This window comes from Nicotiana sylvestris, chromosome 5 (genome assembly GCF_000393655.2).
Source record: "Nicotiana sylvestris chromosome 5, ASM39365v2, whole genome shotgun sequence".
Lineage (NCBI taxonomy): Eukaryota > Viridiplantae > Streptophyta > Magnoliopsida > Solanales > Solanaceae > Nicotiana > Nicotiana sylvestris.
The window spans coordinates 159,931,674-160,003,762 of NC_091061.1; the positions used below are offsets into that span (position 1 = coordinate 159,931,674).

The following is a 72,089-nucleotide window of genomic DNA, read 5'->3' on the forward strand; positions in this document are numbered from 1 at the left end:
GACTCGGTTCTCCTACTTCGACCGGTATTAGAACTTCGGCGCTGTAAACCAACGAGAACTGGGTGGCCCCGGTATGGGATTTTGAGGTAGTACAATATGCCTATAGGACTTCGCGCAAGATTTTCCTCCATTTTCCCTTGGCGTCAATCAACCTCTTTTTGAGGTTTTGGAGCATGGTTTTGTTCGTAGACTCTGCTTGCTTATTCCCACTAGGGTGATAGGGTGTCGATAGGATCATTTTAATCTTATGGTCCTCGAAACACTTGCTCACTTTATTGCCGATGAACTGCTTCCCATTGTCGCACACGTTCTCGGCCGACATTCCGAACAAACATATTATGTGGTCCCAGATGAAATCAATAACTTCCTTCTCCCTGACTTTCTCAAATGTCTGGGCTTCCACCCATTTAGAAAAATAGTCAGTTATAAATAATATAAATTGAGCCTTACCGGGGGCCCATGGCAGGGGGCCGACGATGTCCATCCCCCATTTTATGAACGGCCAGGGTGACAAGACCGAATGCAGTAATTCCCAGGGTTGATAAATTAGAGCATGCCTCTGACATCCGTCGCATTTTCGTACGAACTCCTCTGACTGGATCCTTTTCCATGTCAATCCAGTAGTAGCCGGCTCTGATTACTTTCTGAACTAATGATTCTGCGTCTGAATGATTTCTGCATGTGCCTTCGTGGACTTACCTTAGAACATACTCGGTATCTCCCGGTCCTATACATATTGCGAGTGGGTCATCGAATGTTCTCCTGAATAGGTTACCATCTTCGAACAAGCTGAATCGGGCCGCCTTTATACGCAGAGCCCTCGATTCTTTAGGATCCGAGGCTAGTTTTTCGGTCTTTAGATACCCTATATATTTGTTTCTCCAATCCTAAGTCAAGCTTGTTGAGTTTATCTCGGCGTGACCTTCTTCCACTACCGATCTCATTAGTTGTACGACCGTCCTCGAGTTGAATTCATCGTCATTAACTGACGATCCTAAATTAGCAAGAGTATCAGCCTCGTTGTTCTGTTCTCGAGCTACAAGTTGCAGAGTCCACTCCTTGAACCAATGTAGGGTTACATGCAGTTTATCCAGGTATCTTTGCATTCGTTCTTCCCTCACTTAGAACATCCCATTGACTTGGTTCACTGTAAGGGGGAGTCATATTTAGCTTCGAATACATCTTCCCCTAGGCTTTTAGCCAGTTCGAGACCTGTAAACATGGCCTCATACCCGGCCTTATTGTTAGTCAATTTTACATTCCTAATAGATTGTCTAACTATATTACCTGTTGGTAGCTTCAGCACGATGCCAAGTCCAGACCCCTTTGCATTCGAGGCACCATCCATAAAGAGGGTCCAAATTCTCGAGGAAATCCCTGAGTTCAACAACAATTCCTTTTCAACCTCGGGTATCAGGGTCGGTGTGAAGTCGACCACAAAGTCTGCCAAAATTTGATATTTGATGGCGGTTTAGGGTCGATATTCGATATCTTACTCGCTAATTTCCAGGCCCATTTGGCCAATCATCCCTAGAGCTCGGGTTTATGCATTATGTTTCTCAATGGGTAAGTAGTCACGACACATATGGGATGGCATTGAAAATACGATTTCAGTTTCCTAGAGGCACTTAGCAAAGCAGGCACCAAATTTTCTAAGTGAGGATACCTAGTTTTGGCCTCGCATAGAGTTCTGCTAACATAATAGATAGGAAATTGTGTACCTTCTTCTTCTTGGACGAGGACTCCATTTACCGCCACCTCGGATACCGCTAAGTATAGGTACAATTATTCGTCTGCCTTCGGAGTATGAAGCAAAGGTGGGCTAGAGAGGTACTGTTTGAGTTCCTCCAAGGCTTGTTGGCAATCCGGAGTCCATGAGAAGTTATTCTTCTTCTTCAACAATGAGAAGAACCGATTGCTCTTGCCGGAGTACCTCGAGATGAATCGACCTAAAGTGGCTATGGGTCCGGTTAACCTTTGTACGACCTTAACATTGTCCACTACGGTAATGTCCTCTATGGCCTTGATTTTATCAGGATTGATCTCGATCCCCCGGTTGGACACCATAAATTCAAGAATTTTTTTGGATCATACTCTGAATGCACATTTTTTGGGTTCAGCTTCATATTGTAGTTCTTCAATATGGTGGCGTCAGAGTCATCGGGGGCTATAAAAAACTTGGTCATCCCGTAGTCATCATCTTCACTCTTCTCTAACTTTTCCAATTTGGTCGAGGCCGGTGCTGGTAATTGCTATTTGGTTTCTTCTTTGGCGACCGAACCCAGACGTTTTGGTGTTAAAAGTGTGACTATTAAGATCATCTCTTCGACTTCGAACATTTCCTTTGCGTTAGATTGTTCTCCGTAGATTGTTTTAATCCCTCATGATGTTGGGAATTTCAACACCTGGTGCAGAGTCGAGGGCACTGCCCTCATGTTGTGGATCCACGGCCTCCTGAACAGAGCATTGTACCTCATATATCCTTCGATCACATAGAACTTGGTTTCTTAAATGGTTTTGGAGGCATTCACGAGTAATGTTATCTCCCCTTTAGTGGTCTCACATGCCATGTTCAATCCATTCAAAACTCGGACTGCAAGCACGATTTGATCTTATAGACTGAGTTGTTCCATGACACTCGATCTGATGATGTTGGTCGAGCTACCTGGATCAATTAACACACGCTTAACTCGAGATTTATTTATGAGTACAGATATTACCAGTGCATCGTTGTGGGGCTACACGATGCCTTCAGTGTCCTCATCGCTGAAAGACAAGGTTCCCTCTAGCACATAATCTCGAATCCATTTTTCCCTTATGATGGATACTTTGGTGTGCTATAGCATCGGCCCCTAGGGAACGTCGACCCAACTAATGATCATGTTAATGACGTGCTGAGGTTTCTCCGGGCTACTTAATTGTCGGTAATCCTCTATTCTGTGGCCGTGAGTGCCATGATATTTTCACATTAGGTTAGGATCCCTTTAGACTGGATCAAACTGTAGAGGTCGAGGCCATTTGGTGTCCTTGATGCATCCAATGGAAGATACGATAGCGGCGACATCGCTGTTAAAGTTATACTCCGATAACCTTGGTGCTTCCTTAGGCCTGATGGGCCTGTCGAAACTGTTTTGCTCATGAGTCCCCAATTGTTTCGACCTTTATCGCTCATCCTTTCATTTCTCACAAGGTTTCGCCCAGACCCACTACCTCTTCGGTCTCCATTGTATGACTGATATTGATCCCTGTTTGATCTTGGTTCACGATCAACGTCTTTTTTGACTTTGTCGATGACTCTAACGGGATAAACGGACCTGGAAGGGGCCTCAAGCTGATCATCTTCGACCCTGATATTTGATTGATACCGGTTATGTACGTCGGCCCAAGTAACAATCGAATATTCTACAAGATTTTGTTTCAACTATTGTGAAGCCAATGAGCTTCGAACATTGAGTCCTTGGGTGAAGGATTGAACGGCCCAATTGTCCACGACCAGAGGCAGGTCCATCCATTCTATTTGAAACCTGGACACAAATTCTCTAAGCATCTCATTATCCCTCTGTTTCACTTTGAAAAGGTCTGACTTCCTGGTCCCGACCTTTGATAACCTCGGCATGTTCTTTTAAGAAGGAATTTGCAAGAATAGAAAATGAGTCAATAGAATTAGGAGGAAGGTTGTGAAATCATATCATAGCTCCCTTTGACAGAGTTTCCCCAACTTTTTCAGCAGGATAGACTTGAGCTCATCATCCTCCAAGTCATTCCCTTTGATGGCGCACGTGCAGGAGGTCACATGCTCATTTGGGTCGGTTGTTCCGTTGTTCTTAGGAATCATAGGCATACAGAACTTCTTAGGGATCGGCTTCGAAGCTGTGCTCGAAGGCAAAGGTATTTGAACAAACTTCTTGGAATCCAGGCCTTTTAGTACCGGCGGCGCTCCTGGGATTTGGTCGACCCTGGAATTGTAGGTTTCCAACTTTTTGCCATTGGCTTCGATTTTATTCTCTCCTGATTCTACCCGTTTCATCAGCTCATCGAGCATCTTTATGATCTCGGGGTTGGTCCCCGATTCATTTTCATTTGGCCTCTCTATGACCGGTTCATTTCTGTGTGTGACTTCTCGAGACGACTCGGGCTTAATTCTGCTCGGGGCGCGGCTTTGGTTCTGGAGCTGGACTATTGCTGCTTGTTGATCATGTAGCATTTCGAAGATCACCCAAAAGTTGATCCCATCATTTTTTCCATCGTGTGTATTTTGCGCAACTGATCGGACTTCCCTGCGGATGCTATTCTCAAGATCGGTAGGCAAATTTGCATTGATGGCCACATGCAAGCTAGCGTTGATCGGGTTCGCGGCTGGAACTTTGTTGAGATCGACGGGGGGCACCTCGTTATCGGGTGCTACACTGTTGTTCTCTCCATGGTGGCCGAATTTAGCATCCACGTTTAGAGGGGTAGACTGGGAGTTCGACATTTCAAACTTTAACCTGAAATCAAAGATACTCCAAAGAACAAGTGTAAAATAAGGTGTGTTGTAGGTATTTGTATCAAATTACTACTATTATCCTTAGCCCCATGGTGGGCGCCAAACTGTTTACCCTCAAAATTGGATGATAATTAAATGTGTAAGTAATTTTAAGGATACATACATTAATTTGATACAAAGTGATAACTTGAGTTAGATTGAATAAACAAAGTTAAAATGAGTTCAAACCACACGAGGAGGATAGTTCTAGTCTTAGTGAAATATTCACCCTCGATCCAGGCTCGCAATGATGAATAAGAAAAAGAGCTAATAACAGAGAAAATAATAATATATTACTTTAAAATACGTGTTACAATATCTGTTATAAATTATCAGACCCCATTTATATAGCAAGGGAGTCCTACTCTAGGTACAACTCTATAAAAGGTAAAAAATCTCTTGATTAACTAATTGTCGGTTCTTCATTGATATGTGCCGAGATCCCCACCGTGATATACGGCCGGTCATGGATATCACGACCTTCTATTGGTCGTGCTTGATTACCCGATAATATTCTTCGAAGTCGTTCAAGGCTAGGACCGATCCCGAACCATGACCCTAATATTCTCGAGGGTGGGCGTCATGCCCCAGATTCTGACTCGATGAGACCTTTGCCTCGATTTCGGTCCTTTATCATCATGTCTCGAGCTTGGATTATCTTGTCGGAGATCGGAGTGTATTATGAGCCCGATTTTACCCGTATACAATACCTATTTTATATACTTTTTGACTAGTGAATGCAATAATCTTTAAGCGACCAACTATTTTTGTATTTGTCCTTTATAATTTTGGGTTCTTTAAGTCCATTTGGATGGTTTTTTTTTTATGTTTTTAATATTTTCCACATCATTATATGATGTTGAAAATATCAACATCCTACTAAGTTGACTTTGTGTGTGAAATAGCAATAACAAAGTAACATTTCTTTGAGAAAATAAAGAAATATAAGTTTTAGTAATTTTTTTATTAATCGAATTATTATTTAAGCAATCAACTCTATATTCACGTATGTAATTTACAATTGAAGTAACAATATTTGGACCAAGAAAATTCTTATAGTACAATTTGTGAAGTTACTTAATCTCATATATAATACATTTAGGCAAAATGGCCTCCTAGACACTTAAACTTGTACCCGATTGTCATGCCGGTAAATAAACTTTCAAAATTTCCATATGAACACTTAAACTTGAGCATAAGTGAACTAATAAATACCTCCGACCTATGACTCATAGCGCATGCATTAAAATTTCACAAATGTAGCAACCCAGTCAGCAATAAACGAATAAAAATCTGTCACCTGTTAGGCGCAAAAACCCACTAAGCACCGAATATTTCTCATTCATTTTTGCCCTAAAATACTAACTTCATTTTTATTTTCAGTCGTCTTTCTCAATTCCCCACTAACATTTTCACTCGTCTGCTCAAAATGGAATGAACGTTGTCATAGGATTCCATTAGATCATCTGAAGGTTGTGTTTATGTCTTTTTCTTTCAAAATTGGTCCCAAAACAAGAATCTGAGATAATCGTGTACCATCTCTTTCTCCTCCACCAGAAACATAGAAGTCATTAAAGGTCCGATTATTGTCTTTCATGAAATTTCTGGTTATTTTCTTGTATTTTTATTCGTTATTGAAGTTGGTCATGGTAGAATAATGTTTTTATACATGCAATGGTTCTTTCGTTATTTAAGGTTTAAAATTAGGGCTTTTTGGAATAACATACTAAATTTTTATTTTTTTTCTCTGGATTTTGTCGATTCCATCGCTGATTTGGCATATAGGGTTAAAAAAATTAGGGCTTTTTATCATATCAAAATTTTTTGTCTCTTAAAGTGATAAAGTTAGGTTTCTTTTCCCGCATTTGCTTATTCTTTTTCAAACAATATTGTCTCTTTCTTTTAAATATTTTACTGATTTGGACTTATCTTATCTTATTTTCATAGGCGTAGTGAGGCAGGATGGCTGTTCTTATGAAATTACAATGTCACCATGAGAGACAACTGGTAGATGGCCCATTAATGAGGTATGAAAATGGTATAACATGGCCTTCTATTGTAACTATTGACACTGATGAATTGCATGTTATTCAATTCAACAAATGGGCAAATGATATGGGGTACTTATATGTGGAGAAATTTGTATGTCGAATCAATAAAAAGGGACCATTTTGATTTATTAAGTATGATATTGATATGTTAGAATTCTGCAAAGACCTTCATGATGGGGATTTTTATTGATGTTTATTTGTGTCACACTGTTAATATACTATATGTTGATATTGAATTGGATGAAATGTTAAGTAGTGGTGTGGACCGCAATGATATCCCAAATGACCAAACAACTGGCTTTAGTGAAGTACCACAAGGGCAAACAAGTAGAGCTAATGTTAGGGAAACAAACTCACCTACCAATGATATAAATAGTGGTTTTTTACTGAGGGGAAGGGTAAAGGGAGGGCGACTAATATATAAGAGACTATTGAGGATGAAGGGGAGTTTTACAACTTTCATCTAGCTACAGATTCCGATTGTGATAAATTTGAGAGTAATTCTGAGAGTGAGGATGGTGAATATGAGGGTGTTTCTGCTGAAGAGGATACAGATGACTCACTTTATGATGCTGATGAGGATGTTGTTGGAGAGGCAAGTGATATAGAAGCTGATCTTATTGCTACTAGGCAGACCAAAGTAAATCAGAAGAACTAGAAAGAGAGATCTAGTTATGTTAATGTAGATGAGCTACCTAGTGGCCCAGTGGCATTGACCCTGGATTTGAAGACATCTACAAGGACAAGACTACTAAATATGCTGGCAAATTAGGAGGGGATGAGCAGTACCTAGACAGTTCAGATTCAGGGAGTGAGGATAGTACCGATAATAATGTAGATGCAGATGATAAGGTGCATAACTTTCCTCCAAGAAGATACAGTAGAATGGTCTACTTTGGACCCTAACTGTAAGAAAATTATTTTCCAACTGGGAATGATTTTTGAAAATGTTAGACAATTTATATTTGCTTTACAAGACTATGTTGTACAGAGGAGAGTTCAATTAAAGTTGAAACTAAATGAGAGGAATAGGGTTAGGGCAACATGTTTGAAATCTAGTAGATGGCATATTTTAGGTAGTTTACAGGGCCACACACAGAACTTCATTGTTAACACATACTACCTTGTCCATTCATGCTTCTCAGTCATAAGGAACAAGCTTTCTAACACAACTTGGATAGTTATACATTACAAAGATAAGATCATTAATCAGCCTGACATAAAGCTCAAAAAGTTGCAAGAGTTGATAAGGATTAAGTATGGTGTATATGTAGGAAAAACAATATGTGTTAGGGCTAGACAGAAGGTAATAGGTAAGTATTTAGGTGATTACGAAATGGAGTTTGCTAGGATTTATGATTATGCTGACATGATAAGAACTACTAACCCATGAAGCACTGTTATGGTGAGGACTTAAAAAGAAATAGAACCTGGTAAAGAGGTCTTTGTGGGGATATACATTTGTTTACATGTTTTGAAAACAGGTTAGTTAGAAGGGTGTAGAAATGTAACTGGATTTGATGGTGCATTTATGAAGGGGGTGTGTAAAGGTGAGCTATTGTCATGCATTGCTAAGGATGGTAATAACCAGATGTACCATGTTGCTTGGGCAATGGTTGAGAAAGAGACCAATAACAGTTGGTCCTGATATTTTAGGTGTCTAATGGAGGACTTGAAGTTGACAGAATCTGAAGGTGAAGGACTGACAATTATGTCTGATATGCAGAAGGTATGTATATTGTTTTAATCTTATTTTTTACTTTAATATTTAAGATTGCATTAGATGAACTCTAACGGTGTATTTTTGCTATTCAAAGGACTTGTTCAAGCTGTATCCGAATCGATGCCAAATGCTGAGCATAAAATGTGTGTGAGGCACATATCGAGCAACTGGAAGAAAACTTGGGGTGGTGAGGAAAGAAGGAAGAAGTTCTGGGGTTGTGCAAGAACTTCATTTGAAGCATTTCTGAAGGTTAAACTAGATGAGCTGGCAGAATTGGGTGGCAATAAGATAATAGAAGACTTTCTTAGATATCCCAAATAGTCATGGTGTAGGGCCTTTTTTAAAAACTATAGTAAGTATGATATTGTGGAGAACAATATGTGTCCAACCTTCAACAGTTGGATACTTACTTCTAGGCATAAGTCAATCATAACCATGTTGGAAGAGATCAGAGTGAAGGTAATGGAGAGGATGACTAATATGAGAGAAATTGCTACAAAGTGAAATTCTAATATATCTTCTATGACACTGGGGTATATTGAAGAGCAATCTATAAGAGCCACCAAGCATGAATATAAATGGAATGGGACACTGGATTTGAGATCCAAGATGAAATTTACAAACACATAGTTGATTTTATAAAGAAGAAGTGCACATGTAGAATGTGGCAGCTGAAAGGCATACCCTGCTCCCATACACTTTGTGCAATTTTTTTAAAAGGTATGACACTGCTGACTATATTGAGCATTGGTATAAGAAGGAAACATACCTCAAAGCATTCAATTGTTACATACAATTCATGACCAACATGGAGATGTGGCCTCCAACTCAAAACCCAAAGTTGAGCCTCTTGTAATTACTAAGATGCCTGGTAGACCTAAGAAACATAGAAGAAAGGCTCAAGATGAACCTACAAAGAAATTTGGTAAGAGATCAAGAAAAGGGACACCAATGAACTATTCTCATTGCAAGACAACAAGGCATAACAAGAAAGGTTGTGCAATCCTGTAAGAATCAAATACTTCTTATGCTTTAAGTGTTTTTTAGTCTTTTGATGAATTTTTATATTATGGGTGTTTCAGAAAGGGCAAAATTCAACTACTGGTGCTGGGAGTAGTACTGCAAATGCCCAGGCTATAACAGCTACATCAAGAGCATTCTGGTACTACTGCTGGTGGTGGATCTGCTGCACAACAATCTGCTACTATTGTAATAGCTATATCTGCAACACAAAGAAATTCTGGAACTACTGCTAATGGTGGATCAGGAACACAACAATCTGGAACTATAGAAGAAAGATCAAGGACTCCTCAACAAATTCTTAGAACTTTAGGTGGAAGGCCTAGACCTAGGACTACTGGATTTGGAATATTTTTTGGTGAATCAGGGACAGTCATAGAGAGGGTAAGTATGTGAAATTTTGTCCAATTGTTGTGTCTAATTACTATACTAAGTTCTAAAATTATTTCTATTTGAATGTAGTTTGGGTTAGGGGACAGAGTCACACATGATCCTAGGCAAACAATTGATGCTAGCCAGGCCAATATTGATCTTGGATATAGATCACCTGGACTAAGGTGGAAAGGGACAAATGCAATAACTCAAAGGCGGCTTCAACAACATGCTAGAAGGAGATAAACGCAGGCAACCCTAAGCCAATCTGAAGCTCCTTCTTCAACTCAGCCAATCTCAGTCCAACTTCAACCTATCTCAACCATAATGATTTGAAGATATATTTCTTTTTGTGAAAGTTTAAGCCTGTTAGTATCAGAACTTATTTATAGGTTTTGTGGAAGATTTGGTCTGAAATATTCAGAACTTAGTTAATGTTGTTTTGGTTTGGTTTTAGACACAGTAGTAAACTGGTTTCTGCTAGTGTGCAGATTTGATGGCCTACTATTGACAATTAAAATGGTTTGTTTTGAACTTGTCTAATATATGTTGAGATGTTAATGCCTAGCATAACTTTTTATTGCAGCAAAATACTTCATACACTTGACATTGTCATTATTTGTTAAGAATATACACATAATACAAAGATCCAATGAAGAATAATACTACAAAGAGCAGTGCAACAACAACATACGCAATTACATATTGTTTCCCTTGTCCCTTCGCTGCTCATTGACGCGAATTCTTGATAGTAGTCCCGAAATTACTTGTTTGTAATGATCTCAAAGAGGTGGGTCAATCCACCTAAATAATTACAGCAACTAGTTGTACCATAATTTGAGCATCCTAAGAACCTTCTACCCGGATTGGTGGGCTTCCAGGTTATGCACACAATAACGTCAACTCCACAATGACAAACTACATGACTTTCTGATGGGTCTCAATATCTTTGCCTTATGCTTCTTTTGTTTTGATGATCTAACAAACTTATTGTTAAGAACTAGATAGAGAACCTGACTCACTTGGTACATATATCAAATGAACAAAGTCCAGTCTGATATCCAGAAAATGAACTAATACAAAGAGGAACACAATAGGGACCTGATCCCTTGGTGTTCTCTGACGGAAGTACAAGTCAATAACAACTGGAATGTATATGCAAAAAGTGACTGTCTGCATACTGTACACGCGACAGTGCAACAGATAGTGTGGTAGTTACTTCTCATTGGGAAGAAGTGTGTATCAAGAATTGACATCACCATTGTGATATCTTTTGTAGTATACTAACCTAGTGCAAGGCACAAGATATATACTTGAGCATTTGGTGATATTCTCTCAAGCAGAAAGTGTTCATCTAGCATTGAAGTCACAAGTGTGTCAAGAACAAGAAGACAACCCCACTAAAGGATCAGTTTCACAATGAGTCTATGTGTATCTGTAGTTGAGTTGTAATCTTGTTATTTGTTCTTTATTGTAACTCCTATCTTGCTTTCTTAGAATATATATTTTAGGAAACCCAAAAATCCGTAGACTCTCTGAGTTTATGTTGTGACTAGGTTTAGTCATAAGTTAAAGTCTTTGTAACTAGAGAGTGATAAAGTGACTTGTGGTAAGAGTATCATAAGTTAGTTAAGTTAAAGTATTTGTAATAAAGTCCTTACAAAGTGGCTTGTAATAATGAGATTACAAGTTAGTGAAGTTGAAATCCTACAAGTGTATGTCGTGGTTTTTGTCCCCTTGAATGGGATTTTTCCACGTAAAAATCCTATGTCTCTTTTACTTACAGCTTCATAAGTATTCTCAGCAGAAACTCAAAGAGGATCAGGTATTCTACTATTTGGTGGACTCATACAAACTTACAATTGGTATCAGAGCAGGTTCTTTCTAAAAGGTTAACACCTAGAAAGGATCTCAATGGTTGCTCTACCAAACTTTGAGGATGGACAATCAACCTACAGACCTCCTAGATTCAATGGTCGGTACTACGGATGGTGGAAGACTCGTATGTATTATTTTATAATGGCTGAAGATTCAGAACTATGGGACATCATATATGATGGTCCACATATTCCTATGAAGAAGCTTGGAGAAGCTGGACAAATGGTACCGAAAGATAGAAAGGAGTACAGTGATATTGACAGGAAATCCGTAGAAAAGAATTATCGCGTCAAGAAAATCTTGGTATGTGGTATAGGACCTGATGAGTACAATAGAGTCTCAGCTTGTGATTCTGCCAAAGAAATATGGGAAGCATTGCAAACCGCACACGAAGGAACTACTCAGGTTAAACAGTCCAAGATTGACATGCTTACTACTAAGTATAAGCTCTTCAGGATGAATGATGATGAGTCTATATAGGATATGCACACTAGATTCACATCGATCATAAATGAGCTTCATTCACTTGGAGATGTTAATCGCATAAACAAGTTTGTAAGGAAAATTCTTAGTGTTCTACTTGATTCTTGGGAAAGTAAGGTAAATACCATCACTGAAGCTAAGATCTACAAACTCTAACCATGGATGAGCTGAATTGTAATCTGAAGACATATGAGATGAAAATAAAGAAAGACAGTGAAAGGAGAGAGCCAAAGAAGGAAAAGAACCTGGTACTCAAGGCTGAAAGCAGTGACTCAAGTGAAGAAGATAGTGATATGGTCTATCTTACTAAAAGGTTTCAAAAGATGGTTCGAAGGAATGGTGGTATACCAAAGAGGGGCAGCTCAAGTAAGGCAAGGAACAATAATATCTGTCACAGGTGCGAAAAGCCAGTGCATTTCATCAAAAACTGTCCACTTTTGAAACAGGAGCAATACAAACAAAACCCTGACAAAGCAGCAAAAAGGAACTCGATTCCAGACAAACGATTCAGTCGAAAAGGTGCAACTGACAATATTATGAAGCAGGCTCTTGTTGCTTGGGGAGACTCCTCCAGTGAATCAAAAAAGGGAACCAGATGCAGAAAATAGTTCCATGATGGCAGTGAAAACTGAAGCAACGAAATATGACTCATTGTTCGCGCTAATGGCTTAGTCTGATGATGATGCAGATGATTAGGTAAATTTCAAGGATATGCAGAGAAATCTGAAATCCTACTCTTCTAAGAAATTAAGGTCATTAGCAAATGTTCTAACTGATGCATATTATAGCCTTGATAATGATAAGGAGATCCTGACCATAAAACTAGGAGAAGCTGAACAATCTAGAGATGATCTGGTGGTCTGTGTAGTGGACCTGAATGAGACCATAGCTAATCTTGAAAAGGAAAAGGAAGTTTTGAATGAAAGAATGAATAGTGTAGAAAATGAGAGAGATGACCTTATGGTAGTGGTAATTGATTTGAAGGAAACCATAGAAGGTCTTAGCAATGAGAAACACACTCTAGAAGAGAAAATTGTAGCTATTGAGCAAGAGATGGACGACTTTTTGGTAATAATCACTGACCTAGAGGAAACCATTGAGGGACTCAATTCAGAACATAGGACTGTAAATCTTGGGAAAGGGAAAGAAGTAGCTAGTGAGACACACATCAAGCTTGAGAAGGAATTACATGATGTGAAAACTAGTCTATGTGGTGAACTTGAGAAAAATAGGCAACTTCAAGCTGAATTGGAGAAAGTAAAAATTGATCTTGAGAAATCTCTGAAGTAGACCTGGTCCTTAGATACTGTCATTGCCATGTACTTCAACAATAGTGGAAACAAACAGGGAATCGAGTTCCAAAAGGAGAAAACTCCCTACAACCCTCACAACAAGTACGTCAATGTTCCTAATAACTGTTGTGTACCCACTATGGGAACAATGGGCACTTCAAAGAAAACTGTCAGGATAGGGTTCAATCTGTTCAGAAAAACAAAGTGTTTACTGAAAAAGTGACTACTAAAGAGGGACCAGGTACCTCTCGCAAGAAACGAATATTGCGTGCATGGACTAGAAAAGCCCTCATCCACCCTTTTCTCATAACAAGGGAGCCAAACTAGTTTGGGTTTCTAAATATAACCCATGATTTATATGTGCAGGGAACAATGAGAAGAAGTGGACTACAATGGTTCATGAACAGTAGATGCTAAAAACACCATGGACTGTCTCTCACTGAAAGCCCTACAGAAAAGAGAATGTATCTTGTATATGTATAATAAAAAAAGGAAAAGGAAAGGGGGTACATTCTCAATGTTGAAAAGATGTAAAGTCTGTATCTCAAATCTGTGTTAAAGGGAGCAAAGTGGTGTTCTTATCAAAAATGCGCACAGTTACCAATCTGGTAACTGGTGAAGTGATGTAGTCGCCAAAAGAACAAGAACATTTACTTTGCTGACCTTAAATCCCTACAAACTGGTGATATGAGCTGCTTAAAGGCTGTTGACAATGATGTTATACCTTGGCATAAAGGATTGGAACACTCAAGGCTCTCACTTATGAATGAACTGACTCAGAAGAACCTGGTTCGTAGGCTGCAAAATTCAAGATCCACTTGGACACTACTTGTTAGATGAAAGGAAGAGACTTTTGAAGTATGTGTGACACTTGTCAGGAAGATCCAAGTGGAGACGGAACTGAAGGAAGCACGTATCAAATCTGACCACATGATATAATATGTCAATGCTAAGATTTTATGGGTCTAGTAATGGAAATAGGATCACTCACAATTTCTCAGCACCAAGGACTCCACAACTAAATGGTGTTGTTGAAATGAAGAACAGAACTATGGGAGAAATGGACAATGCTCATCAATAGAGGAATTGCCAAGGAATTCTGGCAGAAGCAACAGACATTGCTTACTACTTGGCAAACATGTATATGATCAGGTCCCTCCTAAAGTCCCCAAGAACTGCTCAATGAAAGACAATCAAGGATAACTCTTCTAAGAATCTTTGGATGCGAATGCTATGATCTCAACAAAATAAAGGACCAGCTTGGGAAGTCTAATACAAAAAAAGGTCTACAAAGTCTGCAACAAAAGAGCACAATGTATGGAAGAAAGTTGTCATAAGCTATTCAACTAGACTTCTTCTTCTAACAAGGAAGGGAACAATGACGATCAAGATAATGAACTATTTTCTATCCCTAGGAAATATCTGATGTTTCAAATGGGAAAGATGATATGATGAGTCAGATGAAGGAGATAGGTGAAGACAATGCAACATTCTCTTCCACTTCTCAACAGGAACCTGGTACTTCAATTACTACCACTGAAGCTGAAGAAACAGTTGGAGATGCAGTGCAAGGTACTCTACAAGTAGCAGAACAAGTAGTGCAGGGAAATCCACTCAATTTACCCAGTTCCTCCACTCGTCCCACTTCGGTCTCCACTTGAAAATACAAAAGCTCCCATCTACTTGATAACACAATCACTCCCCTTCATTCTGGATCTAGACAAGGACCCAAAATCAAATTCCAAGGTATCTTACTTGAAGGCTGCCAAAAGAACTTTGAGATACCTTAAGGAAACACGGGACCTGGTCCTATATTACCCCTCAGGTGACAACTTTAAATCCTATTGGGTATGCTGATGCTAACTATGCAGGTCATCTTGTGGACAGAAAAAGCACCTCTAGAATGGCCACCTTCAATGATCATGTCTTGGTGCACAAGGCAGCAAACTCAGTGGTCCCTGAAACGCCTGAAGCAGAATATGTAGCTGCAGCATCCTATTGGGCTTAACTCCTATGAATTAAGCAGCAACTAGAGGATTTTGGGTATTTATTGATGGTGTGCCTCTTCTATAGGACAACACCGGTGTACTCAACTTGGTCAAGAATCCAGTTCAAAACAAAAGGACCAAACACAGTGACATGAGGCATCATTTTATGAGGGACAATGTGGAGAAAGGGTTGATATGTATAAAGTTCTGTAGCACAGAAGACCAAATTCCAGATATCTTCACCAAAGCTTTGAATAGGGAACATTTTGGAAGAAACAGGGTGAATCCGGGGTTATAAAAGTCTAATAGAGAACCTGATTCTCTATCAGTTGGCTATGAAAATCACCTTCAGGTAAAATTAGCTAAAGTATTTTCTGGCCAAGCCTAACTCACATCGATACCTTTGTAGGTAAACACGTATGACGATCATAGAAGCCAAAGGTACAATTATGAATTGCGAAAGAAGAGCTGCTAAAATCTTTTTCAAAAACTGTTCGGGCATCAGGTTCATGTACCACATGTTAGTAGAATGTGTTATTTTGCATGCTTTCTCAAAAAGGGTTAACAAAATTAATTCAACTGCCACATCATCCAACCTTTCAAAATCTGCATGTCATGTTTTATCTTCCAAATCCCTTCATCCCTTTTACATGATAATGTTTTCCCACAAACGTACCGCCGTTTTTAGGACTATTCAGAACCAGTTTCTCTCTCTTCTCATCATTATCCCTTTTTCCCATAAAACTCTTTTTCTCTCTCATAGAAAGTCATGAACCTTCATCTCTTTTGTATCTCTGTGATCCTCTCTTCATCTCTTTGTCACTCAACTTCGCTATCAAATCCTCCTATAATGGCAATCGAACGACCGCTTCCTTCTCCCACCATCAACACCACTCCCACTTCCCTATCATCCTTAAAGTCATCTCCAGAAATTTACTCTTCCACTCCTTCTAATACTACTGCACCCACCCATGTTTCCTCCTAATTCCTATAGTTTTTCCTTTTCTATCAAACCTTGTTTCCCTTCCATGTATTGAAAACCTCATGTCTCCTCATTCCTCTGATCTCATTAAAGAACACTCAGGAGGTGTTACCTCTCAGGTGTTAGAGGTCTCTAAGGATGATCTTGAGAAGTATCTGAACTCCTCCCCTTTGGACTCAGTGGCTCCCTCAGAGTCACCAGAAAAGGAAGCAACGTACAATATCATGACTATCGCTGCTGAAAGCCTATTGAATGAAGAACCTGTCTCTTGTCTGAGTATCAGGGGGAAGAAACTCCATTCCTAGGCAATGAAAGAACCATGATACTCTTTGAGTCTCTAATCCATGAAAATGTCCCAAAAAAACCTGCTGGGGGAACTGATTCTCTTCAAGATAAATCCACTCCTGCGCCTCTTGATTATCCTAAATCCTTAGAATCCTCTCCCAAGTCATTTTCTATCAGGTTGCAGCAAAAAGAGGGGTTCGAGACTATATTACAGAAAAGTAGGAGGAGTGTCAAGACAAGGAAGAAGAGGTTGATGAATCAAGGAAAAGTTGTTGCTGACAAGAGCATTCCAGTAGGTGAGGTTGACAAAGATTCTCTAAAGAAACTCGGTTCCTTAGTAAAACAATCTATAAAAGCCCAGAAGTCTGTGGATGAAGCTTCTGATGAAGCTATTGAGAAACAAAGTGGAGCATCCGTGAAGGACATCAGTAAGTCTAATAAGAGTCTAGTTGAGTAAGCTATGTCTGAAGATGATACTATGGGGCTAGTAAGTTGGAAAGGGAAGTCTGTTGAAGGATCTAGAAAATAAAAACGGGAAACTGTAGGGGAACCTGGTTCGCTGAAGACCATGCCCAGTGACAGTGGTCTTTGGCAAGAGAGATTAAGAACTCAAAAAGTTTTGTGGGGTCGTACGTTTGATCCAACAATTTCAGAGATGGCTGGTATGAGGCAAATTCTAGAGATAGTGGAATTTCAGCAATGGGAGCACTTGTTTCAGGGGAGCATTCCTTTGGTGTACGAAGATGCGGTACAAAATTTCTACGCATTTGTCTTCACTGTTGAGGGGGATCACATCTGTGTGCTAGTAAATGGAGTAGACATTGTACTTGACGCTTCAGCATTGGGGAAGGTTCTCCAAATTCCATGTGAAGGAATGTCCTCAGTCAAAAGTATCTGTGGTGTCAACTTTAGGAGACCTATCATGAAAGAGCAAGCTATTCAGCAGGGGGAACATATGAATAAGAAGGTATTACTTCCTGAGTATCAGCTTCTCTTTGAACCGGTCAATAAAGTGCTCTTACCTCGTTCTGAGAGGCGATCTATTGTTGCAAAATCTGATCTGGTCTTAATTGGAGGCTCTTGATGAGTTTGTCCCAATTAATCTGCCAGCAATCATGATAAATCATATGCAAAAGGTTGCAAACTTTAAAGGTGGTAATCATGGGCTACCATATGGCTTTCTCCTCACTCAAGTGTTTAAATTTTACAAGGTCCCCTTTGGTAATCCCAGAGTGGGCACATGCAAGCAAACCTTCTCTAAAACCACTCTGGAAGAATGTGAGTGCGCAGAAAAGGTTGGTGGAAGCATCTCGACCATTTCTCAGCTGATCAATGCTCAAAATGCAGCTTCTGAAGAGATCAGAAGGTTGAAGGATCAGAATGCCATACTGGAAACTCAGCTCAGTCAAGCAGTTAAAGGACCCAACCTGTTAATGAAGAAGTTGCCCGCCTGACAAAGGAAAATGATAAGCTTCGCACAAAACTGCTTGAAGAACAACTGCCTGCAAATGCCCAACTAGACCTGGTTCTCAAAACCCTTGTTGCTTCTCTTTCCTAGTCTTCCTCTTCTAGTGCCTCTTAGATACCTCCTAGTGACCAGTGTCTTCTGTTATGATGTTTTGTGGCTGTTGTTTCTAGTTTTGTTTGCCTTTTTTTGCTGATGGCATGCTGGATTTCACCATTACTGCTCTTGTTTTGCTCAATCCATTGTTAATATTAATGAAACAGCTCCTCGTTTTGCCTGTCCAGTGCTATTTTCCTTTGGCTTCTCTTTTCTGTCATATTTTGTGCACATATGTGGCATGAGTTAGCTGTGTTAGACCTCTTTATGTTGCTTGCCTACTTGTGTATTTTTAATGATGCCAAAAGAGGGAAGATAGATAGTGTGCATGCATTGTGATATTAGTGAGTAGATGTAATATGTGTGCATGCATTGTGATATTAGCGAGTAGATGTAGTATTGTCAACGAGGGATCAAAAGTAAAAGGTCAGGGGGAACTTGTGAAAAATTGATGCAAAAACAGGGGATCTGATTAAGGGGGAATGAAAAGCAAAAAGTCAGGAGAAACTTGTGAAGTTTCTGGTACCTCATCTGGTTATTTCTGCTCTAAAAAAATACTACCAATGTCTAAGTTTGTCATCATCACAAAGGGGGAAATTGATGGGTTTCAATGTCTTTGCCTTATGCTTATTATGTTTTGATGATCAAACAAACTTATTGTTAAGAACAGATAGAGAACCTGACTCACTTGGTATACATCTCAAATAAACAAAGTCCAGTCTGATAGCCATAAAATGAACTACTACAAAGAGGAACACAACAGGGACCTGATCCCTTGGTGTTCTCTGACGGAAGTACAAGTCAACAACAGCTAGATCGCATATGCAGAAAGTGACTGTCTGCATACTGTACACGCGACAGTGCAACAGATGATGCAGTAGTCACTTCTCATTGGGAAGAAACGTGTATCAAGAATTGACATCACCATTGTGATATCTTTTGTACTATAATAACCTGGTGCAAGGCACAAGATATTCACTTGAGCATTTGGTGATATTCTCTCAAGCAGAAAAATGTTCATCCAGCATTGAAGTCACAAGTGTGTCAAAAACAAGAAAACTCCACTAAAGGATCAGTTTCACAATGAGTTTATATGTATCCGTAGTTGAGTTATAATCTTGTTATTTGTTCTTTATTGTAACTCCTATCTTGCTTTCTTAGAATCTGTGTTTTAGGAAACCCAAAAATCCGTAGACTCTCTGAGTTTATGTTGTGACTAGGTTTAGTCATAAGTTAAAGTCTTTGTAACTAGAGATTGACAACGTGGCTTGTAGTAAAAGTATCACAAGTTAGTTAAGTTGAAGTCTTTGTAATAGAGTCATTACAAAGTGGCTTGTAATAGTGAGATTACAAGTTAGTGAAGTTAAAAGCCTACTAGTGTAGGCCGTGGTTTTTGTCCCCTTGTGTGGGATTTTTCCACGTAAAAATCCCGTGTTACTTACAGCTTCATAAGTATTCTCAGCAGAAACTCATAGAGGATCAGGTACTCTACTGTTTGGTGGACTTATACAAACTAACATTTTTCATAGCATTTTTGGGCCTGAAGAATATAATATCGACTTAGAGAAGAAAAAATAATACTTGAATCTGTAAAAAAATTGAAGAGAAGAAGTGCTACAGAGCTTGTATACATCAATAATGGAGGTTGTAGGCCAAAGTAGGAAGAAGAAGCCCTTTAAATAGATGGGCCCTTGTATTTATTATGTTGGACATTGAAAAAACTCATTCACGCTCCTGCCAAGCTTGTCTTACACGCACAACAGTTGACTAGGAGTAACTGATGCCACATAGATTGGGTCATAGGTCGGAGTTGTTTATTAATTCACTTATGCTCAAGTTTAATTGTTTATATGGAAATTTTGAAAGTTCGTTTACCGACATGATAATCCGGTACAAATTTAAGTGGCCAGAAGGCCATTTTGCCACACATTTATAGTATTCGACTTGCTGGTGCACAAAAAAATAGTGGTGATGAACAATAAAAATAGTTACTGAATAGAGCAACTCGAATGGGTTGAGTAACATTGACAATGCGTCAATGCATTTGAATGACTGAAGCTCAAGATGCTCCCATGTACAAACGATGATGTTTCTTGCTTACTTGTTTAGTAGTGGTCCGTATGAAGTGTCTTCGACTTGTAGCTCATATCATCAATATAATATCTTGTCACATACTTACCTACTTTAAACCTTAAAAGTTAGAAAGTTTATGAACCGCTTATAAGCTGCACAATCTTCCTTTTCTCACCCACATGAATTGGCAGTGCGCTTGCTACCGTCTAACCTAACTCGACTATGACACTAGCTAGGAAAGAGGTAAGAATGGTTATGATACCACTGTACCATCGATCTCATCAAAATTGTGGACCACTCATAATTTGTCGGAGCCTTCCTCTTAAGCCCTAGGTGAAATTGGGCGTCACAATATGCTCACAAGTTGGTATTTGTCCCCCTTTTACTAACAATAACAGTAGGAATAATACTTACTGCTTTTAAACTTGTGAATGGACCAATGATGTAACTTTTGCAAATTGTTGAGCTTAAATTGTGTTGGTAAATCTACATTAACATTTATAGAGAACTAAAACATGGAAAGGAAGGACGGATTTTATGAATCATATTACTAATGGTTCATTTTGTTCTTCAATTAATATGTTATTTCCTCAAAAAGCTAAAATTTTCATTTCAAACATTCTATGGTGTCTTTTGCCACAGAAACTTATTTAAAAGTCACATTTTCAAAATCATTAAAATACTTTTACACTCCGCTAATAGTTGGGCATTTTCTCGCTCCTACAATTACAAAATTAGCACATAATTACTCATATGATTTGCGAAAGGTTCACTTTTACCTTTTTCATTAACAAAGCCATTAAAAATTTAAAAACAAATATGAAAAGGTCTAAATTTCTTATTGACTAAAGTAAAAAAAATAAAATTTTCATATGTTTTCCTAAAGTCCTAAAACAAGAATCAATAGCAATCTTAAAATTAAAACTAATAATCGAAGAGTTTTATCAAAAGGAAAAGAGCTAGGGAACTTGACTTGAGATCATTAATTTGGATTCCGCTTCTTGATTCATATACTAATTATTGAATATAAATAATTACTTCTCTCAAATACAAATATTTATCTCTAAAATCAAAGCATAATACCATGGCACCCCTCCTAAGCTTGATACCATTTATTCGGTGCACATCTAAACTATCTTTTATCCTAATTAATCCCTGATCTTGACTGTTTGATAGCATTCGCCCCTGGATGCTAATGTGACAAAGAATGTGGATACATACTCTTTCAAAAGTGTGTGAGTAGGGATATATAATAATTTATTTATTTTAGTTGTGGGGTACTCTTCAATCGTTAATTCCAACATAGTTATATATAATAAATTTATTTACTTTTAATTGTGTATTTCTTTTTATTTCTTTTAATATATCACATATTTTACCTCGACTTTGTATTTCCCCATGTTTAGTTGTAATTGTTATTTTTCTAATTATCTATTAGTGTTTGCCAGATAAAAAGTTTTAACCAAAATAATAGAATTCCAAGTGTATATTAAGAGACTTTTTTCTTCTTCTGAAGATGCAATTAATATTTATTCTAATATTGTTCAAGTCAAATATGTAAAATGGAGATTTTCCTCCTAGCGGTCAATTATTTTTTAGACAAATTAATTTTTTAGTTAAAATAATGGAGTTCTAACAATGAGTTTCTTTTTGTATCTTATTTTAGATGCACCGATTATTATTTCAATGGCGTACTTTTCCAGAGCTCCATGATTTTTGGGCAAATAAAAGTTTAGTAGCCAAAATGAAGGAGTTTCAACTCCATTATGTTTGAAAAATAAGAAAATAAGCCTAATAATGGAGTTCTAGACATATTCTTTTACAAATTTGCCCTTAAAAATGATTAGAAGAATTATTAATAAATTTAAAAAGTTAAAATGGAGTAATATTTTATTGTTAATGTTAATCGTGGTCTTTTAGCCCAATCCTTCAAATAGGTAGAAATCAACGGTTGGTATATCAGTCCAGATAGTTGGAGTGTTTCACACGACAATGGCGGCCAATGCCATAGCTCGATTCCATTTCCTCCAACCATATCCAGTTTTCCCCAAACCTTCAGTACTTCTCTCAAAATTCCCTCACTCCTCATCACCGCCTTTCTCCATTAATGTCCACAACATCAATAATCCTTGCCGCATTCATTTCCGCAAGTTCTCATCGGTCACATCACCACTGTGCTCCACCTCCGGCTCAATTCCAGAGGTCATATTCTATTTCCTAATTTTTTTACACTAAAATCATTTACTTAGGTAATTATAAAGCATTAATTGGTAAACTGGTAAAAATGGAAATTTAGTCTACTATTGCAGGTTAAAATTCACTAATATACTGTAAATAAATAGTCAAGTTCGCCTAATTTTTGGTGTGAACTCGAATATCAAAATTACACTCTCTTAAATTAAGAAATGGCATGATTCATAGTAAAATAGTAATTCAAGTAATTTTTGTGTGAGTTCGAATATCAATTTGTATTAATATTTTTAAATAACGTGGACCCGTGCGCGAGTCAAGTAATATAATTTTGTTTGTTTGAGAGTCAATTCATCTAACATGGTTCCGTGCGAGAGTCAAGTATTGTGTACTTGTTTGTTGCATAAATATGCTGGAAACCACAATTTTATATAACTGAAAATTCTTTAAAAAATCCTTGAGGATCATAGTTAAAAGGACTACTTTGTTAATTAAAAAAAAGAATGTTGTGACTCTTTAAACATTAATGTGGCAAACAAATTGGGGCAGAGGGAGTATTTACTAACATCTACTTATCAACAGCAGGCAGCAACAGTTGTTTGTTTCCCCCCAAAAGATGTTGTTAACAAATAACTTAATTGCAATGCAGAGTGCTGAAACTTCTGAATCGAGTACATCAATTGTTGGCGACCTGTTGGACTATCTGAATGAGTCATGGACTCAGTTTCATGCTACAGGTATATATTCCTGAACGTGCAACTTGTTGTGGTATTGTGTTTGTATTAAGTTGCCATTCTTTAGTCTCTGATTGCCGTTTTTAAGTTGTGAATATCAAGATGGATATTCACACTCTAATGCATCTTACATTTGCTAGCATTTTTTGTTTGGACCAAAGAGCAAAGCACACGAATGAGAACAATGTATATTGCTTTGTAATGTAATTAAGGAAAAAGAACAATGAATGTTGCTTACTGGGGGTAAGTGGTAAGGAAAACACTATATTGGTTTGGACTTGAGGTGTGACCGTGCTTTTCTTGTTGTGCGTTTTTATCTCCTAAGTTTCCTCTATAAAATCCAAAATCATGCATAACCATACAGTAGTTGAGCTCGAATGAAGTGCGAGGAAGTTTGAGAAGATTGCCTTAGACACTTTTGGACTAATTTTACATTTTGTGACTTGGTCAATCACAAAACTTGGTAATTATATAGAAAGTTATTAACATAGGTCAAAGTTAGTGGTAGTTGTCTCTAATGATAGGTAACGCTGGTATTTATCAACTTTGGTTATGCAAATTCCGACACTTGTTCAAGCTCAACCACCTCCAAGATTGGATGCTTCATGGTGAGGCAATGCACAATAATGTTAAATCAAAGCACAGTATACTTCTTTTCATCAAAATATATCCTATAACAAAGTTGGAAGTTCAGCCAGTAGAATCGTTCTTGAGCATGAGAAAGGGTTCTCTGACACTCTACTGATAGCTATGATCCCAATTTTGATGACTTTAATAGAGAGAATCACTCTATGCAAGAATTCCACATAGAATTAAGGAAAAAGATGCTGCCAAATCAAACATGGATAACCAATTGTTGGGATAAAATTTTGACGAATAAAGGCAAAAGAGGGGTCCTTCGTCTAAGATGGGGTAAGGGGACTCCATGCTTACAACTTGTTCTGGGTGTGTCAGGAAAATGAAAGGTAAAATGACGTGAAGAAAGAAAAGATTATCATCGAAAATTCTTTAATTGAGAGTTAGAAGAATTTTGTTAAATGATCTCAGGACAGTAAGGTCATTTAACAGAAAGTATAGATGTTTAGTTAGTTTCTATAGGTTCCATGACTGCTTTAGACATAGTTTTATATTGCACTTCGCCGTAGTAATCAAAGTCCTTTCATTTCTGTTCTGTCTTTTTACTAATCAAACTAGCCTGCTTACCGTGAAAAAATAGATGCACTATAGGTGAATAACTGCTATTGCAATGTGCCGATGTTGTTTCATAAGGCACATCATGTAGAAAGGAGGGCAAGTAATAGCCTTTATAGCAAAGATAAATTCTCCAATAGCGATAACAATGTAGTATCATGATAAATACATGCATATATACAAAGCATTTAATAGTTGAGTTTTCCGCTTTTTAAGCAGTGTTGGTAGTCCCATAGGAAGCTTCTTTTTTCCTCCCCTTTCACGTTCATGAGAATAAGGACAAAGGGAGCAGTCTCCTAGATTTTTATATGGTCTTCCCTTTACTAACTTAACGACAAAAACACCTCACAGCAAACGGCACAACTAAATAAACCCAGTGAGAGAAGTAAATTAGTACGATGGCATGGATCAGGTGACATGATCAAGCAGTTGCATTAATATCTGACAAGGTGTTTTTGTAGCATCACAAGTCTCTTGAGTTCTTGGTCTCAAACTGTCTTATTGGAAAATGTTGCATGTACTAATGACTTAATTAATTTTCCTAATTCTTTTCTATAACTAAATTAAGCAATTGCACGTAGAATTTATTTTTTTGATAAGGAGCAATTGTCCATACGTTTTACTATCCTATTTTAAAACGTTAGAGCTTTTGTTTGATTGGTTTAGGTAAAATAATCCTAACATAAAATCTTGCATAGAATAAGATTTGGAGGATTATAAAAAACAATCCCCACATAATTAATGCAACATTTAGTTATTAGTATAAGAAAGTATATTCTTCGCATAATTAATACAACGTCTGGTTGACCATATTTAATAATACTTGCATTTGCTTACTCCAAAAAGAAAAAAAATTTACTCGAAAAGTTATGCAGGAACCTGTGTACTATTTTGTGTGAGATAGAATATGGAACAAAATTATATGTATTAGCAATATAGAGATGAGTGTTTAAAGACCAAAATGCCCTTAAAGTAGGTAATCCCTACATAATATTATCCATATTATTATTAGTCACTGCATAACAGTCCCTAAATTATTATTCACTGTATAACGATACCTTCATTATTATTCACCGCATAAACAATCACTACATTGTAGTTCCCTCAATGAGCATGTGAACTGAACAACCCACAGTGTACCAATAAATTTGCACTGTCTTAAACTTTTATTCTCCAAACATTTGGAGTAGTTGTTCTCGCTCTTCCTAATTTGATCTAAACTTATGCCTGCGTCTTTTATGGGCCATCCTCCTTTCAGATCTGTTGCATTTTTTACTTTTCCACATTATCTTATTTCTGCTTTCTGTGTTGGTGCATTGTCTATGATCTATCTATATCACCTTGCTTTCACGGAACTTAGTTATAAGTAATATCTGCTAGTTGATTCCTGTATAACATTGGTTTACAAGATTATCTATAAAATTTGTTACATTGTAAATTATTGGCTGTTTAATTATGGTTAGTACTTTTTGTTTGTTATCTGGTTATTATTTGCTTCACAATATTTATGCTATTCAATATTATTTGATTTATCAAGCTGTTGAAGTGCATAAAGTTTCTGTCTCCACTATGCATATTGGACATGTATAGGACAATATGCTGTGCACGTATGCACATGTCTCATTACTTTTGTGACCTCTGACATAGCAAAGGGACATGGTCAGAAAAGTGTAAAAAATTAAACCATGCATCCTTAATGCTCCTCTGCCTTTTTTAACGACCTAGGTTCACAATTCACATCACAGTTTTTGAAGTTTGTGAATTTTCAAAAGGTTTTGAATTTTGTATTTGGACTTGTTTAGTTGTTTTGATCAGATACGCGTTAAGATAGGATAGACAGCAGAGCTAAGATGATTAAGGCAGGAGAGTAAGAAATGTAGGAGACAAACCTGGTTTATTAATGGTTATTGATGACTTGAGTGGTGTATCTACTAAACAAGTTCGATAGTTGAGAAATGTAGTATGTTATGTTTTCTTTTAGCGTCTTTATCTGGTTCACTGGGGTTTTTGTAGCCACCATGATGTCATTTTAATGACAATATCATAAATAGAGCATATGGTTTGTTGCATAAGTTGATTGGCCATTTAAGATAAACAAAGCTATTTTTCTCGCAGTGTTCACCATTTCTTTTGCATGATTCTTTCTAATGAAAATGTGTGAGCTTACCTCATTTCATGAGATGCTTCTCAAATTATTAGTTTTTGGCGACTGGGTTGATTATTCTTCAGGCAACAATATATGTTAATCTGAGCTGCATGAAATTTATCCTTTTACGTGTGTGAAACTTGGGCAGTCAATCAATTGAGATTTTTTGGGAATTGGAAGCAATGTTTGAACTTTGGTTTGGTGTGAAAGCTGCATTGTCTGTGTTTGGGCATGTATGGGGAGTGTACAGATCTCTTAAACAGATTTCTTGTGTTTATGGTTTGTTGCAGTCAATTCAGACTTCTGCTTTCACCTGCACGCTATTTAACATGTGTTCTTTCTTTTTTATAATAGCTGAAGCAAAAAGGCAACTAATTGCCGCTGGATTTCATCTGCTGAAAGAAAATGAGAAATGGGATCTGCAGCCGGGTGGGCGCTATTTCTTTACACGGAACATGTCCTCTTTGGTTGCATTTGCCATTGGAAAGAAGTGAGCAAACACTACATACCTCCTAAAGGTTACATTACAATTGCTAATTAGTCATGCAATGCTCCTTACATATATGAGCCTGTAGAAACCAAATTAAAAAATGGAATGTTCTGCAATTAGACACCAGTTATAGATCAAGGGGCAGTCTCTCTAAACAATATTACTCTCATCCAACCATTTCATTTTCCACTCCTTTAGGAATACTTTCTTATGTTGTTTAATTAGAGATATGAATTAGCTTTGCAGGTATTCTATTGGTAATGGCTTTCACGTGATTGCTGCTCACACAGATAGCCCATGTTTAAAACTAAAGCCAAAGTCCGCATCGACCAAATCTGGCTATCTTATGGTCAATGTGCAATTATATGGTGGTGGGTTATGGCACACTTGGTTTGATCGGGATTTGAGTGTAGCTGGGAGGGTTATTCTAAGAGCTGATGATGGTTCCTTTCTGCACAGGCTTGTGAAAATAACGAGGCCTCTCTTGCGAGTGCCTACGTTGGCTATTCATCTTAATCGGTCAGTTGCCTTTCGCTCAAGTTTCCTTTTTTTCCCCTCATATTTTTTCCTGCTCTCGGTTTGTGGTGAGAGGGGTTTTACATTCTTGAGTTGGTAAACATAATCCTTATTTCTTGATATCATCTACCATCTAAGTTATTTGCTTTGAGACCACAAATCAATTGCAGAGAACAAACACAATAAGAAATTGTAGCTGATAACTCCTGCATGATCAAGTTTGAGAGTCATTCTCTTGTTTTTAACTTCATCCTTCTTTCCCTATGACACGTGGTAGAGGAAATTGAATTTGGGAAAAACAATAATCAACATTATGCTTAAATTGGTCCATTAGTGTGTCAATATGTGTTTAGAACATGGATGGGGATATTCATGCAAATTTGAAAAGCTTTCTCCCAGATATGACCTGTGTTTGTACTTGATCTAAATGTTACACTAAATAAGCACTTAAATCTGAAATCTTGTGGATATACTGAATAGTTTGAGTGAAAGTTAAACCCTACTTAAATTGTGAGATCCCATAGCATGTGTTGTTGCTTCTCTTTTACTGATAGAACTTCTTACAAAGACTTTCGAGGTCAATCTTTGAATATCTACCATGAGCATCAGAATTAAGGAGTGTTAATAGTTGCTCGCGAGACCTAAGTATGTCTCAGTGCCCTTGAAAGATCAAGTATTTATCTCAACATGCAGGCATATTTTCCTCCTTCCCATGCTGACCAGCTCCAAAAATAATCTTACTAAGAAGAGACACGGTCAAACATCTCGTCCAGCAAAAATTAATTTGTTCTTAGCCTATTTTTTGTTATTATTATTTTATTTTTATTATTATTATTATTGGGGACAGTTTCAAAAAAAAAAATATTATTATTATTAGGGATAAGGCTGTTCTTTGGTTCATTATGCAATCCTTTTTGTGCAAAGCAGCCGGTGAAAATCTGTGCTCTTAAAAGCACACCAGCTACTGTAAGTGGTACAAAAGTTTCATTCATGCTTATTGTATGTTCAAATGGTCCTACACCTGTGGCACAATGAGAACAATAACTTGCAATTTCTTCTCCAAATAGAAGGCAACTGCCTTTTCCTTTTCTGTTTTTATGTTTTCGAAAGTTTGGAAGTCTGAGGGGTTGCTCTGATGGTAAGCAACCTCCGCTTCCAACCAAGAGGTTGTGAGTTCAAGTCTCCCCAAGAGCAAGGTGGGAAGTTCTTGGAGGGAAGAATGTCGGGGGTCTATTTGGAAACAGCCTCTCTACCCCAGGGTAGGGGTAAGGATTGTACGTACACACTACCCTCCCCAGACCCCACTAAGTGGGATTATACTGGGTTATTGTTGTTGTTGTTGTTGTTGAAAGTTTGGAAGTCTGAAACTTGACTAAAATTCTCCAAAATGTCTAGTTTTTGGTCCCAGTTATTGCAATGTTTAAGCTAGCTTCCGAATTTTGTCTTTCTCACACTAGTAAACTCATAATAGAAAGAAAAAAGATTTTTATCCTTTAACTCATTTCAGCCCTCTTGTTCATCAGATGTTATTAGTTGAAAAGGAATCTTGTTTCAGTAGCATCACATTTGTACTGTGCATAAGTTGGTTTTTTTCTGAAGTACTGGAATATTGTTAAACATAGCTTCCTTTTTAAGGTTAGCCTCTCTTCTTTCGATTGACAAACATCAATAACTAAATATAAAGATTAAAGGGTAACCTTGATGGAGGAGCTCTTTTGATTTATGTTTTGTCAGATTGGTCAATTATCAGTGACAGTTGTCAATGATTTTTTTTTATTTTTTGAAATGAGACAGTTGTCCATGATCTTTTATTTCTTTCACCACAAGATAAATGGAAATCAAGCATTTTTCTGTAGTTTTTGTTTGCTTGAAGGCTTTGCTGATATCTCCTTGGCCCTGTTCAACTTTCCTGGCATGTAGAACTGTGAATCAGGATGGTTTTAAGCCAAACCTTGAGACTCAACTTATTCCGCTACTGGCAACAAAGACAGAGAATGCAACTGCTGATTCCACAGAGAAAAATAATGTGTCTTCTTCAAAAGATGTTCATCATCAACTCCTTCTGCAGGTTATTGTTTATATTATGTTCACTAAATCTGACCTATAATCCTGGAAATTTTCTAGGTTGCGGTGGTCAATCAAAGAAAGATTTTGACTGACAACCAAAAAGGGAAACTCCGTTCCTGAATTTTTTCCTGGACTTATCTGATCTTTTTATTAACTATAGTTTGTAGACTGACAGATGGGTTCCTCATTATTTCATTCCCTGGTCAAAGACTGCGAATTCTTTAACCCTCTCTTTCTATGTTGCTTCTAATCAAGAAGTGTTTTGAAAAACTGTAGTATATTGGACATCATGTAAGAGACACTGTGTTGAGAATATTAAAATAATACAACAACAAACAACAACATACCCAGTAAAATCCCACTAGTGGGGTCTGGGGAGAGTAGAGTGTACGCAGACCTTACCCCTACCCCGAAAAGGGCAGAGAGGCTGTTTCCAGGAGACTCTCGGCTCAGAATATTAAAATAATGTATCGAACAAATGATCAAGATAGGTAGCTGAATGTCAGAGATTGAAGGTTCCTTGTTTATATTAGTTTGCTTGCTTTGGTGGTAGCAGCACTGAAAGCCATGAAATTTGTTACACACCTCATTTATATAATGAGTGTACTGCTTTTCTGTTCTTCCATCTTATTTTCCATCATCGAGAATTTGTTACATTATTTAACGCAAGGGAATGATGGATAAGGAGTACATTATGGATTACTGGATATGAACATTGATATTTTCCTCTGTGATTGCAGATCTTGTCAGATGAGCTCAGCTGTAAAATTGATGACATAGTTAGTGTTGAGTTAAATCTTTGTGATACCCAACCTAGCTGCCTTGGAGGTGCAAATAATGAGTTCATATTTTCTGGAAGATTGGATAATCTTGCGTCGAGCTTTTGTGGTTTGAGAGCTCTGGTTGATTCATGTACTTTGCCCGAAGATTTATCAAATGAGCATGCAATTCGGATGATTGCTCTTTTTGATAATGAAGAGGTACGTAGTATTGCTCAGTCTGAAAGTTCTAGCAGTGATTTCCCTAAATTATTTTCTTCTGCATTCTACAGATGCTACTCTTAGATGAGAAGTATATTCTGGGGAACATCAGATCAGTCCTTGTTTAATTTCTAAATTTTAGAATATTCCAAGCTAAGAAGTATTTTGCTTATCCCAGACTCTTGAAAATACGTGTTTGATGTAAATAGATTTTTTCATGTGTGTCAAATGTTCCAAGTGAGCACAAAAGCAATAAAGATCGGCTAGCAGTACTCTGAATCCTCTTTACAAGCTGTTTTCAACTATTCTGTATCCTCTTTCTAAGCTGTTTTTACATTTTTCCACCAAAAACAAGAAAATGAAAACCAGTAAGTTTGTCAGTCTCTTACTTGTTTCGAAATTTCCTTATTTAATCAGTCGAGTTCAGCTTGAAATTGAACTTTGAATGAACTGATATTCCTTGTTTCAGTTTCCCATGTACTTAAGCATGAGGTCTAACTCCACCAAGACTTTAGGTTGGTTCAGATTCATACCAAGGAGCTGGTGCGCCAACTATGTTTGAGGCAATGCGACGAATTACTGACTGCCTAAGTCATCAGTCTGCTGGAGAATCTGATTTTGCCCGCGCGATTCGCCACTCTTTTCTTGGTACTCTTTTTTTGATATGTCTGTGGCCTTTAGATAAGTGTTTGTATATGACTGGCTACTCCTGTTTGTACTTTCAAACCTTTCGTATGTGGATACTCCTTGTCTTGTTCAGCAGTAATGCAATTGATCCTAGCTCAAAATAAGACAATATAATGTGAAAGGTTGTTACTATGCGTGATTCTTTCAAAAGGCAGTAAATTCAATATTGGGCCCTGTTAAGTTTAGGCCTCTTCAGTTTCATTTGCTGAACATATCAATCTGAATACATGCAAAGGTGTATTAGTAACTGCCTTCGAAGAAAAACTAATACATTCATTATTTGAGTTTATCATAACTTGTATACACTATATGCTCTATGGACTGACTAAGTGTCCGTACCGAGGCTTTCCCCTGACGAGTGCATTTCATTAATTATTTGATTGAGAAATCTAACAGCCTTTGCCTAAGGATGGAGTTTCTCCCGGTTCATGTTACTAGAAGGCCTAAAGAGTTCCTTGTCGATACAAACCAGTTTATGTGATTGCAGTGTGATACGAACCAGCCAAGGAGGACATCATTCTCCTTGTCGATAGTTCTACCAGAATTTATGGGGCCTAACATGCAAATAACTTGTGATGTCATAACATACGGAATGAAAAATCAGTTTCCAGCATTCTTGTCAAATCACATTATTTTCTCCTCTGCATCTCATGTGAAACTTATTGTCTAGTATCCCATTCAAATAACAGTGTCTGCTGATATGGCTCATGGAGTTCACCCTAATTTTGTGGATAAGCATGAGGAGCACCATCGTCCTGAATTACAGAAGGGGCTTGTAATCAAGCATAATGCAAATCAGCGCTATGCTACGAGTGGAGTTACGTCTTTTCTTTTTAAAGAAGTTGCAAGACTCCACAGCCTTCCGACACAGGTGATTTTCATCTTCCAAGTGCTTTAGCATAAATGAAGTGAAAACCATCAAAGAAATAGGAAGAGGGAACGGAAGCCATGACTTGACCTATTCCTTGACTCCCCATCTTTCTCTTATTCAGGAGTCAATACATAACTTCTATTAAGGATTCAAATCCTTTGTGTTACTGCAGCAAATGATAACTAGTCCTTTAACTCCTTACAGGACTTTGTGGTGCGAAATGATATGGGATGTGGATCAACTATAGGTCCGATACTTGCTTCAGGAGTTGGAATCCGAACTGTTGATTGTGGTATTGCTCAGCTATCCATGCACAGGTACCTAGTTATGTACTATTCCATTCAATGTTGTGCGACATGGTGATCTCCTAGAATTCTCTTCCACTTTTTTTGGAATTGGTTATACACCAGTCAGTAATTTCCAACTTTCCACTAGTCAGAACATAATACTAACAAACTTCTGAAAGCCAAAAAAAAAATATTGCTTTACTTAGTTCCAATCACAATACTATTAACACACTTCTTAAAGCAAAAAAAAAATTTCCTTACTCTTAGTTCCAGTAAAATTGTTTTACCCAAGATGGGATAGAGGCAGCAGTCTATAACTAGCTTACTTTATTGTCATGCATCATCTGACATAAAATTTTGCTTGAGCCCATATTCGGCAGAATGATCTATATTATCAAGCTGCAATGCTTGTCCTACAGTGCAAGTAGTGATAAGTTGTGATATGCACTACTTTTTCGAGTTTCCTAGAAGGATAGATATTCAACATCCAGGCACCTTGGCTAACTTGCCATTAAGAATGTTTTTCTGTACTTTTTCAAAATAAAAATTTCTCTATGGTATAAGATACTGCCGGGCAGCTAGATGATAAACTTATGAAGTTTGAAGCTGTAATCAGCTCTGGTAGTTTGACATGATGAAATGGTCGCATCTAACTTGAGGGACACTACAGTATTTGAATCTGTTCATTTATATCTTCTTCCTCATTCTAGTTTGCCAGTTTTGCTTTTGTCACCTGCTTCCTTAAGTTGGTCATCTAATTCGATAAATATCACTTTGCTTTTCTGCGATTGCAGCGTGAGAGAGATATGCGGAAAGGAAGATATTGATATTGCATACAAGCACTTCAAGGCATTTTACCAGACATTCTCGAGCATAGACAGGAAGTTGATTGTGGATTGATAATTGGTGAAGTAGAAACCTAGGTTTTTAGTTCACAACCCCTTATAGCATAATCCTTTTCCTTATTTTTCTGTTGGGGTGCAGTTGGTAGTAGAGCTTTTAGGCAAACACTATTTGATTGCTAAAAAGGTACATTATTTTGGTGCGAATGCAAAAATAAATAGTTTTAGTTGGCACGTAGCCTTGTAATTGCTATAATGTTGGTAAAACCCAAATTGAAAATTCTCATGATTTTGATCTTCACAAACACCTGGAGGAAGTGACTTGGAACATCACTTTCATTCCAGTACCTGATGTTTGTTGGCTTCCATTTGATCGCTGACAGAACTGGAACCCATATTAACTTCAAATTCAGGTTTCCGCTTGGCATTTATAGCTGCTAATTTCCGTTTCAGCTCTGATAACAAAGCTTGATTCTCCTGGTTGAGACGTTGAGCTTTCTTCCGCAGCCTCTCATTCTCCCACATAATCTGATAGTTACGCAGGTACAGCTCTGAATTCTCTCTATCCATAGCTGTTAATTGCTTGCTTTGCCCTGAAGGACATCATGAAAAAAGTGAAGCAAAATCAGTATACCTCGATACAGAAAACACAAGGCAGAGCAGATAATATAGAAAACTATCTTCCATGTACAGTAAGCATTGCATATATATGAAGACAAATTTTGTAATGAATATAAAATGATATATCTGGGCTTTGGGTTAACAGATGTGGTTAGTTTTTTTTTTTTTTTTCTTTAAGCCATTAGTAATGTGTATGCAGACCTTACCCCTACCTTGTTAAGGTAGAGATGCTGTTTCCGATAGACCCTTGCCTCAAGAAGCTAAGCTAGCGTTTGGACATAGATTTGATTGAAACTTGAAAAAAGAGTTTTTGAAGTTGGGTTGAAAAATAATATTTGAAAGTTAAAGTTGTGTTTGGTCATGCATTTTATTTGAAGAAAAGTTGAAGTTTTGTGAGTGGAAGAAAAAATTTCACCCAAAAACTGCCCTAAACCAGTTTTTTGGAACTTGAAATTTTTTGAAGTTTTTTTCTTTTTCCAAAACATGATCATATTTCATAAACAAACAATGTTTTCAAAAAAAAATTTGAAAAAATGAAGTCAAAATCTATGGCCAGACGGGAGCTCAAGTCATTAATCAAGGATCTAATAAACAAAGCAACTCCCAATGACAGGACTGAATGTAATAATTGGTCCATTTTTGTTTCACGATACTTCAGTGACGGCACCAATTCTTAGAACAAAAAAAAAATACAAGGACGCAAGCAGTTGGTAGACTTTGAGTTTTGAGTTAAGCAAGTAGAAACAGAAAATTGGAAAGAAAAAAAAAGGAAAGTGCTGAGTTTTAGTATGAACTTGAAGGGTCAGTACCTTAAGAGTAAGATCAATTTTGCTGGGCAGTGTTTGAGACAATAGATATGTTTATATAGTCATATGCACGTAAACTTCGTACATACTAATTGATAAACATGCCAACAAACACACGAGAATAGCACAGTTCACTGTAAAGAAGTATTCATTACCATATCAGCAAAGCCCACAAACTTCTCTTTATCCTCATATAAAACACAGGTCAAAGTGCACTTTAACCATCAAGTTAGGGAAAGAGAAAGGTTTCCTATTATTTCCTCTTCCGAATAAGACGCTAGATTTTGCTTTAAAAAGTGAGAAAGAGTTAGGCTAATCTTAGAGGGAAATACTATTGCACGTGGTTTTTGCTTTGTAATAATAAGGTTGTTAAAGAATAAAGCCAAGAAAGAGACATTCTCAGGGTGGAAAAAGTTGCCTCTTGTGGTGCAGACACAAACATGCTTGCGCAAGGCTCGAGCACGGGAGACAGCTGAGGCTAACCTGTGATTTCAATATTCATGTGAGAAACTCCAATATTGTTCACACAACCATATGATGCTGTAAGTTTTGACTTTCATATGCAAAAAAACCCACCACCCCTAGTATTTATGGGCGTCTATAAAGAATATTTACACAATCTGTTCGATTTAACTGGCTATAACATGTTAATCTTCTTCTTTTTTTTAGGTTATTATACATCAGGTTTGATATAAAAGTTTCCAATTCTTGTAGGTCAATTTAACCTGATAATATAAAAATATGCACGCCAATTAGCATAACTTGAACTCGGAAGGTATTTGAATTTGAGAGTGCTGGAATAGGATAAAAGGAAGTGGTAGATTTGGTACTCATATATCTGTATTTAACCCAATACCTCTTTAACGATATGAAATATCATACTAAAAGCACAACAAAAGAAGTTGTGAAGGTTTTCCGGTCTGTTACTGTTCTATAGGAAACTTAAAATGAGTTTCTTGATTTGATAAAGATAAAAAGAAAAGAGAATAAAACAAATACTCCTCAAAAAGGGAAACAAGCTAGGCAAATGTACCAATGTTTAGGATAGCTTTCCAATTGTGCGTTACTAGTGAAGTGTTTCGTTTTTCTTTTGCAAATGAGATAATAAAGTAATCAGGAACACGTCTTTCGCCCGAAGAAATGGTTGTGAGTAGAAAAATATATTTTTAACGCAATTGCACCATATAAACACTCATCTATCCACAAATCTTCTATTACTAGATCCATCTATTTAAGAGTTTTCACTTTCTTTTTTGTTTCCAAGATGATTTTCCTTTTAACTATATTTAGTTGTCTATTTCACAAAAGATTTACCTCATTTCCCAGACATTCCATTTGGCTACAGAAAATCCACTTGTACTCGTAGGCATTTGCGTCCTACTAATAACTAATTGTTCATCCCTCTCACACCCCCGGTGCTAATTGAATGCATTTCGATTACGCAGAGTCCTGGCTGATGATGGGACAAAGTCGAGAAAATAGACCATATTTGTTGAGTTTCTTTGCCACTATGAATTCATTCAGAATATAAAAGTAATGCCGTTGTTGGGGGGCATGAGTCACTTTTTTCTTTGAACCGCTTATGACACTGAATAGAGATAGCATACTAGATGTCCTGTTACACCCAGCCTCTAACTATTAGCCCTGGTTACTGGAACGATTTGATGCAACCACTAGCACACTTGGCCGCACCCCATTTCTCTACAGAGAATTAGGATATATCAACCACAGGGGAATACTGGCATAGTGATCATTATCATTTTGGTGAAGAGCGACGAAGGAGTTCTGACCAAACAAAATGCTTCAGTTACAAACTAGTCAGCAAAAGACAAAGTAAACGAATATTCTGTCCAAACAAGAAAAGCGGTAAAAGGGGAAACACTTTCCATTTAAATACATTATCTGCAGAGTCACTCCTGGACATTGCTTCAGAGGAATATCCCGTATTCAGAGCTCTGTATTATCAGTCAGTCTGGCACCAAAGCTACCAATTGCTTAAAGGTTGCATGTCCTGTTGACACTATTTACTCAAAATCTCTAACCGTATTGTCTTTCTTCTTGGAGCTTTGATGAGGCTGTGACATAAATCAAGCAGCACAATGTTACATATACTTACAGATGTATTAGGCAACTTAAAGAAAGGCAAACAAATGGAAAACGAGAATAAACCTAAAACCGATAAAACTTCTTATATTGCCAGCTCTGAACTCTTGCTGATTTCATTTGTCGTCGTCATCATCGTTGTCATGATTCCATGGCAATAGAGCTGAGTGCCCATCCATGCAATGGAACTGCCAGGACATATGAGCATCCTCAGCAATGCAGGAGGCTCCATAAAACTGAGACTGGTGGATGGATTCGGAAAATATTGCAAGCTGAACAATCTACTCCAACAGGTCTCAGTTGTTCATGCCTGCACCCCGCGATTTGCAACATTTTGCCACTCAGCATCCCCCTCAAGATGCTGAATTGTACGTCGCAGGATGCAGGCATGGCCCGTGCCCCTCACCGGGGCCGGGCTAATCCAAAACCATCAGGTTGCAGTTGATGAGGCTGGAATACCATGAACAGGAGGAGCAATCAAATGATGAAGCAAACCATAAAGTGGGGAAAAAAATAAACCAGAATGCCAAACACGACTGATGGATAATTATATTATCTCATGTGAAAGAAAGAGACCCTCTCTACAAGCTAAAATTCTTCTTCCTCATACACATACCAATATAAGATAATATAGCTTAACAAGATACAACAAGCATCCTACAGCAAGGTAAGTGTAGATATCATTGGATCCACTTTTTGTGTCTGCATCACTAAATCCTTCGAACATATTAACCAAGCACTTAAATATGAAGATCCCAGCATGCTCTTTACCAGAAATCTTTCCCCAAACTTACTAAACTTTGCTTCAAGCTTAACCTATTATCATCTCTTGCACTCTGTGTGAGGGGTAGTGTGAACATGTTAGGTCGAAACACGACTTATGAGACAGTTTTTCACCAGATGAAGTATGAATTGGTGCAATTTCCTCTTTAAATCTGTCCAAGTCCCCGGAGTTCAGCAAATAACAAGCACAAATGATTGAAATGGAAAGAAATTTTTTTTGCCATACCTGTGAGAAGGGTTGGTGAACCTGCTCGTGAGGATGGATAAAAGTCATTCCAGGACGCTGACAAGGATACTGCGTTGAATGCAAATATATAGCTGCGCTTGAGCGTGCACTAACATGATTTTGACTAAAAAGGGGAGGCATCATGCTCTCTGCCGGACCATAACCAATGCCAGGAGTCACTGATGTTGCCCATGGCCCAGGTAAATGTTGAGGAAGTGGACGAGGTTGGTTTTCAGCAGAAATGGGAGACCGAAGTGCTGCACCAAGCTGGGGAAACTCAGTGTTGTAGTTTATTGCAGGAGCGTACATGGGCTGAATTGTATATGGGCCACCAGTAAATCCAAACCCAGGATCAAACCTTTGCATGTATCTGCAAAATAAATGTCAACTGCCCCATTAGGCTCACAGACTAAGTTGCAGGAAAAACGACATGAGCATCATAGTGAAAAGACCCACGAGCACAAAAAGACAGTTTGTAAATTGAGGGAGACAGGACAAAAGTTGGATGTGTTATATTTGATGCACATAATTCCATACAGCTTAAAGAAGAACATGGCAAGAAGTACTAAAAGCTTTTGCAAGAAACGCCAACACACATTCTCATATAAAGAATTCAAGCAGCATCAAATATAAATAGGACGTCACCCAAAATAGTTTAAACATCCAAAGAAGCAGTATGCAATAGAGAAGGAAGAAACAAGAGAAGGAACATAGGAATAAAGGTAACTGAATAGCAGCTCCAAACCACCATAGCTTTAAAATCATAGCAGCTTATCTCAAATCAGGATCTCCCCCCTCTGCTTCCTCTGTATGTTCTCCTCCTCCTCCTACCAGGTTCTTCTGTCCCTCTACGAGTTCTTTCAATTCTTCAAGAGTCTACATCATAGCTGTTAATAGGACTGTCTCCAGGGCTTACGTCTTCATTCCAGTATTATGTAGCAGCCCCATAGTCTTCTTAAACAATTGGGTTGGCCTTTTTGGTTTCTATTTGGTGCCCAGAAACAGATATAGTCCATTTTTTTAATGGGAGGCAGAAGAGATATTCATTTAGAGTAGAGTGTTGGCGGAACGAAGGGCTAAATAGCGAGAGTGATTCTCTGAGCCGGTCTGGATTTCCAACGCCTCGGGAAACTGGTCGAGATAGATGACAGCACCTTTTTCCCCTCTTCCTTACCGGTAGGGCAATCTTCTCTTATGGCCTTCACCCCCCGCCCGGAAATAGAGAACCAAGCCCCTTTCTGATCCATTCATTTCTGCAAGCAGGGAGGATCCAGAGCGTTGCCCCCTCCTATTCGAGGTTTTTCCTCGCCCCACAAGCACCCAACCTTCCTTTTGCTCTTCCTTCGGTTTGCCTCCACGAACGCGCCACTTAGGAGCCCTACTCATATTCCAAAGGCGCTACTTCAATTCAAGCGCAAGCCCCCCCTTCTATTGCATAACTTAAAAAAGCTATAATATATAACTCCAGATTCGATATTTGTTCTTCATAGCAAGCAGATAAACAAAATCTCCACTGTCTGGAGGATCATGATGTGCACAACTTCACTACATTCAAATCCAGATAGAATCACTTCGGCTATGATTTTTCATCAAATATGATTGGACAGGCCAAGAAAGACGGTTTTTTGCCCAATCTTATCCTGTGTGTGAAGCAACAGACAAAAAGGATTTAAAAGCTTTTCCCTTATGCATCCTATAACCCAAATCTCAGGTTATATTCAATCCCCCCCCCCCCCCCCCAAAAAAAGAAAAAAGAGAAAAAGAACCTACACGGAAAAAAAAGGGAACATAGGTGGTACAACTTCAGAAGTCAGCATGTAATTAAAGAAAGAACCATAGACCCCCACATATGCTTCGAATCACTCTTTGTGTAACACCAATCATTGTAGAACAGCCAGTCCACAAACAAGCATTTCCCCAGATTGGTCAGTAAAACATCAATAGGAATAAACATTTGTAGAAATAACCCATTTGAACATTTCATATACAGAATACATGGCAAAGAAATGCACGAATACTTGCCAGAATAAAGTGATGGTACTTAAACAACTCATAGAATAAAGGAGTGCTTTTACGACAATATAAAATGTTAAAAGAGATACCACATGACTGAACCACCAACACATACACAAAACAGAAACTGAAGGAAAGGGGAGCACTTTACAGTATATTCACAAAATAGCAGAGGACTGAGAAAGACCTGTCATAACTCCTGTCGTAATCTGGGTCCTTCCGGTCAATTTCCCGATCACGAAAGATAGCCACCTTATTATTAGATTTAGGTCTACCAACTGGCTCTTTTTCTGTCCTACTTCTAGCTGATCTACTGCTACTTGTTGAAGAATCAATCAGACCCCGCCCAGTATTCAAATCAGAACCGCCAGCTAAACTAGCTTTTTCTTCTAGCTGTGGTATGCCTATTGGACCATACTGGAAAGTATCCTGTGACCTTGATTCAGTTTCAGGTTTTACATTGGAGCTCCCACTTAAACTATTAGAGTTAAAAATACGTGCTCGAGCCCTATTATATTCCTCCTTTCTTTCCTCAACACTTTTGGCAGAATTTCCCTTTGATGAATTTGAATTTGAAGAACCTGCAAATTGTGAACCTTTCTGTGGCCTCTGCTTAATGGCAACCTTAACCACGCCAGTATCTCCTTGAGGCAAATTCACCGGGATGTCAGCCAAGCGAATCAAAGGCATCCGACATTCAGAAGTCTTGCGCACAATAATTCTGGAACCCGAGCCATCCGGTAGACTATTGTCCAGCAAAACCATTGATTGTAGTGAATAGTGCTGTGCCACACGGTGAGCAGCCAGTCGCAAATAGGAGGTAGGCAGCTGCTGGAATTCCATCTGCTGTCGGCCAGGGTCCCTGATAAACTTTTCAACATCCTGCTCCATCCTCAGAACTGAGAAAAGGTAATGAAAAATCACTATGTGCATGATAAAGAGAACTGACCCAACTAACAGAGAAACCCCCCACCCACCCCCCAACCAAAAAAAGAGATAAGGAAAAGGAAAAATGCAGACAGTGACATTTGAGACTAGTTATCTCAAAATGGAAACACAGGAAGAAGCAAGATAGTTGGGAAAAAAAGGCACGTAGAATAGAAAAAAGCACCCAAAGGTAAGTAAAAAGTAAAACAATGAATATTTTTATATAAGTGCATCATATTATTATGCGATGACCAAGAGCCTATGTCAGCATAACAGCTAGAGACTACATAACCGAGAATATATAATAGAGAAAATTGTGTTTTCTGATAGAAAAACGTTCAAGCTTCTTCTTTTCTTTTTACCTTCGAAAACTTGCCCTTTTCTGCTTTTAGATTACATAAAATGGTTCTATTTTCTCTCCTTTTTAGTGATAAGCAAAGACTTTCAATGATGTTTATCAGCACTAAGACGGCTGGAGTTGCACATGGTTGATGATGTAAGAACGAGCTGCTCCGGGAATTGCAGATCTCTAGAAGAGGCTATACAGTATGTGGACATCATCCAATACCAAAAAGCTATTCGAATTTGTACCTTTGCTTTACTACACATTCCTATTGCCCTCATACATTCCAGAATTCCTTTCCCTACAGATACCCACAAGATGCAAGGGGGGATGGTCTTGCATAATGGTTTAGCCTCTTTCTAAAGCTTACTGATCCAGCATTGCATCAACTTTGTGAGAGTTTTCGGCATTGTCCATTAGAGCTTAAAAAAGATCAAAGACATATTCCAAATTTTCCGGCTGGAAGTGCAAACCAAACAAGAGAAAATTGACGTCCTCAGATTCTTCTTCACATAAAGAGAATCCGCTGGAAATAGACAGGCCTTCTTTCTGCAAGGTGTTTGGAATTAAATAGGCCCTAAACAAGCAATCTGCAACCTTAAATAATGCCTGAGATTTCCCATTTCTTTTCTAGGATAGCGAGAAGGAGATACTCTATAAGGTGATAGCATTTGTAGCAGGATTTCACTGTGGACTACCCCTTTCTGTGTCCTTTGCAGCCAATATAGACTAGAGTTTGTGTTAGTTCAGGAGCTGACTCTAACTGCAACAGTACACTTATCCCCCCCCTCCCAAGAAAAAATACAGCAGTATAGTCATTCTTTCCAAATCCCAACCATTGCAATTCCTTCTGAAGGTTACATCCCAACCTTGATTAGATATAAACTCTGCAATTATGGCCTTAGTATCTCCTGCACAACGGAGCAGCTCAGGGTGCTCTTCTAGAATTTTAGCGGGGCATGTCCTAAACAAGCATCTGCCTAGAATAGGAAATTTCTACAATCCCTGGTTTTGTATAGTGTGTACTCTAAAAGGTCCTCCGAAGCCTTTGATATGCTTCCATCCTCCTAACACTACATGGATTAGTTACAGGATTAGTGACAGAATGAACTTGCACCATATTTTCCTCTGACCAGTGGATTCCATATAGCATAATCCTGCCCACAGAGAAGTCCTTGAATCAGTTATGCAGCGTGACTTCTTTGACATCCTGCTTGGTTATTCCATTACTAGAATAAAAAGGAAGGACAGAAGGGATCACCTCGGCCCAGGCCCTTTTTTGAAGGAAAGAATCTCGTTGGTGTGCCATACATTTGAACTAACATTCCATCTATAGAGATGCACAAGTAAATCCAGTTGATCCATTGTTCTTCAACTCCCAAGTCTTTCAAAAGATGGTTAGAAACTTCCACTTAGCATGATCAGATACTTTTCCAATGTAGAGCTTAAACAGTTACAGTCTTATTTAGTGTCCTGGCATTATTCTACTCTGATTGCGGATTGACCTTGATGAAAGCTAACCAAGTGTCAGGTAAAAGCTTCCTAGTTACCTTCTTAGCCTCTTTGCAAGGCTTTCGGTAGAAGCTACCAGCCAAGCTTACTGCCCCGTATTCTTTCAGTTCCTTGGATCCACTCTTCTTTGTTTTAAAAAAAAAAAAAGAAGTAAAGCTCCACTCTTCATTGAAATACATGCAACATGAAACGTAAAAAGTGCACTTCCCAAAGCTTTAACTTGGGTGGAAGCGTGGAAGGAATCGATAGCTCACTCTTCATTATATCCCAACTTTCAAATAAAATGATATGGTGGTCACCAAGGTCAGGTGCCTTGTCTTCTATGTGTTCTTTCACCACTGCAATGTCTTTGGATCCATTGTTTCTCCTCAACAGATATCTTCGCTATGCAGTAAAAAGAGACCAATAATGACAAAGACTGTTTTCAGGTTTTAGCAATCCGACATATGCATGCAATCTGAACTTGTAGTCATCCAACGGGGTCATCAGGGGAACAATCTCCTTCAACATGAAACTTGGTCCCACGGAGATGAAAGTTTCACTGCTTATCAGTTACCTCCATAGCAACCAATGCCTTGATCTTATTTTTTTCAATATAAGTATTACCTTACCTTCTAAAAAAAATAAGAGTGGCGTCCGAGCCTCATTGCACACACCACCTAGTACATACTACCTCCCACTAAGGCTTAGGCATAGAAAAAGTTCAGTTAGTGGTTTTTTGTGAACCATGGTCTCCCATGATTTTACACATTGCATAGACCGCCATACCCTTGGATGCAGCCAATACTCTAATCTCAAATTCAAACAATTAGAGACTCGGCAAGCTTTTCCAGAAAAATACACTATTTTTCAGTTCCTCTAATTTCTTTTATGAAGTAATATCAATATTCCTTTAGTTCCTAATTGTCCTCAATGCCTCAATTCCCTTTTCTTTCTACTAATACTGATAAGCAAAAGTACCAAATTTGTATCCTTCATACTAACTACCGGAGAGAAAGTGGATGCAGTTCACAGAGCAAAGCACCACCAGATACTGATTATAAAAGAATCTAGTCAATCTACCAAATAATCCGCAGCGTCATTTCAAGTTCTTACCAAATGGGTGATTTAACCAACTGAACTACAGCAGCTCTATTGTCATCTCATTAAGGTCTTACGATAATATGGCGACATTGCATTCATTTGGGATTCATATAACAGACCCCAACTAATTTACAATTCAGCTGTAGTTCACTGATTGACACAACTAAACAACAATGTGAATAATCACAAATCGAAACAAGGCACATCAGTAAAACACTAATTATAACGCAAATTAGCACAATAATCAGATTTTTTAAAAAGGGGAATACTAACCGGAAAGCCGCTCTCTAGGGTTTTGTAAAGCCTCACGAAGAAACTGATCGACGGTGTTAACCATATCCTCCGACACACCACCCGAACCAGCTCGGGCCAAAGCCGAAGACGAGGAATCAAGCAGCTCAGATTGATTACTATTATTATTGACAGAAGATTCGGAATCCTTTTTCGAAGAAGAAAGTATAAGCCGCCGCATACTAGCGTCCACGTCAGCTACCTCCCATGACTCCGGCGGGGCTCCGAGATCATCCGTAATAGCCACAGAGCCCTCCATAGGGTTCAATTTTTTAGCTCAAAAAAAAATTCAAAAAATTCAGAAAAAAAATCTAGGGTTTGTCCATGAAAGGAATCATTGAATCCAACCTAGATTTGAAAATTCGGAGAAATTTCATAGAGATTCAGAGAATCGAATCTAAAGGAGAGGAGAAAAACAGGACAAAACGGTTCTAGGGTTTCGAGAGAATGTGTGAGCGGAGAGAGAGAGGGTTTGACGAATTATAAATTGTTTTCTTTTGCGTTGCTTCGAGGGTATGCTAATTCACGGCGAGTAATATGCACTTTCATAAATTGAGAGTGGGAGTTTGCTAAGGGGTTTGTTGTTTCGGAAATATGCTTATTTTTGGGGAATGTGATATTTTTGCAAAAACAAAAAGGAGTGGATGGAATCCGACTGCTGGGTCGGAAAAAAGAATCGGGACTAATGTGGATGTGGCAATGACAAGTCATTAAGGGAGTGGGCCGCTTCGATCAAAATTCAAAAAGATTGTACGGCTGCTTATCGGACGGATTGAACGGTTATTTACTCTTAACGGTTTAGTTTATCGGCTGTCGATTTTTAAATGTATTAATCCGCTAGCCATCCGATAAAATATCGGGCGGATTGGTATCGATTTAGTTCCTATCGGGCGATTTATCGGCCTAATTCAATTTATACTGCGTGCATTAATCTATATTGTGTCCATTACATCCCAAAGTAGACTACATTAACGCCTACTGTTAACGCCTAGCATATGCCTATTGTTAACGCCTATACATACCGTTAGAGTCTTAGAGACACAGATGGATTCTAATTTAATCCTAGAAAATGCAATACATGAAAGACAAGTTGTAGTAGCTTCATAATGCTTACTTCAGAAGTTAGCACTAATATACATTTTCATTGTTGTGTATTTTAACACAAAATCCAGTTAGACTTAATAGGAAATAAGCAAATACACTAGAAGTCATACCGAAGTATTGGGATTCTAAATGTCACCAATGATTTGTGATGGTTAGTTCATAGCTCTAGATTTTAATCTAGGACTATTAAAGAGGCTGAATTTGGCAAAAGAATCACTGTGTATAAGCTAGCCCAAGATCCCGATTCTCGGCCATTCAGTTTGCTTATCATACTATCTTTAAGCTCTTATCTAATTTTCTTAACTCACACTTAGCATCTACTGCCTAACAACTAGCATTAATATAAATCACATATTTTTAGAACCACAAAATCAAATTTAATTGTAATTACCATTTTCAAGGTAAACAGTTTGGCGTCCACCGTGGGGCCAAAAATAATAGTGATTGTTTTTGTGCTGGTTTACTGAAAACACCAGTTATTCTTTATATTTTTTCTTGCCCAAGAATCTTTGATTTCAGGTCAAAATGTCCAACTCAGTGAATGCACATGAAAACAACGGTCTTGAAGACCATGGAGAGAATGGTGTAGTTGTTCCAGGCGTCGTGTACCACTGCGAAACCCTGAGGATGCACCAGAGCCAATCCCAGTAGATGTGGTCTCATGCAATGCCCAACATGTCGATATAAGCTCCCACACAAACGGGAGTATACGCCAAGAAAACCAACAAGAAGCTCAGAAAACCCCAGCTCGAGAGGAACAAGAGGTTAGCCTTCACGTCATTTTTGAGATGTTGCAGGAACAACAGCTGGTGATTGCTCAACTACAAAGCCACCAAAAAACTCCAAGCACAATAGCACCGGAAGCGGCTCCTTGAGCCGAACAGGTACCAGAAAGATCGAGCAACAACGGGTCAGCAGCCGACCTTGCTATCATGAAGATGCTCGAGGACCTTACAAAGAGGATTGAATCGGGCGAAAAGAAGATAGAAGCTAATGATAAAAAGGTGGAGACCTACAATTCAAGGGTTGACCAGATTTCGGGCGCACCCCCGATCCTAAAGGGTGTTGATTCAAAGAAATTCGTACAAAAGCCATTCCCATCAAGTGCGGCCCCGAAGCCCATCCCGAAGAAATTCAGAATGCTCGATCTCCCGAAGTACAACGGAATCTCGGATCCCAACGAGCACGTCACTGCTTACACTTGTGTCGTAAAGGGAAATGACCTAAAGGACGACAAAATTGAATCTGTCCTGTTGAAGAAATTCAGGGAAACACTTTCAAAAGGGCCCATGATGTGTATCAGAACCTATCCCCGAATTCGATTGACTCATTCACAATGCTGGCATATTCTTTTATAAAGGCACATGTTGGTGCCATCAAGGTTGCTACAAGGAAGTCTGACGTCTTCAAAATCAAACAGAGAGAAAACGAGATGTTGTAGGAGTTTGTATCTCGCTTTCAAATGGAACGAATGAAGTTACCACCGGTCTCCGATGACTGGGCAGTGCAGGCCTTTACCCAAGGTTTGAATGAACGAAGCTCGGTAGCTTCGAAGCAGCTAAAGCAAAACTTGGTCGAATATCCCGCCGTGACTTGGGTTGAGGACGACCAACTGGGAGCCCCCTCGAGCTGAGTATATCCTAGCAGGCTCCTGGAAAAGGAGCCAAAACCAAACAAGGAAAGGTACCAACCATATACTGAAGATCGAAGAAATGCCCCAAGGCGTAACATACCCCAAAACGACCGAAGGGCAGACTGAGGTCAGAATCCTCGGGGACTCGTGAGTAAAGCCGGATTCGATAGATACACAAGGCCGACGGAGGCACCCCGATTATCTGAGTACAACTTTAACATCGATGTTTCAGACATCGTATTAGCCATAGGTTAAATTAGAGACACCGGGTGGCCAAAACCTGTACTATCAGATCCGTCGCAAAGGAACCCTAACCTGACGTACGAATTTCACGGAACACATGGTCATAGGACCGAAGATTGCAGACAGTTCCAAGAAGAAGTAGTCCGACTACTTAACAAGGGGAACCTTCAAGAGTTCCTCAGGGACCGAGCAAAAAATCAATTTCGGAAAAGAGAGGCAAATAGGAAAAATAAAATAGAAGAACCACAACATGTCATCCACATGATTGTTGGGGGAGTCGACATCCCACAGGAACCCATTGTCAAACGAACAAAAATATCCATCACCAAGGAAAAGCGAACTCGAGGTTACATACCTGAGGACGCTCTCACATTCAGCAACGAGGACGTCGAGACTCTGTCTCAGCCTCATAACGACGCATTGGTAATTTCTTTTCTTGTGAAGACATTTCAAATTAAACGTGTGCTTGTGGATCCAGGTAGCTCGGCCAACATTATCAGGTCGAGGGTGGTGGAGAAGCTCGGACTGCTCGACCAGATCATGCCCGCCTCTCGAGTCCTCAACGGATTCAATATGGTGAGCGAGACAACGAAAGGGGAAATCACATTCCCGGTCAACATGGCCGGCATAACCCAAAACGTTAAGTTTCATGTCATCGAAGGAGACATGAGATACAATGCCTTACTCGGAAGACGATGGATACACTGCATGAGAACATTACCACTAACCCTTCATCAAATGATGAAGTTTCCAACGAAGGACGGAATAAAAACGGTATACGGGGAGCAGTACACAGCAAGAGAGATGTTCGCAGTGCACGATGTGGCACCGACATCGACGCCTTCAACATCGAAGGAGCCAAAGGATAAGCAAACAATGAAGTAACAATTGCAAGCTACATTCTCGGTCGTATCCAAGTAAATAAGTGAAGGATCGTACCGCATCCCTGAAGCGAGCCGTTGAAGCATATCGAGGCTCGGGCGCCATCACAACTAAGGTATAAGCGTCTCCCTTTTAATTTATGTCTTACACTAACCTCTGTGCAGGCGTCCGGTTAAGAAAAATCGAAGCACCTTCCAACTTGAAGACCTTAGGTTTTAACGTATGCATTGCACTCTTTTCCTTCGATCAGATTTTATCCCAAGAAGGGTTTTACCGGCAAGGTTTTTAACGAGGCAACATCTATATGCTACCTAAGGAGAACTCAGCAAGTATTCAAGGCTTTTCTTCAATCAACCTCGAATACTGGGAGCGTCCCCCCCAGGAGATCATCTCCTTGAAGAATTCAAGACGAGCCAAAAAGGGTCTTAATAGAAAAATGATGTATCGGGCAAACGGTCAAAAGAACCGTGTCCCATAGAACAATCGAACCCTCAGTGGCGAAAACTATGTATATTTGTACCAAGTAATCAAGGAATATTTTTCGAATTTTTACCATCAAAACACTCTGCGCTTCAAAGAAGTTTGCTATTTTTACAAGAAATGGCCCCAGGGCCGCTCGAAGCCATAAAACCTCCGGGCCGGAAACTTAGAGCTCATAAGCCCTCAATGAGGCAACATCAATAAAACGGCTCCAGAGCCAAAAACTCTTGATGCCTCGAGGATTGTCGTCGACTATCACCGCATCGATCAAAACTCGAGGCCGTAAGACACCAAGGGGGCGACCTCGAGCCCGAAAGACCTCCATAAGGCAATGCCAAATCTGTAAGACCTCAAGCAAGCATGAATTATACTTGTACCAAGTAACCTATCTATAAGACCTCAAGTAAGGCATGTTCAAATTTATAAGACCTTACAAAAGGCATAATCCCGATCTTAAAGTCACGGAATATGCCATTAAATGGAGGGAGCAAGCGGCCAGAGTTAAGCCACCCATGGATGAACACGAGTTAATCACTGTCTTCCTTCAGGCTTAAGAGCCAGATTATTTTTAAAACATGATGTTCGCTGTCACACCTCCTTTTTCCTACACCCCCGTAAAGGGGTGTGTAAGGGAGTTCTTTTCCAACTTAAAGTGACAATCGAAACGGGATTATTTATTAAAAGATTCAGAGTCGCCACTTGAGAGATTTATGGTGTCCCAAGTCACCGGTTCAAATCCTGAATCGAGGAAAGGATTGACTCTGTATTACAGTCCGCGAACCAAAAATTCGGGTAAGAAATTCTATTAACTCGGGCGAAGGTGTTAGGCATTCCCGAGTTTCGTTGTTCTAGCACGGTCGCTCAACTGTTATATTCGGCTTAATTATATGATTTAAACAATTATGAACCTATGTGCAAATTTTAGTTTTAACCGCTTTTATTCATTCTTAAAGGAAAATTGCAATGTCACTCAAAATACACTTCGAACCACGTCACATAAATGCACTCGCGGCTCTCGACATATTTTATCTAACATTGTTGAGATTTGGATTTGGGTCACATAAATGCGCACCCGAGTTTAGGAAGGTAAATTATTAAAATAACGCGCCTAAGGCAACTACGCGTTTGCAACTTTGCGAGGGCCACGGAAAATTCGCTAAATGGCACGCCTCGGTTTCTAAGGATAAAACAAAAAAATCAATTAAACGAGGGTCATGCAATTAAAGATTTTATTTGGCATGGCACACCTCGATTTTAATTTAAAAGGGAGTTCAAATTACATTTGGAAGGCCATAAACTATTTATCTTATTTAGTACAGCTCACCTATATGATTCAATGGCATTTTATAATGATTTAAACCACATCTGGCTACATGAAAGGCTAACTATAAGGACAACAAAAACTAAAATACAATGAATTTATGTGCATTGAATTTATGAAGATTCAATAGGAATCACATGTGCACAAGTTTAGTTATGTGAATGTTAAATCACAAGGATCAAAATCGAAATCTGTGACTAGAAACACAAATTTTCCAAGACAAATATTAAATATTAAATGTTGTGAAACTGAATTTCCTGGTGGTCTTTCTGCCAAGGTGAAATACATGTTCAGTGGTACAAATAAATTAGCCATAAACGCAATCGACACCTCTAAACAAAGCAACACCAGTGAATTTAGCATCACATATATACAGTACTGCAGCCAAGAATTCTCTTTAACATCACAATCCTCTTCCAACATACAAATTAAGAGCTTTGACAGTTATAAGCACAATATAAACAATATGCAAGCATGAATATACACAAACCAATTTCAGTTAAACTTGGGAAATCAAAAGGAACAATGGGTAGGGAAAAGAGATGGACCTTTATTACTGCGTATTCTTAAACACATACAACAAAAGAAACCTCCAATGCAACCAACCAAAGCGGGCTAATGACGAACCTCGAACCGGAAAACCAACAGACAGAACCTCGACACTTCCGGCGACCTTGAATCTCCCCGGAAATCAAAGTTGAAACTCAAACAACGCTCAAACAAGTTGAAAAATCAGACTTGAAAGAGGAAATCTGAAACTTGAATCTCTTTGTGAAAACTTTAACTGAAACCAAACAATCAACGAAGCTTCGAACAAAATTCGAATCAATAGATGGTCGGAGCTATGGACGTTACTTGAACAACGACCCTAAAACTTTTTCTTTTCAATCTGGTTTTCTGATTTTCACTCGAAACTGGATCATGAACGAAGAAACCAATTTCGTCTAGGGATGGAGATGGTCGTTCTAAGGTGCGTCGTTCATGTCTGTTCCGTGCGAAGAAGAAGAAACATCGACGACGGGATTTTTTGATTCCGACGAACTTGGTTGATGGAAGGATGCAGAGGGTCGTCGTCTAGGTGATCGGCGTGAGGTCAGGCGTGGGGTGTGGTGATTTCCGGCCAGGGGTCACTGTTTTGGTTTATGCTGTTGAGGAAGATGACTAACCGGGGGTGGGGTCTCTTTTGTGCGCAGCTTTTTAGCTTCCTCCTTCATCCCTTATTCTTCTTCTTTTTTTTAGATTTTTTTTAAGCATTACTTTATAGGTAGAGTCTAGGTTTAGGTGTATTTTTATGTATTTTGCCCATTAGTCCCTAGGTCTTTTGTGTATTAGGTCCTTAGGGTCTTTTTGTTTGTTTTTATTCCAAAGAAGAGTTTAGAAGGGTCCCTAGGCTTAATGGACTAATCCGACTTGGGCCAAAAACTGGGTTCTAAAACTCTTAAAATTATGATCTGACACCTTAATTGACTCATTTTAAAATAAGATAAAAATACTACCCCATGCAAAAGCTAACCTGAAACTATTATATATTTTTTGTATTTTCAAGATTATGAAAAGATAAAAATAAGGTACCATTTTGTATATTTTTTATTTAAATTTATGAAAAATACGTAAGCTAAAATATTTTTGTAATTTTCCATTTTTATGACGAAAACAAAGGAAAGAAGTCAAAAATAGTTGAAATAGCTATATTAGGCCTAAATTAAATATTTACATTCTAAAGTATAAAAAATCTTGGGGAGGGTAAAAAATCACATGTCTACATTCGCAGTGGGAAAATCCTTCTCGGAAGTAATAAAAATGGGGGAAATAGTTGAAAATGGTCTTAAGACGGGCAAAATTATAAGTCAAGCAGTTCTCAAAGCCGCAACTCAGGCTGTTCAGATTGAATCTGATAATTTTGGTGACACGAATGAGAAGGATGAAGAAACCATGATGACATCAGGTTCGTAAAGAGCTCATAGAAGAACATCTCGAAGGTATGAGCAACCTCGTTTGGTTTGCGATGATTCCCCTGAGCAGTACTATCCACCTCAGAACTCACGATACTCTGTTGCTCCATCTCAGTACGTTGTCCAGCCACCAAAACACCCTAGAAGACGAGCACGAGCATCGCAAAATCTCCACCAGCCTCCACAAAATTTTCAAGTGCCTTATAACCCACATCCAAGCTAGAAGTATAGAGGAGAACAAAGGTTGAAGGATAATTTTACACCAATAGGAGAGTCCTATACAAGCTTGTTTGAGAAATTAAAGCATTATGACATGATTGCACATATTCTTCCAAATCATGTGGACCCACGTGCAAGAAGCTTTGACTCTTCTAAAAGGTACGAATACCATTCCAATGCCCAGGGGCACAATGTTGAAAGCTGTCGGGATTTGAAAAGAGAAATAGAAAGGATGATCCAGGAAAAACTGATTGTAATCCAAGACAGTGACACCCAGAATATCGTGCAGAATCCTTTACCTGCACATGATGATGCACACTTTGTGAGGATGATTCCTGGTGACATGGAGTATGAGAATCCTCTCGGGAACTTGCCGACTGAAATTGGAGAAGGCCATGGTGATTTTGATGAGCAAATTTGTGGCTAAATGTCAAGCTTAGAAATTGAAAAGTCATCATTTCCTTACTAGGAAGGAATCTTGGTAGCTTGTTTTGATGTTCTTTCTACTATCTAGGTTATTTCAGGATTGTCATTAAGATTTTATTTGTTTTATTGAGTCAAACCTTTCTATCCCCCCATTTTGTTTGTGTGAATCTTGTCTATCTGTTCTGTTGCTATTTTCATTATTCGGGTTATTTTAGGGTTGTAACTCGGATTTTAGGTTGTTTGTTTTGTTGTCAAACCATTTCATCCTTTACTCAATGAAATACAGTTTGTCCTTTTGTGTCATTCTGTTCTTAGTTCTTTTCTCGCTAGTTCTAATGACATGACATGCATGCAAAAATTTTGGCCAGATCATAGAAGTTGATTTAATATGGAATTGGATAACTGAAAAAAAATACTTTAGAGGATGAATAAAGAGTTGAAATACTTTGGAATTAAGGTCGAGTAAAATTCACCTTCAAATCATTGTGAAGATCGGACTTGCGGATGTTTAATCAATTGAAGTTTGCTGGAAAGTCTGACATTAAGGGATGGAAAGTGTCTTGTGACCACGACACACCAAGAAGACAAACATGTTCGTCAATGTTGTGATCGAAAAAGATACTATGTTTGGCGTTCTCGAGGTTGGGAGGCCCTTTTTCTACTACCCAAACACTTTATACCCTTTGTCACCCCTTTGAGCCTGTGTTATTTTCTTTGACCACCCTCTTTTGGAATCAAGTTTAGAGTCAAAAGTCAAAAAAATAATATCAATAAAAGTCAATGCCCCAAGCGTAAAAACTGGGGCAGCTCTTTGAAAGTTCAAGTGAAAAAGAAAGAAAAGAAAAGTTCATGTCCCAAGAGTATAAACTGGGGCAATTCTTAGAAAGTTCAAGTGAAAAAAAATGAGGAAAAAAAGAACTGTCGAAGGTCCATGCCCTCAGAAGACAGAAGCTGGGGCAAACAAAAAAAAAGAAAAAAAAAGAAAGAAAAGAAAAAGAAAAAAGAAAAGAAAAGAGAAAAAATAAGACAGGGGAACAGAAAGAAAATTATAGTTAGGCAGATGTTTGAACTACGTTCGACCTGATTCCTTAAAAAAAAGGATACGTAGGCAGCCTCATGGTTTGGTCCAACCAAATAAGAAATTAAAAAAAAATTCCAAAAATCCCCAATAGCTGAAACTGGGGCAAAGATTTTATTTCACTTTTGAAAAAGTCGATTCCAAGAGTTGTAAATCCACAACCCTTCATTTTGAGTCTACTTTGAGCCTTCATGCCGACCCTTCTGTCCAACTCTATCCAAAAATCTTCCAAATAAAGACCCCCCAATATGCCTTCAAGAATGCCAAGAGAAGCATGCAATGAGCAACTATTGTCACGCGACATATAATACTGTCAAGTTGCTCGCAAAAAGAAGGGGAAAGAAAAAGAAAAGAAAAAATGAGAGAGTCTTATTAGTGAAAACCCTCACGGGCACTGTAAGACAACGGTAAGCAGAGATGAATAAATGAGAGAGACTTGTTGGTAAAAACCCCTCGGGGCACCACTAGTTGAAAGTGAGACATGAAGTTGATGCAAAGAATTGACACAAACAAGCCCGACTTCAAAGGTCATAAGAATGGTAAAAGGGAAAATTAGATCAGTTTGATAGATCAGGCCGTTGAGTCCAAAATGCATGTCATGATCATTAAAGCTAGTTACTGGAAAAAAATGAAAAAAAAACTCTTTCTTCTGTCCTTCTGACAGAGGCATTTCTTGTTAATACTGTTTCTTGGTGTCATTGTATCCTTCACCCTGAGTCAGTCCTTGTCAAAACATGCAAGAAATGATTTTCAGTTGCACAAAGTAAATTTGGCCAACACACTCAATTGTTACAGTCAACATGACTTGAGGATTCATGCAAAGGCTCCCCCAAAAGACTCTTGTCAACCTGCTTGGCACAAACAAAGATAGCTTGTGATTCTCTCTGACAGACAAATTGCTCAAAAGTAGGAAGTCATTCAAGATATCAGAAAAGGTCACCTAAGCAAAGATCTCCCATTGAGATAAGGATGATTGAGCCACAAATACAAATGGTAATGGGTGTGAAACAATCAGGATTGATGCAGAGTAAAAGTCTCTTGAGACCTACTCAAGCTAATTGAGCAAAAGTTAAAGCTGCCCAAGGACTCAAGGTCACAAACCGATCGCCATTTTCAAAACTGACAATTTTTCTTTGTGTGAAATAGAAACAAAGTAGTGCAAGGAAAGTGGTTAAAAAAAGAAAAAAAAAGAAAAATAAAAAAAGAGAAGAGCCGGCAAAGGGAAGTTTCTCAAATATTTGTCTTTATTTGTCTTGCTATTGTGCATAAAATCTTGCCATTGATCTTCACATTTTTTCCTCTTAGGATAAAAAGTCCTAATATGATGGATTTTCCTCTAGATAGGAATCCTAGTCTGATGAACTTTCTCCTAGGATCAAAATCTTAGTCTGATGAATTTTTCTCCTAAGATAGAAGACCTAGTATAATGAATTTTCTCATAGGATCGAAATCTTAGTCTGACGAATCTTTCTCCTAAGATAAGTAAACCTAGTCTGATGAATCTTTCTCCTATGATCGAAATCTTATTCTGATGAATCTTTCTCCAAAGATAACAAAAAAAACACCTAGTCTGATGAACCTTCTCCTAGGATGGAAATCTTAGTCTGATGAATCTCTCTCCTAAGATAACAAAAAGGGACCTAGTCTGATGAATTTTTTCCTAGGATTGAAATCTTAGTCAACTTTCTCCTAGGATTGAAATCTTAGTCTAATGAATCTTTCTCCTATGATAAAAAAAAAAGAAAAAAGAGAAAAAAAGAATCTAGTCTCATGAACTTTCTTCTAGGATCGAAATCTTAGTCTGATGAATCTTTATCCTAAGATAGAAAACCTAGTCTGACGAATTTTCTCCTAGGATAATTTGAAAAAAAGGGAAGTCTGGATTTGAAAAAAAAAGGGGGGGGGGGGTCAATTTTAGTTTTCTTAAATTATAAATCTTTAGTTGTCTTGAAATTAGAACCCTCCTGAATAATGAGATTTAATTTTAAAGTTTTTCAGGGCCCTCCTGGATAATGAGATATAGTTTTAGGTTTTTAGGACCCACATAGACAATGAGATTTAGCGTAAGTTTTACCTTGAGGAAATAGAATTTAGCTTTCAAATTTTCACTCTTAAGATGAGATTTAATTTTAGTTTTCAGGACCCTCCTGGATAATGGGATTTAGCTTTTAAATTCATAAAATTCTTTTGGATAACATGTTTCGATTAGCACTCACAGATGTTCCCGGTACCAAACTAGGGCAGAAAAGTTTCTTTTGTTTTGTCTGTTTTGTTGTAGTAACAGGCGCCCACCTGGAGAACAAGGAAAGTTATTTCAGAATTCAATTCAAGTTAGAAGTAGCAGAAGCTCGCGGCAAGAATGCGAGTCAATAATCCGAGATGACCAACAGAAGTAGTCTCAATCCCCAAAAAAAAAAGAAAAAAAAAGAAGAAGAGTGAATCCAAAATGCAGAAGCAGAAAAAAAGATGTGAACTGCTCAAGACGTGGTTGAGGTCACGAGCGCTACATGTCCGGTCTTGATCCAAATGGTGAAGAAGAATGAAGTAGCACCTGCAGCTAGTAAGCGCCAAAGTTCAAATCTAAAGTCCACATGAAGAACCATTCAAAACTCAAGGTCAAGCTTCAGAAGACTCATAGATAGGAATCTTGTAACTCGTAGCTGATAGGCTTAGTTAGTCTTTTCAATTTTTGATTTTTGATGTAATAATAGGACCACAGACCGAAACCTCGACGAAACGAAACCTCAATCGGCTTTCCACCTCGGTACTCCATCACTGTCCCTACTTCTTGAACTACACGCAACCTGATTCCCTTATAACCCGGGATATGTAGGCTGTCCAAAATCAGGGCTCGGTTGCGTCTTTTTCTTTTATTTTCTTCCTCTTTTGAATAAAGATATGGTCAAAAATTAGTTATTGGCTCACTTTATCTTTGCCTGAAAACTCTTCGTGTTTTCGAGCAAAGAGGGGCAGTTGTGAGCACCTAATTTTTTACTATATTTGAATTTTTCATCACTTTATAGTATGCAAATATTTTTAAGTTTAATCTTAATATTTCAGTTTTATTTCACCTTTCTTACAGGTTTATTTAGATAACTTGAAAATTACAAAAAAAAGAGTTACATATTTTTGGAGTAATAGTGTTATTTTCATATTTTACAAAGAAAGAAAAGTTTCCAAAAACAAAAAGATAAGAAGGAAAACTTCAAAAATATATATGTATTTACTTAATTTAGTATTTAAGTTGTAGGCTTTAATAAATATCAAATAGTAGTTAAATTACTTTAACATAACTATCTTATTCTCTTTTTAATATTTCACATTATTTAGATAGTATTTTTGGGTAATCTTAAAAAGAATGAAAAAAAAGAAACAAAAATAAAAAAAGGGCAAAACAAAAGCAAGAAATGAAATTGGAGGTGGTCCCATCTTCCCGCCTTTTTCCAATGTTCACGTGACTTTCCATTTGAAAGATTCTTTCCCATAACAAATTTGATTCTTCTTTATCCCAATTCTAATAGTGGGGACCACAAGGCTTCTTCCTATCCATTTCCTTCTTTCCAAAATGCTTCCACTCACACACATTATATAAGAGGGAAAACTGGAGGAACGAAAATAGAGGGGATTTGCACAAAAAAAACGAAAAAGGCAAATATGCACAAAAAACGGGAAAGGGACCTGGGGCTTGATCCTTCTTCTTCGCTATAGCAACAACAACAAACCAACTCTCTTACCCCAAAAATCCACCACCTTGAACAACTATTACACAGCCTCTTTTGGTCTCTGATTAACACATCTACACCTAGAGCAGCCGCGACCACCATAAAAAAAAGACTTGAACTCTTTCTTCTTCCTCCTCCAAAAATCAGCTTAAACCAACCACCCAAGCTCCGCCATTAGAAGCAGTCGAACAACCTCCAAAACACCACCATCTCAACTCAAAAATCCAGCAAGAGCAGCCTCTAAATTGAAGCTCGAAACAGCACCCCACGATGGAGTCGAATTGAGGCCTTTAAAATTCGGGGTTCGAAGTTTGTATTTCTGACGAGTCTCGAATTTCCGGCGAGGTCAATCGAGTCTGCCGAAGCTTCGGTTAATGTCTTATATATGGTTCATCGAGTGTTAAAACCACTTCCTACTTAATTAAGACTAACCATTATTTCAACAGAAGTTTGTGTATTCAACGACTACAATGTAAGTTTCTTTTGATTTTTTTTATCGATACTTGTTTCTATCTTCGCATTACGAGTTGCACATCATAATTGTGCCTTTTATTTTGTAATTTTATTGCTGCCAAATTTGACCAGACAACATGTTGGCTTTTTGCGTGCAAGTCATGATCCTTTGTATTGTTTGAATTATATCTCTTGACAAAGGTTAAAGAGGATCTGTTCTATTATTGAAGCCACGCTAGATCAAGAGAATATCTTAAGATCTGTGGCGTGATGATGTTTTATCGTTTGGGCTTTTCCTTTTCATCTTGTCTCCCTTTCATGTGTTTCTGGGCTGACCAGAATACGCCAATGTGTTGGTAGATATTGTCAACGCCGACCCAATGTTTGCTTCAAAGACTGGAGTCTGCTTGACAACTTACACACCCGCAAGAAATGTATCGTTGGTCCCCAGTTGAATGATTTACTCATGACTTGCATGTGGTATCCTTGGCTGCTGGTCCAACTCCTTTATCCAAAATGACTAAAGGTATAACATATCTACCCCCAAGCATGTCTACAATTAGCAATCCTTGAAAATAAATTGAGGTGTGCCATTCATAAATGAATCTGAATCTATGGCTCTCATATTAATGCAATAACTAGTGTAGAAAACACTTTGAACATTCGTAGTTTGCTCTAGGCGCGACTAATCTATCATCGTGATTGTGTACACGTTCGCGTAACATAATTACAATTTTTTTTAAAAAAACGGAGTATGCGTTCGCGCAATTTCGACTAAATTTTCTTAATAATAACAAAGCATTATTAATTGTGGACACGTTTGCGTGACCTGATTTTTGATGCGCCAAACAAATAGGTACACGTGCGCATGACCTGTTTTAAGATAATTTCTTAATTAAAAGGGTAAATGCACATAGGTTCTAATACGTAATTAAATGATCTAATCAAGCCAGGTATATGATTAAAGCGTCCGTGCTAAAACTACGGAACCCGGGAATGCCTAACACCTTATCCCGAGTTAACAGAATTTCTTACCCGGATTTCTATGTTCGCAGACCATAAATAAGAGTCAAACTTTCCTCGATTCAGGATTTTAAACCGGTGACTTGGCACACCATAAATTATCCCAAGTGACGACTCTGAAAATAAATAAATAATCTTGTTTCGATTATTGTCACTTTAATTGGAAAAACTCTCTTATATCCCCTTTCTGGGTGGTAAAAAGGAGGTGTGACAAGGCTTATGAAAGAAGATCAGTGAGAAAATGAAAATACAAAACTGAAATACCAACAAAGTCAACCAAAACTCACCGTATAACAGAGCCGCTGAGCCTCCTCAAAAGTTGAGCGTGCATCTACTGGCCTGGTCTCATTGACCCCATCCGAATCGCTCTCTATGGGGATATGATCGCTCGATAACCCTCTTGATTTAGGCGGCCCCTGGCCTCGAACTTCCCTCGAAATATCTTCGACGGGAAAAGAAGACGGCGGCAAAGGAGGAACCATTTTTTCGAGGCTGGAAGCCTCGGATGCTGCAGGTTCAGCTGATATATCTTCTTTGAGCCTCCGAGTAGGGCTTGTCTCGCTATGAGCGCCCTCATACTTAGAGGATTCCTTCCATTTGTTATCATTCTTCGGCTCCGAGGTCAATGATCCTTCCTCCTCTCAGAGGGTCCACGGTCTCACCTCAAAAAATTCTTTAATGCCTGCAGTAATAGAGTTAGTACGCATAAAAGAAAGTACCTTTCAAAGAAAATAAACCAAACAGCTCATACCGTGGTGTTTGGCTTCTCATATGCCTTTGGACAGATCTCGCCACTTACGCTCATCGTAGGTCGAGCAAGCTGCCAGTTTTCGAGTCCAATCCGCCAGGTTTGAGACCTTGTTTGGCAGCCACGGGATTGTAATAGAGAAGGGGAGGAAAACATCTTTACGGAGTCTACCTCCACCATGAACAAAAATGATAAAAGCACAAGTGTACCACTTACATGTGAAATTCCATTTCTCAGGAAACGGTAGGAACTCTGTAGGGATAATATCGACAGTCCACACTCCGACAAACCGACTCATCTACCCTCGGTCCCAGTCTTCTTCATTACTAGCAATAAAGGGCTGGGTGGATCAATGTCGTAGAGTAATCAAGCCTCGGTAATGCAAGGGCCGATACAATATGATAAGGTGGTCGAGGGTAAACTCGAGCCCCACTTTATCCGCAAAGTACCTTATCATCAACACTATCCTCCAAAATGATGGGTGAACCTGTGCTAGGGTAACCCGATATCTTTTGCAAAATTCGAGCACGATTCTATCGAGGGGGCCCAATGTAAAAGGGTACGTGTATACGCTCAAAAATCCCTCTACATATGCCATGATACTCTCTTCCATAGAAGGGACCTGCAGTACGACCTTTTCTCCCCATCCGTAGTCTCTGTTGACCGCCCCGAGGTGTTCCTCTCTTATTGATGAGATGAACCTCGATACATGCTCCTAGTGGCTCTGAACATTGGATGGTCTCTCTAACGTAAAATTCCTCCTCGAGACAAAGCACCTCGAGGTTAGCTCACCAGACGCCGGCGGTGTACTACCGACCGAGCGGGAAGCAGAGGCAGAACTCTCCTCTTCTTGGTGAACGGATTTTGGCGTAGCATCCATAACTATGGTGAAACGAGAAAAGGGAAATGAAAATTTAGGCGAAAGTTTCGAATTAAAATAGTGAAAGAACTGATGCAAGGAAGAAAAACTCTACAAGAAGGATAGTTGATCAAAATAGCAAAGTCCTCAAATGAGAGGAAAGCAAGCTCATATATAGGGCAAGAAGCAACTGTTCGCCTACTCTAAAGGCCAATTAATTATGACTAGGCCATTATCACTTTTGGGGAAGTGTACCGGTTGGACCACCTCGGTCACCTTCATGACCGTGCCATATGAATGACGCCGTTATACAGTGTTCAAGGGGTCAAGATTCCCGTATCGATCTAGCCTCGAGATGGTGCCCGATCTCGAGGATCTCTGCTACTATAACTATGGGCTCTAAGGAGCCATCAATATCCATCTAGCCTGATCTCGAGGATCTCTGCCACTACAAAATGGGCCATGGAAGAGCTAACAGTCTAGCCTCAAGATGGTGCCCGATCTCGAGGATCTCGCTTACTCCGAGTATGGGCTCTAAAAGAGCCGACATCAAAATTCAACAGACTACCTTTACATAAGCACTGAAAAATAAATTTGAAAACTTAGAATAAAAGGATCTCTTTGCATTCTCAAAAAATTAATTTACAAAATGTGTCTTTACAAAACTCCCCCGAGGAGTCCATACACAAAAGGAAGAAAAGAAGAAGCAGAAAGGACGACGTGAGACTATTCCTTACCCTCGCTACCATTTGAGTCACTTCTAGAGTCCTCATCTAAAGTAGTTGAAGGTGCTGATCTTTCCTCCAAGGTTCTGGCTTTCTCAATCTCAACAGAGAGATCGACACCTTCAACGCTTACTTCCTCGAAGGCCTACCTCCGAGCTTACAGACGAGCATAAGCAACGGCCCAATCCAACTTCTGCTCGGCCTTTTCGGATATCTCCCTGGTTCGAGTGTTTGTAGTAGCGTCATCTCTCTTCTATGAGGATGCATTTTCAATGGCCTCAGCCTTGGCCACAGATAATGCAGCGACCTCCTTCTGAGCATTTTGAAAAAGATCCTGGGTCGAGTCCAACTCTCCTCACAAAAGGTCGTTTTCCGAGGTCACAACCCCATTCTGCCTTTTCAGCTTGAGGATCTCCGCATCCTTGGCTGCAACCTCTTCCTGAAGTTGCCCCACCAGGGCATCCTTTTGCCCAATCTGCAAAGATAAAACAAGATCATGAGCATCAAGTTATAAGAATAAAAGGATGAGCACATGAATGTCATGTTACCTACTCGGCAAAGCTAGTCCTTTCCTGATGCACCCCCTCCAGACATGTCTGAAGCTCACCCAACTCCTTTTCCTTTCGGGCGGAGGAAGCCTCTGACTTATTCAACTTCAAGGTGAGCTTCTCGAGTTCCTTCTCACGGAATGAAAGCTCGTCTTGGATCTTAGAAAAGGCGTGGTCATACAATTTCTTGGCCTACAACAAAAGTAGAAGAGTTAGAAAGACAAGGGGAAAACTTGAAGCGCAAATGGTATGTCGAGAGTATTACCCGCTGTTGAATCTTCTCGGCCTCCTCAAGAGAGATGGGGGCTTCGAGGTCTGTGTCCATGTCGATGTCGATGAAGTAATCCTCGAACATAGCATCCTCTCCCTGAGAGGCCCCCATATCGGCAACACCCTTGTTCAGTGCATCCCTTATTTCCCCTGGAGAAAATGAAGAGCTCGATTCAAAGCCGCCCACGGTCTAGATATCTATAGGGGTCTCTTATTGACCCCGAAGAGTTTTAGTTTCAGGCCCTCCGAAATAGGTAGCCAAGGATCCACCAGCACAGACTGTACCATGTCCGACTTGAGGCTCGGGGACTGCGCCAAAACCCTCATCGAGGGTCTCTTCAGTGCGAGTTTGGTCCGCGTCGACCACTCCTGACTCAGCCGCCTTCTGAACAACAACTTGTGGAGCATCAACACTCCGCCTTGCCCTTTGTACCAAAGGGCGATCATCATCATCATCATCCTCACAAAGACTTGATGCAGCAGTCGAAGTCAGGACCGTGGAGTCGATCTTAGTTGGAGACTTGGTCGATGCCTCCTTCTTCCTCTTCTTACTGTCGCGCCCCCTTTTTCTTGCGAAATCGGGTTTATGACATTTGGGAGGGCAAATCATTCCCTTTTGGGAATTTGGGTTTGAATTGAAGAGTCGCCACCTAATGATTAAGGTGCATTAGGACACCAAGAGGGTTTTGATTTGAGTAACCACAGATTGGATAATGCTTGAAATTATCCCAAGAGGAAGGTGTTAGGCACCCCTCAGGATCCACTAGTGTGATTCTCGGCCAGACTATTGTTGTGACCTTAGGTGCAAATGACATGTAAGCAAATGAAACTTCAGATAAGAGGGGATTTTCACATAATGGTTGACAAATAAACAAAGTTGGAAAGAACTAAAAGAAGACTGATTTTCCTTAAAGACATAGCTTGAAATCTTTAGAAGAAACAAAAAAACAAAGGGAAAGGGGGTCCTAGGTTTATTAATAATATGGATCACCCCAGACAATGCCCGGTAATCACTTCTCAATAAGGGTCTACACGTGACATTATCGTGTGGTGATCATATCCATATCTACCCTTCCCACCCCGTTAAGGTATTAAAGCGCGGGATGGTATCGTTTTACTTATTGCATGTTATTACCCGTCCCTATCCTACCAGTCCCGGAGGCATTTAGGACAACTAATCCTAAAGGGGAGGGGTATTAGGCTTATTTGTAGTTTCAAAGGCAAAATTCTTAGGCGACATACAAAACATGCATAGCCAATTGGGGAAAAGCACATAACAAGCAAAAAGGGGATCAGATACACCTCCTTTAAATAAAGAAGCACGTAATTAGCATGACTTACACATACTGTTTAGGGCCTGATTAAATACTAACATGAGAGGACTTAAAGGTTGAGGCAGACTGATTTATTACATAATTCAGATAAGAAGCCCGAATCAGGCCTGCCTGCTGGTTGTAGTTAATAGAACCGATTCAGTTTATAACTTTACCCTAAGGCTTGCCTAAGTGTTGTACAAGGATCCTATAGGCATGACATCTACTGAATTCAGAAAGCAACGAAATAACAAGGTCTAAAAAATAAACTGAATACGATAGTCAAAAGAAAAGGCATGTTTTAACGAAGGTTATAAATTCTGCAACTAATGGTACTTATTATTACTGGTTTTAGCACTATACGTTAATGAAGCGATTCAGATTCGATTAGGAATTCCTATAGACATGTTTTCTACGCGTAGTTGATTTTAAGCCTTTTGTAGACATGGTAAAAAAATGCAGAAACCTTATAGACATGATATCTAAATGCACAAGACTGGTTTTATCCTATAAACATGGTATCTAACTGGCAGAAAAAACCTATGAGCATGATATCTAGATGCAGCATTTGTTTAAAACCTATGAGCATAATATCTATATGAATGTAGTAATCCTATGATCATGATTTCTATGTGAAAATGGACATTCAAAATCCCCTATAGGCATGCTTTCTATATGCATTTGAATGTGCAGAATTCAAAAACACCTATAGACATGGTGTTTATATGAGAATGTAGAATTTAGAATGACCTGTAGGCATAGTATCTACCCTTTGCATACATAGTTACCCGCCCTTTTCACTATCCATCCCCAAGAGTTTATTACAAATTATTACAACCCGGAATAAAGTAAAAAAATGCATCAGAAAATATAAAAGTACAACCAAAGGAGAGCCTGATTCAGACTTCATGTCTGAAATATGAGGTAAACCAACTCCAAGGGATCATAATCCAAAGCCTTTCTCCCATTTGAATGTGTCAAAGTTCCCTAAGAGCTTCAATAGGACTCCGGGCAATGCTCAAACCCAAATGTATTATCAGATTAGGACAAGTGCAGTGTGGAAGGGCCAACCCTCAAGTGTTCAAGTTCAGAGGGAGCTCAAAGGGTCCCAAGGCAAGGCTCACAAGAGGGGGGCAGAACTTAAAGACTAAGAGAGGGTGCAAGTAAAGAAACAGAATTCTGAAAGGGGAAAGGGAGAGGAACACAACTACAAATAAGTACACATAGGGGAATAGGGAATAGGGAGATTGTAAAGAGCCTATTGCTTAGGCAAGGGCAGGCTTCAAACATGCTCAGCAATGGAGGATGATAGCATAATCTCAAACCTGCCATAACACACTATTTAGAGGCTAGGATCCCAAGGGATCGAGTTTGATTCATGGACAATAACTTACAGTATTGCCATGCCTCAAACCATAGCTTAAACACATAAGGGACAGAGGTTTGGGATTCATAATAGAGCAGGCAGAAAGAAATCAATATGCTAGAGCAAGTATTGAACTACATAGAAGCAGTAAGCAGACAGATATAAAAAGTAATAAATAAACATATTGTGGTGAAGTTGAAATCTTAAATCAGGACATACCAGTTTCAAAGAAGTAAATAGAGAAAAGCAGGCAGTAGGTCTTGTAAACAGGCCACAGTTCAAGCAACAAGAGAGAATACTTTGAGTGTAAGTATAAGTTCAGAAAGACTACGAGTGATGGATTGATGTCCTTATGCCAATGAAAGAGTCGATATTTATCGTGTGAAAACAGGCAAAAATAATGGTAAGAAAACAATTAAGGAAATGGTTATCATTTAAAAATCAATCAATACAAGACTTCCTTTAATTAAGGAATTCAGATTCAAATGGTAAAACTATTTAAGGAAAGAAATCAAATAAACATCCTGTGCAAAGTAGGCAATTAGGGGTAAATACATAGGAGTTTTAACTAAGAGAAATTTTTTGAAATACACGGCTAAAACAAATAAGGTAAGGATCAATCAGCATACAGTAAATCAAGGAGTTAGAGATTTGAAATTACTGGCTTATGAAGGGGCTAGGAAAAGTTTTCGACTCAAATCAAGTAACATGGAAATCAACAAACAAGGAAAGAAATCAATCAAACTTATTCGAGGGAAGTCTGAAATTAATCAAAATTGAAAGTCATTTTTAGAGGAAGTTCAGCACATATAAAGAGCACACAAATATGCTAGGTTGAATTTAGAGCAAAGAAAACATCATGCCATTGCAAAATTAGTATGTAGTCACATATGGTAAAAGAGATATGATCAAATAGCATACAAAGGGTCCAGTATAAGGACCTTAGAAGAGTTTTAGTTGAAAAATCAGAATCGCTTAAAGAACCAGAGATTTCAAGACTCAGTTAACAAATTAAGAAAACTTAAAATAGGTCCAAAAGAGTTAGGTTTTCTGAAATCAAACAAGTTCAAAGATGAATAGCAAGCAAATTACATAGCCAAGGGTCTCAAAACTCGGATGAACCCGCAAATTTAGGGTTCTTGCCATTAACCGAGTGCAGAGACGAAAGGGCAAGTGATTAAGGGAGAAGATACTAATTGAAACAGGTTCAGAGGTCTCAGAAAGGAACTGAGACCTTTAACATGCTCTTTTAGTTGGAGTAACTCATGATAGGCATAGTAAAAGAACAACATGTGAAACCAATAGAAGAACTAGTAAAAGAAACAAATAAGAACATGGTGAAAAAAACTTAACAAGAACACAGTACGAGAAAACAAGGTAGACGAAACACACAAAGAACACAGTAGAAGCAACATAGTGGAAGAAACACACAAAGAAAAAGAGAATCAGAGAAACATACAAGAGAAAAAAGAAAATCAGAGAAACATAACTCAAAAACCCTAGATCGGAAGAAATAAAGGTTTTGAAAGCATAGTTTTAAAGGAAATGTCAAGAAATCGTTTTAAAAGTTTAGGAAAAACATGGATCTAGAACAAATCTAAGGAAATCAGAAGAACCTCAAAAGCTAGGGTTTTAGAGGAACCCAAACAGTGAGAAAGACTTGGATCGTCGTTGATCTAAACAAGAGGAGTTGAGGCCAGGCTCGATCAGACATGGCTTGCCGGAGATAGCCATGGAACTCGAATCAAACAAGGTCTGGATCTAGCTTCTTCGTGGTCAAGTCATGAGTCTTTAGTAACCAAGTGTGTAAGAACCATAGTAGGCTGGTAGGTGGTTAGACCACCATGGATTCAGGCCAGGAGGTGGCCGGAGAAGGCGAGTGGAGCTCATCGAACCGGAGGGGAAGGGGGAAGGTTCTAGAGAGAACCAGAGATAGAGAGATGGAGAGAGAGAAGAGAGTCGGTTGAGTGAGGAATGAGAGGGGTTTGGGGGGGGTCGTTTGGGTTTAATTTGGTAAGAGTGAATTTAGGTCGTTGATCAATTTTGATCAACAACCAAAATTTAATCCGATTTGGGTCGGGTAGATTTAGGGCTTCGGCTTGGGTCTTTGGGCTAGTTTAATTTGGGTTGGGGTCTGGTGTAATTTAGGCTAGATTATAAAGCCAAATCTGCTTATAAGTTAAATAGCTCTTTTTTCCCCATTTAATTTATAAAAATAGTAAATGAATTTCTGAAAATAAATTGAAAGTGCTAAAATGGTTTATAATATAAAATTAACAATTTAAAAATATAAGACCCTACTTTATAAACACGAGATGAATTTAAACCTAAAAATGGCTAATATTGCAATTATGCAATTTTATCCTTAAAATACCAAATATATTTGTAAAAAATATATAAAAAATATCTTATATATAATATCTTAGCCATATTTTAGTGTAAACCTAAGACTCCAATAAATGAATCACCAAAATAATAATTTTGGAGATAATTAGTGGGTTTTTCTTGATAAAATAGGGCAGTACATTGATTTAAAAATCCTTGAAAAATTAGGGAAAAATAATTGGACCTTGGGACATACCTATATATGCAAATACATGCTATTTTGAAAGGTATTTTGTACATAAAAATACAGAAAAAAATTGGGTATCAACAGCTGCCCTTCTTTACCCGGGAAGGATGAAAGAATTATCGGGTAAAGATATGATGGCCAATTTTGACCGAACGAAATGGTTTGAAGAATTTTGGTCGTGCCCTGGCTTCTGAGCTGCCTACATATCCCTGGTCTTACAAGAATCAGGCCATATATAGTTCAGGATTCGTTGGCGAAGTATGCCGATGGAGATATTTCAAAAACGGACGCAATATTCGGGTTGGGCTGAATGGTTAAGGTCTATTAGGTCTGCGGGAACTGGAGCGGGATCACTCCTGCCGAGATGGCCTTTGCTCGCCGGTTTACCTGCAAATGAGCAATACAAGCGTATATTGTGCGGAAAATTAAACATGATGCAAGTTTTCGTTGGACCATGAATGTTGTATTTGGACGGTTAGGATGACGTCCTCGGACCATGACGTCCTAGGCCGTGAAGCATATGATAAAGGATTCGTAGGACATGAAATGATGCTCTCGGGCTATGAGAATGATGCCTCCGAACTATGATACCTTTGAATAATGATATGCAAAAGATTAAAGGAGTCCTCAGGCCATGGCATGGTGTTCTCGGGAATGACGCCTTTGGACAATTTGACGATCTTTCAGCCCATAAAATGCAGCGTTTGGCGATCTTTCAGCCTATGCAATGTAGTAGGTGGATATCTTTCAACCATGCAATGCAATAGGTGGCGATCTTTCAGCCATGCAAATGTAGATGAAGTGGCGACCTTTCAACCCATGAAATGCAATAAGCGGCGATCTTTCAGCCATACAAATGTAAAATAACGCGGCGATCTTTCAGTCATGCAAGTGTAAAATAAAGCGGCGATCTTTCAGTCATGTAGGTGTAAAGGTGGCGATCTTTCAGCCATGCAAGTGTAAAATGAAGCGGCGATATTTCAGCTATGCAGGTGTAAATAAAACAGCAATCTTTCAGCCATGCGAGTGTAAAATAAAGCGGTGATATTTCAGCCATGCGAGTAAAAATAAGGTGGTGATCTTTCAACCATGCAAGTTGAGGTAGAGCTTAACCTCGGAAGTCAGAATGGTAGCCTTATGCAATGCAGGAAATGCAGATGGAGATGGTACTTAGTCTCAGAAGGCAGAATGGTAGCCTTATGCTCGGAAGGCAGAATGATAGCCTTATGCAATGCAAGAATGCAGATGGAGGTAGAGCTTAACCTCGAAAGGCAGAATAGTAGCCTTATGCAAGAAATGAAAGACATAGAGTTTTCTTAGCTGATAGCTGATTGCGATATTGTGGATGCTAGGGACATTGTGCTTACTGGGGGACACTATTGTGTGCGGATAGCAACTGCGAATAAGTGCAACAGTTCTGAGAGTTGTATTTCCGAGTAGTGTGAGTCTCATGAGTGTATGGCATATTTGATGATTTTGCAACTCAAGTACCTGTATCCAAAGAAAAATCGTGAGTTTTGTAGAGGGGGAAGGTTAGTTCGTATCCCCGCTGGCTCTGCTTGACCCGCTTGACTTTGATCTGGTGAGACTGTATGTATCATTGGGGTAGCGTTGCTAAACAAGGTAATTTTAGTAATAAACATGCATGATTTTGTAAAAATAAGATATAAGTATATAATTAAAAAATAGCTTTTAGATGAATCCACAACTGTGACGTGGTTCAGGACATTGCAACCTCTCTTGCTAGAGAATTTTGAGGGTCCTCCTCAAAATTCTGCCCCAGTTTAATGGGTTGATGTTTCTAACGGTTGTTTGCGATGATTGGCTGAAATCAACTTCAAAATTTTGAAGGTCCTCCTCAAAATTTTGCCCCAGTTTCCAATAGCGGGAAAATATGTAAATTTTATTGAATTGTAACTGAACCCATAGGGCTACCTACGTATCCCCTCTTAAATGGGAATCAGGTCAGGCGTAGTTCAAATTACATCGTATAGAAAGGCATAAAGATTACACATAGTAATGCTTGACTGCATCTGAATTAATTGGCTTTGGCCAGACTTCTCCGTCCATTTCTACAAGTATGAGGGCTCCTCCTGTCAGAACCCGGTGAACCATGTACGGACCGTGCCAGTTGGGAGAGAACTTCCCTATGGATTCATCTTGATGCGGGAAAATTTTCTTTAACACCAGCTGCCCCGGTGCAAACTGTCTCGGCTTGACTCTTTTGTTGAAGGCTCTGTACATCATGTTTTGATAAAGTTGACCATGGCAAACTGCATTCATCCTCTTTCCGTCTATGAGGGCTAACTGCTCATATCGACTTTTTACCTATTCTGCATCATCGAGCTCTGCTTCCTATATGATCCTCAAGGAAAGGATTTCTACTTCAGCGGGAATGACCGCTTCTATGCCATATACCAGCATATAGGGGGTTGCCCCGGTTGATGTGCGGACTGTGGTGTGATATCCCAATAAAGCAAATGATAGCTTATCGTGCTACTGCTTATGCTTCTCTATTATTTTCCTCAATATCTTCTTGATATTCTTATTGGCAGCTTTTACAGCTCCATTCATCTGAGGCCTGTAGGCTGTAGAATTCTTGTGTTTGATCTTGAAGGTTTCACACATAGCTTTCATCAAGTCACTGTTGAGATTGGAGCCATTATCAGTGATGATTGAATCCGGAATCCCGAATCGGCAAACAATGCAGTCGCGGACAAAGTCTGTCACGACTTTCTTAGTTACTGCTCTGTAAGATGATGCTTCGACCCATTTGGTGAAATAGTCGATTGCTACTAGGATGAATCCGTGCCCGTTGGATGCGGCAGGTTCGATTGGTCCAATAACGTCTATTCCCTAGGCGGCGAACGACCATGGTGAGCTTATTGCAGTAAGCTCATTTGGGGGCACCTTGATCATGTCTACATGTATCTAGCAGCGGTGGCATTTTCGGACATACTGGATGCAGTCCATTTCCATAGTCATCCAGAAGTAACCAGCCCAGAGTATCTTCTTGGCTAAGATAAAACCGCTCATATGTGGACCGCAGGTCCCAACATGGATTTCTTTTAGCAGTTTAGATGCTTCTTTCGCGCCGACACACCTTAGTAATCCCAAATCAGGAGTCCTCCTATACAGGATACCTCCGTTGTGAAAGAAATTGTTGGACAACCTCCGAAGTGTGCATTTCTGAGTAGGTTTTACAAGTTCTGGGTATTCTCCTTTCATTAAATATTCCTTGATATCATGAAACTAAGGCTTTCCATCTGCTTCTTCCTCAATATGAGCATAATAAGCTGACTGATCATGGATCTTTACCGGAATGGGATCAATAAAGTTCTTGTCTGGGTGTTGTATCATGGATGATAGGGTAGCCAGTGCATCGGTGAATTCATTCTGGACTCTGGGGACATGCTGGAATTCTATTTTCGTGAACCTCTTTCTCAACTCTTGTACATGATATAGATAAAGGAGTATTTTGGAGTTCTTGGTCGCCCATTCTTCTTGGACCTGATGTATAAGCAAGTATGAATCCCCAATTACTAGCAATTCTTGAATGTTCATGTCAATGGCCATCTTGAGCCCTAAGATGCAGGCTTCGTACTCGACCATGTTATTGGTGTAAGGAAACCTGAGTTTGGCAGACACCAAATAATGCTGATCGGTTTCTGATACTAGGACTGCTCCTATGCTGACTCCTTTGAAATTTGCTGCTCCATCAAAAAACATTCTCCAACCGTCATATGATTCTGCAATATCTTCTCCGATGAATGATACCTCTTTGTCAGGAAAGTACGTTTTTAGGGGTTCGTACTCTCCGGCCACGGGGTTTTCAGCAAGGTGATCTGCTAGTGCCTGTCCTTTGATCGCTTTCTGAGTTACGTAGACAATGTCAAATTCACTCAATAGGATTTGCCACTTGGCTATCTTTCTAGTAGCCATGGGCTCCTGGAAGATGTACTTCAAAGGATCCATCATTGATATGAGATATGTAGTATAGGCACAGAAGTAATGCCTTAACTTCTAAGTTACCCAAGTCAGAGCGCAACAAGTGCGTTCTAACAGAGAATACCGGGCCTTGTACGGGGTGAACTTCTTGCTGAGGTAATAGATGGCCTGCTCCTTCCTCCCCGTCTCATCATGTTGCCCTAGGACGCAACTGAAAGCTCCGTCCAGTACCGCAAGGTAGAGTAATAGAGGTCTACCTAGCTCGGGCGGGACCAGAATTGGTGGTGTTGGCAGGTACTCCTTGACTTTGTTAAAGTCCTTTTGGCAGTCATCAGTCCATTTGGTAGCAGCGTCCTTCTTCAACATCTTGAAGATTGGCTCACAAATGACAGTAGATTGTGCTATGAGCCGGCTGATGTAGTTGAGTCTCCCCAAGAAACTCATTACGTCCTTCTTGTTCTTTGGCAGTGGCAATTCTTGAATAGCTTTGACTTTTGATGGATCCAGTTCTATTCCTCGGCGACTCACAATAAACCCAAGTAGTTTTCCGGCAGGAACCCCAAATGCACACTTTGTGGGATTCAGTTTTAGGTTGTACCTTTGCAGCCTGTTGAAGAACTTCCTCAAATCTTCCATGTGATCAGTGGCTTTCTTGGACTTGATGATAACACCGTCTACATATACTTCGATCTCTTTGTGTATCATATCATGGAAAATGGTGGTCATGGCCCTCATGTAGGTGGCCCCAGCATTCTTCAATCCGAACGACATCATCTTGTAACAGTACATCCCCCACGGCGTAATGAAAGCCGTTTTCTCAGCATCTTCTTTATCCATCCAGATCTGATGATACCCTGTAAAACAATATACAAATGATTGCAACTCATGCTTGGCGCAATTGTCGATCAGGATATGTATGTTTGGCAAGGGGAAGTCATCTTTTGGACTGGCCCGGTTGAGATCCTGGTAGTCGACACAGACTCTGACCTTCCCGTCCTTCTTTGGTACTTGCACAATGTTGGCTAACCATGTAGGGTATTCTACTACCCTGAGAACCTTGGCTTTGACTTGCTTAGCGACTTCCTCCTTGATTTTCAGACTCATGTCAGGTTTAAACTTTTTGAGCTTTTGCTTTACCGGCGGCCATGCTGGATCGGTTGGCAGTTTGTGAGCCACAATGGATGTACTCAGACCAGTCATGTCATCATACGACCAGGCGAATATATCCTCATATTCCCTTAGAAATTCTGTGTACTCTTCCT

At 39.0% G+C, this 72,089-nt stretch overlaps 3 protein-coding genes and 1 long non-coding RNA gene across 7 annotated transcripts; 2 read left to right on the plus strand and 2 right to left on the minus strand.

Moving 5' to 3' along the window:
* The first annotated feature begins 11,710 nt into the window (after window positions 1-11,710).
* LOC138869569 (uncharacterized) lies at window positions 11,711-12,049 on the plus strand. The gene has a single exon (XM_070147196.1). It carries the CDS (start codon window positions 11,711-11,713, stop codon window positions 12,047-12,049), a length of 339 nt encoding a protein of 112 aa, XP_070003297.1.
* Window positions 12,050-22,169: 10,120 nt separating this feature from the next.
* On the plus strand, window positions 22,170-33,523 carry LOC104248413 (probable aspartyl aminopeptidase). Of its 2 annotated transcripts, none has more exons than XM_009804662.2 (10): window positions 22,170-22,435; window positions 23,073-23,160; window positions 26,849-26,984; window positions 27,231-27,503; window positions 29,421-29,568; window positions 30,308-30,547; window positions 31,063-31,195; window positions 31,924-32,105; window positions 32,310-32,422; window positions 33,187-33,523. In XM_009804662.2, exons 1-10 carry the CDS (start codon window positions 22,226-22,228, stop codon window positions 33,290-33,292), a joined length of 1,629 nt encoding a protein of 542 aa, XP_009802964.1. In that variant the 5' UTR covers window positions 22,170-22,225; the 3' UTR covers window positions 33,293-33,523. The 2 variants fall into 2 exon arrangements, with proteins under 2 accessions (XP_009802964.1, XP_070001701.1); XM_070145600.1 differs by having other exon boundaries at window positions 22,211-22,435; window positions 23,009-23,160.
* LOC138868196 (uncharacterized) lies at window positions 33,388-34,954 on the minus strand. The gene is made up of 2 exons (XR_011399945.1): window positions 34,665-34,954; window positions 33,388-33,827 (listed from the first exon to the last, which is right to left on the minus strand). It is a non-coding gene; the product is annotated as an uncharacterized lncRNA (long non-coding RNA).
* Window positions 34,955-36,397: 1,443 nt separating this feature from the next.
* On the minus strand, window positions 36,398-44,490 carry LOC104248412 (uncharacterized). 3 transcript variants are annotated; one of them, XM_009804661.2, is made up of 5 exons: window positions 43,925-44,489; window positions 39,974-40,685; window positions 37,774-38,143; window positions 36,831-37,214; window positions 36,398-36,736 (listed from the first exon to the last, which is right to left on the minus strand). In XM_009804661.2, the coding sequence occupies exons 1-4, from the start codon at window positions 44,199-44,201 to the stop codon at window positions 37,167-37,169; spliced, it is 1,407 nt and encodes a 468-aa protein (XP_009802963.1). In that variant the 5' UTR covers window positions 44,202-44,489; the 3' UTR covers window positions 36,398-36,736; window positions 36,831-37,166. The 3 variants fall into 3 exon arrangements, with proteins under 3 accessions (XP_009802963.1, XP_009802962.1, XP_070001702.1); XM_009804660.2 differs by lacking the exon at window positions 36,831-37,214 and having other exon boundaries at window positions 43,925-44,490; XM_070145601.1 differs by lacking the exon at window positions 36,398-36,736 and having other exon boundaries at window positions 37,140-37,699; window positions 43,925-44,490.
* Window positions 44,491-72,089: the final 27,599 nt, after the last annotated feature.

Excerpts from the sequence above, each read along its gene's own strand:
- LOC138869569 (XM_070147196.1), top strand. The coding sequence starts at position 11,711 with ATGGCTGAAGATTCAGAACTATGGGACATCATATATGATGGTCCACAT.
- LOC104248413 (XM_009804662.2), top strand. The coding sequence starts at position 22,226 with ATGGCGGCCAATGCCATAGCTCGATTCCATTTCCTCCAACCATATCCA. Across the intron at positions 23,161-26,848 it reads GACTCAGTTTCATGCTACAG|CTGAAGCAAAAAGGCAACTA; the intron begins GTATATATTCCT and ends TTTTTATAATAG. Across the intron at positions 26,985-27,230 it reads GCATTTGCCATTGGAAAGAA|GTATTCTATTGGTAATGGCT; the intron begins GTGAGCAAACAC and ends TTAGCTTTGCAG.
- LOC104248412 (XM_009804660.2), bottom strand. The coding sequence starts at position 44,201 with ATGGAGGGCTCTGTGGCTATTACGGATGATCTCGGAGCCCCGCCGGAG. Across the intron at positions 38,144-39,973 it reads TACGACAGGAGTTATGACAG|ATACATGCAAAGGTTTGATC; the intron begins GTCTTTCTCAGT and ends TTTATTTTGCAG. Across the intron at positions 36,737-37,773 it reads TTCACCAACCCTTCTCACAG|CCTCATCAAAGCTCCAAGAA; the intron begins GTATGGCAAAAA and ends TTTATGTCACAG.